General features: G+C 32.3%; 9 protein-coding genes across 14 annotated transcripts; 5 read left to right on the top strand and 4 right to left on the bottom strand.

The window, feature by feature from the left end:
• The first annotated feature begins 14,200 nt into the window (after positions 1 to 14,200).
• LOC114168503 (multiple C2 domain and transmembrane region protein 5-like) lies at positions 14,201 to 17,256 on the top strand. 2 transcript variants are annotated; one of them, XM_028053345.2, is made up of 2 exons: positions 14,201 to 14,347; positions 14,610 to 17,256. In XM_028053345.2, exon 2 carries the CDS (start codon positions 14,634 to 14,636, stop codon positions 16,950 to 16,952), a length of 2,319 nt encoding a protein of 772 aa, XP_027909146.2. In that variant the 5' UTR covers positions 14,201 to 14,347; positions 14,610 to 14,633; the 3' UTR covers positions 16,953 to 17,256. The 2 variants fall into 2 exon arrangements, with proteins under 2 accessions (XP_027909146.2, XP_085525548.1); XM_085669422.1 differs by having other exon boundaries at positions 14,292 to 14,434.
• A 5,518-nt stretch (positions 17,257 to 22,774) lies between these two features.
• Positions 22,775 to 24,340, top strand: LOC114170408 (uncharacterized). Its single transcript, XM_028055885.2, has 4 exons — positions 22,775 to 22,976; positions 23,057 to 23,259; positions 23,374 to 23,818; positions 23,906 to 24,340. The coding sequence occupies exons 1-4, from the start codon at positions 22,775 to 22,777 to the stop codon at positions 24,283 to 24,285; spliced, it is 1,230 nt and encodes a 409-aa protein (XP_027911686.2). The 3' UTR covers positions 24,286 to 24,340.
• Positions 24,341 to 24,603: 263 nt separating this feature from the next.
• Positions 24,604 to 29,544, top strand: LOC146881920 (uncharacterized). Its single transcript, XM_085668745.1, has 2 exons — positions 24,604 to 27,622; positions 27,808 to 29,544. The coding sequence occupies exons 1-2, from the start codon at positions 24,647 to 24,649 to the stop codon at positions 29,368 to 29,370; spliced, it is 4,539 nt and encodes a 1,512-aa protein (XP_085524871.1). The 5' UTR covers positions 24,604 to 24,646; the 3' UTR covers positions 29,371 to 29,544.
• Positions 29,545 to 30,701: 1,157 nt separating this feature from the next.
• Positions 30,702 to 31,411, top strand: LOC114170670 (uncharacterized). The gene is made up of 2 exons (XM_028056194.2): positions 30,702 to 31,046; positions 31,119 to 31,411. The coding sequence occupies exons 1-2, from the start codon at positions 30,852 to 30,854 to the stop codon at positions 31,233 to 31,235; spliced, it is 312 nt and encodes a 103-aa protein (XP_027911995.2). The 5' UTR covers positions 30,702 to 30,851; the 3' UTR covers positions 31,236 to 31,411.
• A 1,220-nt stretch (positions 31,412 to 32,631) lies between these two features.
• JMJD5 (2-oxoglutarate (2OG) and Fe(II)-dependent oxygenase superfamily protein) lies at positions 32,632 to 37,470 on the top strand. The gene is made up of 6 exons (XM_028054395.2): positions 32,632 to 33,238; positions 33,509 to 33,718; positions 35,577 to 35,711; positions 35,818 to 35,961; positions 36,395 to 36,487; positions 37,025 to 37,470. Exons 1-6 carry the CDS (start codon positions 32,768 to 32,770, stop codon positions 37,211 to 37,213), a joined length of 1,242 nt encoding a protein of 413 aa, XP_027910196.2. The 5' UTR covers positions 32,632 to 32,767; the 3' UTR covers positions 37,214 to 37,470.
• Positions 37,471 to 39,107: 1,637 nt separating this feature from the next.
• LOC114169602 (DNA double-strand break repair RAD50 ATPase) lies at positions 39,108 to 41,961 on the bottom strand. Of its 3 annotated transcripts, none has more exons than XM_028054839.2 (2): positions 41,450 to 41,961; positions 39,108 to 40,754 (listed from the first exon to the last, which is right to left on the bottom strand). In XM_028054839.2, exons 1-2 carry the CDS (start codon positions 41,531 to 41,533, stop codon positions 39,231 to 39,233), a joined length of 1,608 nt encoding a protein of 535 aa, XP_027910640.2. In that variant the 5' UTR covers positions 41,534 to 41,961; the 3' UTR covers positions 39,108 to 39,230. The 3 variants fall into 3 exon arrangements, with proteins under 3 accessions (XP_027910640.2, XP_027910639.2, XP_085525281.1); XM_028054838.2 differs by having other exon boundaries at positions 41,454 to 41,959; XM_085669155.1 differs by having other exon boundaries at positions 39,108 to 40,852; positions 41,454 to 41,594.
• Positions 41,962 to 46,990: 5,029 nt separating this feature from the next.
• On the bottom strand, positions 46,991 to 59,420 carry LOC114168879 (Transducin/WD40 repeat-like superfamily protein). 3 transcript variants are annotated; one of them, XM_028053847.2, is made up of 18 exons: positions 59,241 to 59,420; positions 59,067 to 59,163; positions 58,916 to 58,969; positions 58,779 to 58,831; positions 58,094 to 58,127; positions 57,502 to 57,589; positions 56,892 to 56,983; positions 54,226 to 54,300; positions 53,600 to 53,688; positions 52,139 to 52,268; positions 51,605 to 51,694; positions 50,606 to 50,671; positions 49,473 to 49,564; positions 49,044 to 49,109; positions 48,877 to 48,943; positions 48,433 to 48,521; positions 48,157 to 48,283; positions 46,991 to 47,202 (listed from the first exon to the last, which is right to left on the bottom strand). In XM_028053847.2, the coding sequence occupies exons 1-18, from the start codon at positions 59,297 to 59,299 to the stop codon at positions 47,146 to 47,148; spliced, it is 1,425 nt and encodes a 474-aa protein (XP_027909648.2). In that variant the 5' UTR covers positions 59,300 to 59,420; the 3' UTR covers positions 46,991 to 47,145. The 3 variants fall into 3 exon arrangements, with proteins under 3 accessions (XP_027909648.2, XP_027909647.2, XP_085525091.1); XM_028053846.2 differs by having other exon boundaries at positions 59,067 to 59,166; positions 59,241 to 59,416; XM_085668965.1 differs by lacking the exon at positions 54,226 to 54,300 and having other exon boundaries at positions 59,067 to 59,166; positions 59,241 to 59,419.
• A 220-nt stretch (positions 59,421 to 59,640) lies between these two features.
• LOC114170620 (histone H3.2) lies at positions 59,641 to 60,307 on the bottom strand. Its single transcript, XM_028056135.2, has one exon. It carries the CDS (start codon positions 60,228 to 60,230, stop codon positions 59,820 to 59,822), a length of 411 nt encoding a protein of 136 aa, XP_027911936.1. The 5' UTR covers positions 60,231 to 60,307; the 3' UTR covers positions 59,641 to 59,819.
• A 2,504-nt stretch (positions 60,308 to 62,811) lies between these two features.
• LOC114170450 (uncharacterized) lies at positions 62,812 to 65,740 on the bottom strand. Its single transcript, XM_028055923.2, has 4 exons — positions 65,038 to 65,740; positions 63,886 to 64,169; positions 63,582 to 63,809; positions 62,812 to 63,498 (listed from the first exon to the last, which is right to left on the bottom strand). The coding sequence occupies exons 1-4, from the start codon at positions 65,462 to 65,464 to the stop codon at positions 63,031 to 63,033; spliced, it is 1,407 nt and encodes a 468-aa protein (XP_027911724.2). The 5' UTR covers positions 65,465 to 65,740; the 3' UTR covers positions 62,812 to 63,030.
• Positions 65,741 to 70,987: the final 5,247 nt, after the last annotated feature.

Below are 70,987 nucleotides of genomic sequence, written 5' to 3'. Positions count from 1 at the left end.
GGATTATAAGAAACTTGAAAAGTATAAATTTATTTTATCTAATTGATGTAAAGTATCAAACACATATTCTTTCATGTTTAGACAATATCTTTAGTAAATATTTCTGAATGGTATTATAACAGATATATTAACAAAAAAATAGTTATTTATATCCCTAATTTATGTTTAATAGTGAAAAAATCCATGTTAAAAAATATGATAGTATTTTTGTAAGAAGTGAAAACAATTTATGTTAGATTTTTTATTGTCTAATGTAGAATAGATAATTTTCCTCAAACAATAAATATACATCATCCTCATTTCTAATTGCACAAAAACACGGAAAACATTTTTGAGAGTGAGGATTTATTCTCTCACGACAAAATGATGGTGGTTTGGGAATTCATTTCTTTGTTGTCATTAACTTTGTTTTGCATCGAGATTTGTTTGCTAATTTTTCATTTTTGTTTGTGAATGTTATTGTTTATTGGGAAACCCAGTTTTGATTTTGCATGAATATTCCTTTGTTTTGTTATTGTGTGTCATTGTAAAAATATGTTAGTGGTAAAAATATTGTGTTTTTCTTTTTTATTTTCATGACATTTAAAATAAAAATCGAACATCTTTTCTCATCTTAGTTCATTTCTACTACTAATAAAAAATGTTACAATGAAATGTATATTTTTGAACTTTTTTTTGTATCAAAGAAATAATTTTTGATAAAGTTGAAAACGAGTTAGTGAACAAAGAAGTCAAACTTAAGACAAAAGTCGAGTCACTCAGGAAGAAGATTAAGCTGAAGAGGTTCAACGATATCCCAATTCTAAGAATACTGAATATCATTAAAAATGTAATCATAATATTCTTCCTATGTGACTCAAACTTTATCCTAAATTTAACTTTTTGTTTATCAATTATTTTTCAACTTTACAAAAATCCTTCATTTAATACATAACACGATAAACTAAAATGAGCTAAGAAAATACAGATTTCATATATATATATATATATATATATATATATATATATATATATATATATATATATATATATATATATATATTTTATTTGTGATAGGCTTTTTTTACATCTCGTAGTGTCTAATATCAATTTATATCGAACATTACCTAATCTAAAGTAAATTTAAGTCGTGTGTTTTTTATGCTACATAAATTTGCATGTTTCATAGTAATGTCAAACCTAAAGTAACATAAAAAAAAATTAAAAAATAATTTATATAAAAAAGCTTTTGTTGGGTTAATAGTATACAGTAAACTCTAACACAAAAAACGTAAGAAATTTTATTACAAAAACACTGATACTATACTACTATATTAAAAAATCATTTAAATTTATTTTATTCTTATAAAACTCACTTAAAAGGTGATATCACCGGATTTAGATTTTCTACTAATTTTCTTTATATTGTTATTATGTTGTTCTTTCGTAATATACCGATTTACCATTAATTTTAATATTTTAAAATATATTAAAAAAATATTTAAATATTTAAAATATCAGTAAAATGTATTTTTAATATCCAACAAAATAAAGAAAAAAAAAACTAGTAGAATATGAACTCGATATCGCCTTCATTAATGGTATTTAATACATATGAAATATCCCATTCACTAAGTAATAATGTAATACTATAAAGCACTTTATTAATTATATCACTTAGGAATAAATATGGTATACATAAGTGTACAAATACAGAAAAAAGATCAAATAAAATAGTATTTCAGTGTTTTATAAAAGAAAGTTACATTAGTCAACCTAAAAAGGAAGTATTTTTAATAAATTTAATAAATTTTAGTTTGAAATTGTTGGTGGTTATTTTGGAATATACGTGATCCAAAATGACCATCTACCATTTTAGTAATGTTAAGAAATTATTATTCTGAATTACATGTTCCAGAAAGCAACTAAGAGACAAGTGTGTAATTTGAAAGTTTGTAATCCATAACAATGTAAAAACCTATTCTGAAGTGATGAAACATTTCTTATGCCTGTCCAATTATAACAAATAAAATTATAATTTAAAATGCGTTTTCCGATTTGTTTGTAATCCAAATTGCTCATTTCAAATGAATTCTGAAATTGTTTCTAACTACCCTTAGTTACCAAAGATATGCTTAATTAACAACTTTTTACAGTTTTCCTACATGAGACAAACTAATAAGATATCTTATTAATAATTTTCATGTTTTTACCCTAAAACCCTCAGCCATAGAAAAACAACGGAGTTTCTGAAACGGAAAAAATGAGAATAGATGCAGCTACTATGACGTAAAATAACAAAGGGTAAATCTGGTATTTTAAATTACTGCATCGAGAAATACGGGAACTGCAAAAAGTAAAACTGCCAATTTTTTTTTTGTCTGCACTTCTTTAATTTCGTAATCTTTCTAAATTAAGATTATTTATATCCGTAAAAGTGTCACATCAACTAAATTTATAATATATATTATAAATTGATATTATATTAATTTTGTGTATTAAATTTCAAATTTTTCTTTTAGTAATTATTGTAGACTAAATGTCCATATTCAAGGTTTACTTATTCAAAGTGTTGGTAAAACGAGGAACCTTTAATAAAAATTTTCATATTACATAAATTTTTTTTTGTAAATTTATTAAAAATTGTAAGGATTTTTTTTTCATTTTTTTAATAATTTTAATTGATAGGTAATTCTTTTGTGGTAATCATTTTTTATAAAATTATAAAATTTGTAAGTATTTTCTATAAAATTTGTTGTAAAAGATGTTTTATACAAAATATTTTACAAGAAAATTAGTAACAATTTCTTACAAATTTTTTTTACAACAAAATTTGTAAGTATTTTTTATAAAAAAAATTTAAAACAAAATTGACAAAAAATATAAGTTTTTTAAGTAATGAACATGTGTGCTATTGAAACTTGGTGGTGTATATAGGAATTTCAAAAAAAGTCATACATGCGGGTATTCACGGATAAAATTCGTAACAGATAGAAAATAGATACTTCCGAATAATAGGTATGAGTATTTTTATACTCACATATTAAAGAGACGGGTACATGTATCATAGTATTTGTAACTTATATCCGCTATACTTTAATTTAAATTTGAAAAATAAGAAACATAATTAAAATATTAATACATTAATTTTAAATGTGTTATTTTTTGTTGTCATCTAATTTAAAAAATAATCATTTCTTTATAAATTGTCATCAATCCTATTTTTAAATAAGATATTTGAACTTTTTTTTAAATTTATGAATATCATTATTGTATTTTATTTAAATTTTTAATAAAATATGGTATTATCGTATACATCCTTAAATGTATCCTTTTAAATATTACAAAGATGTTTAAACATAGAAAGAATTGAATGAGGTTGTGATATATTAATTATATTGTTTTAGTAGTCTAGTTTAAGTGACTGAAAGACAAAACTTTTTTTTTAATTATTATGGAAAACAAGGTTGTTTAAAATAGAAAATATCACTCAATTGTGATGATGATGATGATGGTAGCAGTGATATTTGATATGATGTTAATTGATGCACTTCTCAAGTTAGTTAATTGATTTTATTTTTATGTAGATAATTTATTTTTCCTTATTTTATGCTTACATTGACATCACATCAAGTCAACAAAACCAAAGAGATAAAGAGAATTAAGACCACTTCTTTTACACTTCTATTAAATTTAATTGAGTACTTATATATTGTATACATAATTAAGATGAAGAGAAATTTTAGTTATGAAAATACATGTATTAAAATTAATAAAATTCGAACCCCTAAATCCTAATATACAAAAACGGGCATTCATTACAAAAAAAAAATATTAATATGTATAAACTCCAGGTAAATATGAATGAAATATATTTCAGACTTTATAGAGATTAAAAATCGTGGGAAAAGTCCTATGGACTTACTTTGATTTACAAACTCCAATGATTTTGAAACTGCAGATAATCTTTTAACCATTGTAGTATTACCATAAAAAAAGTAAATCAACTGTGGATGATACTTTTAATGGATATTGAAACCATCAGAAAAGAAAAATAATCCAGTTAAAAATACAGTTTTTTAGTATGTAATAAAACAAATTTAAACTATCAATTAGTTTGCAAGATTACTCGTAGTTAATGTTTTAAATGACTTTGTCACTACTATTAAATAAAATAACTATTACAAATTTCGTAAATAATCTATTCTTATATATTTGAACTAGTTTTGAAACAAAAGTAACTCTGCATGTAATCATTTAACAAAATCATATGCCTTAAGCTTTTATTCGATTATGACATTCTCAAAACTTAGCAAATTTTATAGTTTTTTTATTAATCTTCCCGTGAAAAGTATTTTTTTAATATTATTATAAATGATCCTTACTTCTCTTGACCAACCAATACTAACTACGATGAAGTATTTATAGATCATCACTAAAATAACAATAGAATTATTTAAATTAATATATATCACTTTTAAGTCATAAATTTTAAATGTTTGTATTTTTTATTTTTATGAAAAATAAAATATTTTCAACATTAAATGAGGTCAAATAAAGAATATCAAAGGCAGGTTGAGATTGATAACCGAACAAATATGGATTCATCTATAATAATATATAAAAAAATATCATTTTTTAAATTTACATTTCATTATTTCAATTTTATTTTAATTATTTTAAAAATTAATTATTTTATAAATAATTTATTTTTAATCATTATTTAAAAAAATTGTCTTAAATTATTATTTTAAAAACTTTATATATATATATATATATTTTTTTTAAATTTTATATTTAACAATTATTTTAAAAATAATTATATATTTATTATTAATCTAAAAATTAAAAAATTCAATACAACACAGGTGTGTTTACTGGTTCAGAAATGACAAATTAACCTACTGCATGAATATTACCGAACCTGTATTGATTCTGACAAAAAAAAAAACTACATTACTATGATTAATACTTGACTTTTAAAATATTTTAAATTGGATACTAGAAGAAAAAGGACAAATTCATCACGTCTATGTCCTTGTTCCCATATATTTATCCTCATATACATCATATTTTAAAATATTAAAATATTTTTAATTTATTTTAGTTTCAAAAATTATATTGTTGTTCTTTCATATTTCTTTTCGTAAATTATTTATAGATACACGTGTTATATTTTTATTTTTTTCTATAATTATGTATCTTTTATCCAATACATATAATTATATTTTTGTTGTGGTTGATATTTAACATTGAAGATAATCAAACTGATATATTTTTCGACATTGATTACTTAATTATATCATTTTTTATTTGTTATATTTATATTTTTTTAAAGAATTATTCAATTAATTTTCGAAATAACAAAGAAGCGGTACAATATACTCGATTTTATCCTAATTAAATGAGAATGAAATAAAATTTTCATATTTTCTAAATATGAAAATGAGGATAAAAATAAATTTTTAACCTCATTCAATCCAAACTCATTCTTTTGCGTTTTGGATTGAGTTAAATTAATTATGTCAAAATTTAAAATTTTTATTAATAAATGTAATATTTGTGCATAAATATAATTAAAAAAATAACATAACTGTTACAAAAATTAATTCAACATTTGATTAAACTAATAAATCAACTGTAAAAGTCTAGTTAAAACTACTTCAAAATTTGATAAATTCATGAAACAAATATAAAAGTGATCTTATAGAATAGGTCACAATTCACTCATATTAAATTCATTACTCAATTTATATAAAACTGAGTCAATGTGAACTTAATAAAATCTGATCGTGTCTGATTGAATGTTTGAATAACTTAATCTAATCCACATCGCTATCTAGAATTAATTGATAAAATACGAAAGAATAATAATAACAAACTATAAATTTAATAATTATGCGATAAATATAAAATAGCGTCACATCATCATTTAATTATTTTAAATTGATAAATTTGTCGTACAATTTTTTTTAGTGAACTAGAAAAAACACTTTTATTCAATGTAATTATAAATGGTGCAGGAAATATTTGTTAATTACGTAGAAAAAAAGAAATTATTGAGATGTGCTGGATTATAAACATGAAACACAAGGGGAAACGAGTGACTCTCCTTCTCTTATCTCTATCAGTGTGGTTGTCAGCTTTATAAATAATTATGTCTTTATTCATCCTCATGTTTCTTCAAAATTCAATTAGTGCACTACAAATCTGAACAACTTGGTCCCATTAACGCTATCTTTTCTCCTCCCTCCACTCCTATCCTATCTATCTTCAATAATTGGGCAAATAATTCTCAAACAAAATACCCTAAGCAATGTTCTTTATTATGAAATATTCACTTGTGTTTCAATCTACATTGTGTTAAAAAAAATTAATTATTGCCTTTAAATTTTTTAAAAAAATTGCTTTAATTTTTACCTTTTAAACAAAATTTTAATTGCTAAAAATGTAATCTTATAAATATTATTATTATGAACGATGTCAAAAACAAAGAACTGAAGAAAAAACAAAAACTTATGGTTACACATTGCACGTTAAACACGCGCACTGTACTGTGCGGAGGTGACATGTAGACGCGACCCTCGTGAGGTACATACACGGCATCCAACCATACTCAAATAAATTTATTACACATGCACAAACCATCAAAATTGTTCAGACCAGACATCACACGTTAGAATGGAAAAATATCTTTCTACAGATCCGTGGATACAATCTACGAATACACCCTAAAGAGATACCTTATCATGTAATAGTGAAGATTAAACATTTATTTTTGTATTTGAAATATTTTAAAAAAAAAATCATAAATGTCTATTTAAATATAGAAAATTAGGATATTTTGAAGCAGGTAAGGAAGCAAGGACAAAGTGGATAAGATATGAGATTCTCTGAGAGAAAAAAAATAGGAGGAAATAATTATTACATGTATCCGTTTCCACCTTTGCATACCCACGTCGATCCATTCTCATCTCTTTCAAGTGTTTGTTTCTTTGTGAATGTGACCCCTAGGTGTGAATAGCCACTCGTACATGGTCCTGCACGCTCCGGCTATTATTGGCAAAGACAATATATGTTACAGTACTTTCAATTTTCTTGCATCATTGTTTTTACTTGAGAAGAACAGATCCTCTTTTTTCTACAAGCATTTAGATTTTTAGATGAGAAAAAAATTATGATTTTTTATTTTAAATAATTTTATGGTAAAATACTTTCGATCCTTACCTCTGTCCGTTTGGTGTGATGATAATGTTCAAGAAGTCAAAGAAGCTAAGAACGATGGATTATGAAAACCAATCATATTCCTCTCAAGCGATTTGTGATAAAATGAGAGGACGTATATACTTAGGATTGATCAATTCTCTCATTATTCAAAAATTAAAAAGATTTGTAGAAATTGTTTGCTATTTTACAACTATAATTCTGTCTTGCGTTGTTGTTTTTTGAACACCGACTTTGTAGGTACAAAGTCCGTGTGTGTGTGAGTACCGAAGCCCTCTTGATAGGTTGAGTGTGTGTTTTAGAGGCATCATCAGCTACATAACCGATGCAGAGTTTTGTTAGGGTAGCAACCAATTATGTGTGAGTGGATGTGTTGTGTGGAGTCTAATAAATAATAATTTATATATATATATATATATATATAACAATTATTAATAATATATATTATAATAATTATTAGTAGTACATGTATATAATAATTAATAATAATAATAATAAAATATTATAATAATTAAAATATTATTAAAATTTAATATTTTTAACTCATTTAAGAATCATTTGATTTTATATTTTTACCGTTAATGATATTTTAGTAATTTTAAAATTTTACTTATTATAATTATTTTAATCTATTATATCATTCAAATCACTTATTAATTTTCACAAAATTTATTTTAAAATTGACGTACTTTACTCTCTAAATCTACTTAAAAAAATACATATATCTATCCACCCAAATTTATTCTAACACTCTTCCTTAAATCTATCTTTTCTTAAGAATGCATCCTTAAATTTGTTAGCTTTTTAAATTTAAATTTTTTAACTCCTAAATTTTAAAGTTCTTTTTAACCCTTTCCTGTAAATATTAATATTATATGGAAACGAGGAACATTAAAAAGAAATCAACTTATAAAATAAAATAAAAAAAGTTAACAGTTTTTGCAAGTAAAAAAAAAGTAAACTTTTTAGATAAAAAAAGGTGCATCTATCTTTTTCTTCGTCATGTCCATTGCCTTTTATTCCGCCGGCGTCCTCCTCTGCAACTTTCCACATCCATGCTACTTCCACTTCCGTCGACTCTGTTTTCTTACATATACTATAAATAATGCTACATATATTATTAAACACATATATATATATATATATATATATATATATATATATATATATATATATATATTTTGTAACATCACATTCAAATAGAATAATTCTACTAAATTAAACATCACATAAATATTATATAAATAGAGCACGCGAAAAAAGTATATTAGTATCAACCATAATAGACAGAAAGGAAAAGCTAAGGTTTAAACAAATGTCAGAAAAAGGTGAGTCAAAATGGAACAGTTGTCTAAAAGATTGCTCATAGAGTAAAGAGTTGACAAAATAACATGAACTGTATTCCCAACACAAGGAAAAATAACAGGACCAAGTCTAGATAGCTACATCTCCATCACCTGAACGATCGTCAGGAGATTCCACATTTGCTCACACCAAATTAATTATTTGGTGATAATTGTAAAGAGGAAAAACTACACAATAAGATAGACACAAACCAAAAGGTAAGTTAGAGTAAAATATTTTTCATCATGTTATAATGCAAGTAAATGTTAAATCAGGATGTAAACAAACAAGGCAGTAGGCACCCTAACCAAGTGATAACAAACAAATGCAAGACCTTCTGATTCGATTATTCAGATTATACTCTTGATATATAATTCTAAAGGAAGTATGCACCTATGCTGGTTTCTAAACTCTACAGAGTCTAGACACAATGGGTTATCACCCAACCACACCCAAGGTTAATCATTTAATGTCTTAGGCCCAATACGTCTGAAGACTAGGACTTCTCACTCTCACCACATAACTCATTCTACTTTATGTGAGTGTGAACGATTATTAGAGTTTATTAGAGTTTAGGATACCTGTCTTTATCTAGACATCTTCTATATCAAGGTATATACTAACCACACCATCACCAAGAGTTTTCCATGAAACTCTTTTTGTTAGAAATATTTTAATATAATTTAAAAAATAAATAATTAAAATAAAAATTCTTCTATTACTCATGTTTTTATAAACCTTTAATTTATGGTTAATGTTTTGTATGGTTAACGGCTATATTCTTGTTAGAATTTACTCATTTGCCTCTCATTTCTACCTATAAATATCACCTATGTGCATGAGGAAAAATACAACAAAGACACAACAAACACTAAAGTTTTCTTAAAAGTGTTATTCTTTTCTTTTATATAATATCTCTTTAAACATTTAAACAGTGGTGTTCATAAGGTTCGGAGATCCTTCGCTGCACTCGATCGATCTGACGGATTGTTGTATCTTAGGAGAGAAACGCATACGATTTGAAACACATATGATTGTGTATTTGTTTAACCCTGTATAGTAAGGGTGTTTTTTCTCTAAGGATAACAATATGCGTGCCTCAACCCAAGCTATTTCTACTCCTTACCTTTTATCTTTTATCTATTATTTAATTTTTATTTATTATTGTTATTATAATCGTTGATCTTTGATTAATATTCATTGATTTACATATATGTCTTAGTATTATTATTGCTCTAATAATTATTATTTATGTTATTTCATATTTTTATTATTATTAGTATTATTTGAGTAATTATTTTTCTAACACTTTTGTTAACAACATTCCACATGCCATCTCAAGCATTATCATCTCATGCCAAAGCACCACCAACCAACCAATTCATGTTTCATTTCACACTCAATATAGCAAAATCCCATTCTCATTTAATCTCATACAACATACATGGCATCATACTTCATGCTTTTACGGTAAAACACTCTATCATACAAGCAAACAACCACATCAGAGAAGAAAACATAACTAGAGCGCTACCCTACACCAGTCTCACTCAGGTTGGAAGTTCTCGCTCAAGCGAGCCCTTTTTGCCTAGGCGAGAGCTCGAGCAGTGGAACAGTGAGGTTTCTAGGACTTCTTTATGTGAGACCTCCTCGTCTGAGTGAGATTACCTCTCGCTCAAAATTGGAGCTCTCGTCGCTTAAGCGACAACTCGAGCATAAACCTGAGAGAGTTTCTTATACTCTCGCTTAGACGAGACTCGCTCGCTTGGACGAAAACAACAAAGTTCTTCCTTGTTCATGCATGCAAACCAGAAAAGCAGTACCAAACAACATTTCAACCATTTCCAGGTAACCACAACAACGAGCAAACATCATAAACATGATTTAAAACCAGAAAAACTTACGATAATCATAAAAAGCTTTAAACCCTAACTTCCCTTATATAGATAGACGCTAGCAAACAAAAACAGACACCCAACATATGAGCACCACAGCTCCATGAACATATTTGAGAGTTGAAAATACTGACACCAAAACAAAAACATGGCTACGAAGATGAACCCTAGACAAAACATCAATAGTAGAGCTGGAAAGGAGAAAGTATAAGTTGAGGATCAACTTACGTGGAAGAAATGGAGGTCAGCTAGCTCGAAGATGGAAAGAGATTATCCCCTATCAGAGTTCTTTGTTTCAATAGTGTGAGGGAAAAAGGGAAACAATTCCTGAAAAGAGAAACATAATGAAAATGAATGGGGCTGAGTGGGGGTTTCTAGAAATCCCTAGTGATCTGGCTTTGGACCCTAAAAAAGACTGGACCAAAACTTTTTTAGAATAGAAAAAATAACTTTTATATATATATATATATATATATATATATATATATATATATATATATATTATCTTAAGTCGTAAGAAGTGTATATGAAATATCCACTATCAAAATGTCCGACAACCCTGATCTACATTACCTAATAATTTAGTGTAATGATAAGAAGCTGGATAAATCAATAGGAATTTTTTCGGTAGATTTTCACCTTGAAAACATGTAGAACCATAAAGAGTGCATTTAAGATAACAAACAAAGAAATAATTGAAAAATTAGAGAAATTTTTGTTATTTTAAAATAATTTTAACGTTCATTTATTTTAAGTCATTTCACTGAACTAGAAAAAACAAAATGAACTAGAAAAATACATACATAACATATATCTCAATATGATTCAAATAGTATTCATTCATATTAGTAGCTAAATATATTCTTCAAATATTTCAAAGAATAAATTGTCAGTAAATAAATAATAAGTTTTTAGTTCTTGTGTAAGTTATTGAACATGCTTGTGTATTAATTAAGAGTTGTGAATAATTTCGAATCTTGAATTTCATCAATTATTGTATTCCGATGTAATAGTAGAGTGGGGTTCTTAAAGAATTTGAGTTTGTCCATGATTGTTTAAAAACTTTCCTGACATTCTGATATGTAATGGATAAGATATTTTAAAATATATAAAAATAAGAGTAAATGGGAAAAATGATAATTTATTTGTATTTAATGGATCGATAGGACACACAACAAAAGTCATAAGATAAGATTTTGCAATTATTAATTTTATTTATTCCATTTTCTTAAATAAGTATGTCTATTTGACTCATAACGTGAATTTTTCTCGGTTATCGCTATTTAGACTCTTTACATGATTCAATTTTAATCATTTATACAAATATGTGACACATCGAGTTGAGTGGTGCTAGTGCACTCTGAACTCCTCCTAGTTAATATTAATTGGATTGTCCACAAAATTTTTTCTTGGCTATTTATACACATTTTATGTTACGTCGAACGATTAGTCGAACAATAAATCTGAGAATGAGTTAGTGACTTAATTAATATAAATACGTCAATAATCAAAATCTTCGACAACCTTAATCTACATTACCTGATAATTTAGTGTAAGGATAAGAAACTTGATAAATCAATAGGAATTTTTTCGGCAGATTTCCACCTTAAAACATGTAGAACAATAAAGAGTGTATTTAAGAAAAAAAAAATAATTGAAAAATTAGAGAAATTTTTGTTATTTTAAAATAATTTTAACGTTTATGTTTTTTAAGTCATCTCACTGAACTAGGAAAAAAATGAGTTTTACTCAATCTATTAGATTAATTATTTCAGTCCTTGGCTTGTCAACTAAAAATTTTTCGAAAAGAAAAAATGAAAATATATTAAAAATTTCAATTTAAAAGTTTACTATGTATTTTTTAAAAATAATTGTAATCTTAAAATTAAAATAGATGCTTATTAATTTTACCTTTTGCTATATTTAAATAAAATGCCAACATATTCTATCTTCAATACTTAATCTTATTTGTTTAAATTAATTTATAAATTGAATATTTAAACTTTTTTAAAAGCCCACCTGTGAAGGCTGCTCGCAGCCCGTGTTAAACGGGCCGGCTAGCCCATTTTACTACCATTTTGAGCATCAAAACTAGGTTTTGTTATTTATATATCATTATCTATTTTCTACTTTCATAGTAATGGTGGGTAAAATACAGTGCATTCACCGGCAGGATTTAGTTGACTTTTCATATTTTAAAAGATCTACTTGAAATATAGAAGACCATATATAATATATATCTCAACATGATTCAAATAGTATTCATTCATATTATTAGCTAAATATATTATTTAAATATTTAAAAGAATAAATTCTCAGCAAATAATTAATAAATTTTAAGTTCTTGTTTAAGTTACTGAACATGTTTATATATATATATATTACCATTATTTTGTCATAGGATACAAAAATTGATTCAAACAAACCTGACGACAGATATTGTAACAATCTTTAGGTGGGCCTATTCTTAGTGGGCCGAAGTCATTTGTTGTAAGCAGCCCATATGCAGTATTAGGTTAGAGCTTCAACCTTTTTGTGGAACAGAAAAAGAGAGTAACGCACACAGAGATGAGACCAACATCACCAATGTTGCTGTGCATCGTTGACATTTCGAAGAATCTCATTTGCTGAAGAAAATGTGCAAACCAAACCAAATACAGCACCGACCTCACTTTACTGTTCTGCAAAATTGCGTTTGTTGTTTCTGTTTTGTTCTCTTACCAACGAAACATAGAAAACAGAAACCAAGGTTTATAGCTGGACCACATTCTCAACAAAGTTGCATCGCAACATTAACATAATAAAGCAGCCACATGCAATACACAAAAAACGCTCAACCATCATGTACTACCTTCTTTCTGAAATTATGTTATCTTTTTCAATGAACAATTCAGTCCTAATTAACGACGTCATTGAAAATATTATTAAATCTCTTAAATAAATTTGACTTAAGTATTATTATTATTATTATTAACGTCGCGTATGTGTACATATTTTGTAAATATGTATAATATTATATTAGTAAGTGATGATAATATAATATTATTAAATTAATATATAAATAAAATTATATTTATTAAAAATAAAGTAAAATATATCAGAAAAGATAAAAATTAGTTATTAATAAATAGATAAAAAAGATAAGAACATAAATAAACAATTTTATAAAAAATTTTATAAAAATAACGATCAATTTTTAAATATTTAATAAATAATTATATTTTAAAGATAAAATTAATATTTTAAAATATTAATGCAAAAGAGAGAATACTCTTTATATATTATTATTATATTTTTCTCGAAATAATACTGAAATCGGATATGAATTTAAATTCTACATTCCTGAATATAAATCTAAATAAACTTAAAAAGAAAAAGTTAAATATTATATAAAAAAAAAACTAACGTACACATTACCTAAATATTATATATAACGGATTCAAAAAGTTCAAAATCTAATCATGTTTATAATTTTGTCCCTCTCTCAAAAGAAAAACATTCTTCAGAGTGCCATGACCGACCAGAATCTTCGCATGTGCTGCCTTTTGTGGTTCCTGTTTTAAAGTTGGTCAAATTAAAAATTTAGTCTCATTATTTTTCATTTTAGTTTCCACAGTAAAATCTATAAACAGGTCACCACTCATTATTATTTATCATACAAATAAACTTTACAATTTATATAAAATCAAATTACTTCCTAAACAAATAACATTTTATTAAAATTATCCGAAGTATCCACGTGAGTCTGGTTAGACATGTTCGATGTGTCATACGTGGGTGTCTACGTGTGTTAGATATACGTAAGATTTTGGTGTATTTTTCTATGTATAGGTGCAGACTTCAATGGTACTGATCAGTGCTTGCACCTCGAGGAAGGAAGCTACCCAAATCCAGAGCCATTTTAGGTATGCGAGAACTTCAAACAACGCATGCAGCACTTGTTCATTTTCATTTTCAATTTGTGTTTTGGTTTGAGTAATTAATTGAAGCAGGTGAATGATTGTAGTTTCTTCTTTGGCTTTGCTTTATGCTTTAATTTAAGTCATTATCTTGCTGTTTATCTGTGTTTCTGCATGTTCCATATCGTGTGATTTCCACCTCAGGCAAAATCTGCTCATCGAAAAACAATGTGTTCATAATTTCCATGTTTGTTTCAAATCGATGCAGTTAACTGTTAACCTAGAGAAGAAAATGCAGAGGGCGCCACTTGCACATTCCCACGAATTCGCCTTGAAGGAGACCTCTCCCAACATTGGGGCAGGGGCAGTGACAAGGGACAAGCTATCATCCACCTATGACCTTGTTGAACAGATGCAGTATCTGTACGTTCGCGTGGTGAAAGCCACGGACTTACCTGCAAAAGATGTGACCGGAAGTCTCGATCCCTATGTTGAAGTGAAGCTTGGAAACTTCAAGGGAGTCACCAAGCATTTTGAGAAGAAGTCGAACCCTGAGTGGAATCAGGTCTTTGCCTTCTCAAAAGACCGGATTCAAGCCTCGGTGTTGGAGGTAATTGTGAAAGATAAGGATGTTATTTCAGATGACTTTGTCGGGAGGGTGTGGTTTGATCTGAATGAGATCCCAAGACGTGTTCCTCCAGACAGTCCTTTGGCTCCACAGTGGTACAGACTGGAAGATCGCAAGGGTGTAAAAACAAAAGGAGAGTTAATGCTCGCAGTTTGGATGGGGACTCAAGCAGATGAGGCATTTCCTGATTCTTGGCACTCTGATGCAGCAATGGTTGGCTCCGAAGCAGTTACCAACATAAGGTCAAAAGTTTACCTCTCTCCCAAGCTCTGGTATGTCAGGGTCAATGTGATTGAAGCGCAGGACTTGATTCCCAGTGACAAGAGCCGGTATCCTGAGGTTTTTGTGAAGGTTAATCTAGGAGGCAAGTTTGTTAGAACTAGATTGTCTCAAAGTAAAAACATAAATCCTATGTGGAACGAGGATTTGATGCTGGTTGCTGCGGAGCCGTTTGAGGATCCCTTGATTCTGAGCGTGGAAGACAGGGTTGGACCAAACAAAGATGAGATTCTGGGAAGGTGTGTGATCCCTTTGCAGGTTGTGCAGCGGAGGCTGGATCATAAGCCTGTGAACAGCAGGTGGTTTAATCTTGAGAAGCATGTTGAAGGGGAGAAGGAGAGCAAATTCGCAAGCAAGATACATTTGAGGTTGTGTTTGGATGGTGGGTTCCATGTGTTGGATGAGTCAACTCATTACAGCAGTGATCTTAGACCAACTGCTAAGCAGCTATGGAAGCCTAGCATTGGAATTCTTGAAGTGGGGATTATAAGTGCAGTAGGGCTTATGCCGATGAAGACAAGAGATGGCAGAGGAACCACAGATGCTTATTGTGTGGCAAAATATGGGCAGAAGTGGATCCGAACTAGGACTATTGTAGATAGCTTCACTCCAAAGTGGAATGAGCAATACACTTGGGAAGTGTTTGATCCATGCACTGTTATTACCATAGGAGTCTTCGACAATGGTCGTGTAGGAGGAGGAGATAAAGGTAGTGAAACAAAGGATTCTAGGATAGGGAAGGTGAGAATCAGGTTATCCACACTTGAAGCTGATAGAGTTTACACACATTCATATCCTCTTTTAGTACTTCACACTTCAGGTTTGAAGAAAACAGGAGAAGTGCAATTGGCTGTGAGGTTCACAAGCTCATCTTTCATCAATATGTTGTACATGTATTCCCAGCCTCTGTTGCCAAAGATGCACTACATCCATCCTTTATCTGTGATTCAGCTGGACAGTCTGAGGCATCAGGCCATACAGATTGTGTCAATGAGGTTGAGCAGAGCTGAGCCACCATTGAGGAAAGAGGTTGTAGAATACATGCTTGATGTGGATTCTCATATGTGGAGTATGAGAAGGAGCAAAGCCAATTTCTTCAGGATAATGAAAGTTCTTGGAGGTTTGATAGCCTTTGGGAGGTGGTTTGATCAGATATGCAACTGGAAAAACCCCATCACCACCATTCTAATTCATGTCCTTTTCATAATATTGGCTCTTTACCCTGAGCTAATACTCCCCACAATCTTCTTGTACCTGTTCTTGATTGGAATCTGGAACTTCAGATGGAGGCCTAGACACCCTCCACACATGGACACTAGACTCTCTCATGCTGATGCTGCTCATCCTGATGAATTAGATGAAGAGTTTGATTCATTCCCAACTTCACGGTCACCAGATATTGTTAGGATGAGATATGACCGGTTAAGAAGCATTGCAGGGAGAGTCCAAAGTGTTGTAGGAGACTTAGGAACACAAGGAGAAAGGTTCCAAAGTCTGCTGAGTTGGAGAGATCCAAGGGCTACTACACTCTTTGTCACATTCTGTTTCATTGCTGCTATTGTTCTCTATGTTACTCCCTTTCAAGTTGTGTCACTTCTCAGTGGCTTCTACATGCTTAGGCACCCCAGATTCCGCAGGAGACTTCCATCAGTTCCACTCAACTTCTTCAGAAGAATGCCTGCTAGATCAGACAGCATGTTGTGAGCACAGATGATTCAACTCTCTTCATTTTCATGCACTACTTGGTTAAAATGAATCTTCATAAAGTGAGAGTATTCATGATGTTGCAGTAATGTTCATTTGCATTCAGTAATTAACTTCGTAAGTGCCAACTTTTACCTGCCAGTAGAGTAAGATAGTCCTGGTAGCTAGATTTTCCTCTGCAAAATTTTTCAGGATTAGCTTTATTTCCTTCCCTTTCTGTTATTCTCTTAACGATTTCTGCTACCAGTTAATGTTACTACTATTCATGAAAAAAAATACTTGCTCGAAGAGATTCTCAAATAAACTTCAAATATCTCAAAATATTAGTTCTTAGTTGAGTGAGGAATATAAAAACCAGAACACTGATGAACCATAAAGCAAGAGAATAATAGAGGGCCTACTTGTGTAAAGTGACATGACATCTCTGTTGTTTTGTTGCGAGTAAACTAACGTGAAATTGTACGTTTATAGCAGAAATGCCGTTATCATAAGAAAGGTAGCAATAATGTGGATCTAATATTTCATTACGCCAAACTTTTGAAGACCCTACCACGCCAATCATCATATATTTGACCTGCTTACAAGTTTTCAACAGTCATTTTCATCATGAGAATGAATCAAAACAAAAAAAGAAAAATCAGATCACTTTTGTAGATCTAGAATAGCGTTGCAATAAATAACAATGCTGTGTTCGTCGAGGTCTACCTATGCAATAAAATTCGTAGCGTCAATTTGATATACAAACATGCGAGTACATAATTTCAAGTTCGTTCAATTTAAACAATCTTGGAATAGGGTTAAATTTTGGACATTTTGATTACAAGAACCCTTAGAAGATTCGATTAGGTACATATTTGATTCACTTGTGTCGGTAAGTTACTATTTATTTGCATATTTAATTTAAATTTAGGTACAATAGATTAACTGGAGATGCTATGTTAGTTTTTTTTTTTTTTATTGACCAAAAAAATATATTTAATATAACATTTAGTGTGCTCACCTCATATAATCACACACACACACACATATATATATATATATATATATATATATATATATATATATATATACACGATGCACAAATACAATACATATATTAGATACATCGATATATTAATTTTGAAAATAATAGAATACATTACGTGATATATGTATATTAAACAATATATAATTTTTTAAAAAACATGAAAAATATATGATTATTTTTGTACAAATTCAAATTAAAATCAAATGTTTAAATATTTTTAACATAAAAATTTATACATTATTATCATTATAAAAACATTATTGGTTTATATATTAGATTCTTCATTGATAAGTATCGTTAACGTATCCTAAATAAGATATCGGATATGTGTCGGACATGGATACGTGATACAAATTAAAATATCGGTGTATCATAGATCGCTAGCTATGTTAGTTCCTTAAGTCTAAAAGGTTGGCTTGTGAACTTTGAACAAATATCAAAATGAATATTGATATATTTTAATAAAATTTTGGCATAATAAAGTCATTGTTGACAATAACAAGAAAAATAAAATACAGTTTAAGAAAGTTAAAAATATTTTTAAAATTTTTTACTCCTCGATTCAATTTAAACTAATATATTATTATTAGTTTGATAGAAAAATCCATATTATTGTAAATTTGATAGAAACATTATAAATATCAATCATATTGTTTAGATCATTATATTAATAAAATTGGCTTAAATACCTTTTTGGTCCTCATTTTCGTAGTGTTTGTTGCGGATGATCCTCATTTTAACAACAGAATGTTTAAAATGGTCCTCATTTTCGCAATTCGTGTTTTATTTGGTCCTTTTCTGTAACGCCGTTTAAATCATTAACGAACATTGTACAGATGGCACGATTTGTATTAGGGTGTGCTACGTGTACTGTACAGGTGGCTAATTAACGTTAATTTTTTCAATTTAGGAGAAATTTTGCAATTAGGAAAATTTCTTCATCTTCGTCTTTCTTGAGCTTGGAATGAAGTGGAAAGTCAAACATTGTACTGCATTTTGACTTTCCTTAAACTTCGTTCAATTTCACTTTTGCCAAACATTGATGTAGTGCATTTTGATAAGGATGAATTAATGTTATGAATTTAACTTCTTTCAGACTTGGGTCAATATCACTTACTTCAATGCTCAGATTAAGATGTCATTTCGAACATGTTGGAACTAATATCAACATAATCAAACTAATTCATTTATTCATTTAACAATAGTACAAAACAGATTGGACTTTAAAATCATTAATTTGTCTTATTTGTGTCATGGTGATGACATCTTTTCATCAACACCACCATTTGAAAGAGTTGCAGCCCACATTATTGGAACCACCACTCTGTAAATCAATAAACCAAAAATTAAAACCAATTTATTATTAACACAAAAATAAAAACAGATTGTACCCAAAATTTTCTACCAATATTCTTTGGAGTTTTTGCCATCCTCAAAGCTGTCATCTCTCCGCAGCTACAAATCGGGCCATTTCTCGTTGAACCACCAACAGTGCACGAAGTGAAACAACACGGTTGCCTCCAACGATTACAACCTGAGGTAAAGGAAGAAGATTGAGACCGTAACATACCTATATAATGGGATTGCAGGAAGAAGAAGATTGCAGCAACACCAATTGGGAATGGAGGAACAAGATTGCCAAAACTCACCAACTGCCCAAACATTCCTTACCAAAACCCTAGCTCACTTATTTAACCCCAAATATCTAATTACCACACACACACCTGTACAGTACACGTAACACACCTTAATACAAACTGTGTCACTTGTACAATGCTCTGTTAATGATTTAAACGACGTTACAGAAAAGGACCAAATAAAACACGAATTGCGAAAATGAGGAACATTTTAAACATTCGTTCAAAATGATGATCATTTTAAATATTCTGTCAAAATGAGGACCATTCGCAACAAACATTACGAAAATGAGGACCAAAAAGGTATTTAAGCCAATAAAATTCAATGAAACATTATTTGGGACCGCCTCTACCTTTCTCATAATCCACACATTTCTAATTTAAGTAACGAACTAAATGAACTAAATGATTTTTTTTTTCAAAATAATTAATTACGGAGAGATTACGTAAATGTGACTTGGAGTTTAAAACTAAAATTTTTAAGACAATATTGAATATTGATACCTTTCCTCTCGGATAAAATCTGATACTATAAATTTTTTTATGAGATTTGAGTTGAATTCATGTAAAGAATTCAACTTTTTACATTATAATAATATAAGACAATTAATTTACAAGTCTCTTTTTACATTATATTCAACTTTTTTTTTTTATCACTATGAGACTTTTGGATTCCTAACATTCGCATAGGTTAATTTCAAAATTGAAGGATTGAATTCATGAAATTTAAAAAAAATAAAAATTGTAATGTACAAATTAAAGATTATAAAAGATCAAAATACATTTACACTTGATTGTATTTGAAGATGGAAACGGAGCAAGCTAAGAAAAGAAGAAAAAATTAGAAAATTGATTGTCATAAATATTGATAAAATAATTAGCAATGGATTATATTTTCAACATAATTAATAATATGTTTATTTTTATTAATATTTATTTATTATAATAAAATAAATAATAAAATTAAAAAAATGAATAATAAATAAACATATTTTACTTTTATTTATTTCTACTCTCTTTCTTTTAATTCAAATAACCTCAATTTTCACATTTTTTTCTTTTTTTTTTCACTCACCATAGTCTATACAAACTAAGATTTTATAAATCATTATTGCTCTTTTTATTTATTCCATTTTCCCACTTTATCTCTTCCGGTTCTACCCAAAAAAATGTAAGAAACATGTGTAGGTGTATAATTTATCCCTTTCTTGATGTTAATCATATCAGGAAATAAGTCATAAATAATTTTCGTTACTAATTTCAGATTAAGGAGAAAGATGTGAAGAGAAGAGAGAAAAGTAAGTGACAAAATAAATGACATGGTTTCTGGAAAAAAAAAATCAAGAAAATGTAAATCACAACTATAACATAACTAAATAAACATTCCCTATTACGCTGTATAAACATATATCATTACGCTAACCTTAAAGAAACATCATTAACTAACATCATGGATAACGATCCATTTTTTATTTATTAATAACAATAACGATCCATTTTTTTTACTACAAACGTGGTATATAAAATTGCAAAAAAAAAAAAAAGTCCACTCCAATCCAACGACAATCATCGGAAGTTCCACCGTTATCCGATGGTGCTCCTTAGTCAACTAACAATCTGCAGAAATTCGTATCTTGTAAGGCATAATTCCACATCACCAACTCATATATATATATAAAATTATGAACACTACTCAATGTAATTTTTCGTCTGTCTCTTTCTCAACCCATCATATATCTCTCTGATGTTCATTATAATTGGTAAATAATAAGATACAAGACTATAAAATTTTGTTATTGCTAACATAAAAAACTGATATTTGTGGAGCATGGACGAGTAAGATCATATTGTAATTTGTAATTGTTGGCATGCATATGGATTCTCCTAAGTGTTGCTGTAATTAACATGCATGATACTGAAGAATCAAATTGGAATATCTCCTGATCCTCTGTTGAATTATCCTTCACAGACGGTGATGGCATTCTGGGACTTATCGAAGCCGCATAATAAACATCATTATCATCATAATCTACTTGTCTCTATTTTTTGAGCCCTTATACGCTAACACTTCTATATATAACAACGAGTTCGGCATCTTCCACTTCAGTTCAGTGTGTGAAACTGAAGCTACGTACCCTTCTTTCACAAACACTCTTAAACTTCTTTTGCTTGCCATTTTGCATCCACTTGGTACAGTTAACGGCCAAACGTGTTGCATGGTCACTTAAGGTACGTGATAGTTTCTTTTGTTACCCTTTCTGCTTCCATAATCGCCATGTCTGATTCTGTCAGCACATTGCTCAAAAGTTTGCAGTGGACAAGATTGGTTCTGCACGGGTTAATGTGTTTGATTCATGCACGTGTTGTCTTTGTGTTTTTGTTCTCACAATGAGTGTAATTACATCAAGTCCTTTAGAAGATTGACGTTAAACTGCATACTTCTCACCTCTGAGTTAAAGTTAGTGATGAAATGTTTCCATATTTTCTGTTGCCGAATGATCAATGAAAAAGACTGCCATCAGTTTGTCTTTTCTGAATTTATTTTGGGTGTGGACTATTTCTCGAGTTCCTTGTGAAAACTTCTCCTCATTTCGTGTTTCTTCGTCATTCAGTTTAATTTTCTACCAGACTATTCTAAATTCTGAAAGAGTATGTTGAGTATTCATTTTCAATTTTAAATCTTTCACTAAAAAAATATTATCTACAGCATTCGAAAGATTTGACTTCTAGAAATTTGAATTGTTCTCCAACAGACTATTTAGAGTTCTTCCACGCTATAGTAGACCCAATGCTGAGGCTATTTCTGAATCTAGGACTTATATAGCATGCATTATAGGGAGGGTGCATCTGGACCCATTTATGTGTTACTTGTGACATCACAGCAACGAACTTCTTGTTAAATCAGTATATTTGTCTGTGTGCTAAGTCATAACTACTAACTACTAACTACTATTTATTTATTCTGTGTTTCGTGCGAGAAATCCTCCAAGCGTTGGCTTATGAAATTTATCTTTCTGTATCAGTTGGGTTAGACCTTGCTCCCAAAGGTTGGGAGTTGGATGATGCATGTATAATACTACTGAAGTTTATAGTGTTGACTGAGTTTGTCACTTGATCTTAACAGGTTTTACATATTTCTGGTTTCAAAATCATACTAGATGGATCTAGAGATACCAATAGAGGACCAGTTCTCCAAATTGCACCCTTCCTTGGCAGAAAACACCAGAATTGGAATAGTTGGTGCTGGTCCAAGTGGCTTATCAGCAGCTTATGCACTAGCCAGGCTTGGTTATAAGAACATCACAGTCTTGGAGAAACATCATACGGTTGGTGGCATGTGTGAATCAGTAGAAATTGAAGGTATATCTTGATTACACTCTCTTAAGTCTTGGCTGATTAAAGTGACAATAGGTTTTGACCACTAGTAAATGTCTATGCAGGAAAAGTTTATGATCTGGGTGGGCAAGTTCTTGCAGCAAACAGTGCTCCAGTCATTTTTCACTTGGCAAGAGAGACAGCCTCTGAACTAGAAGAATTGGATTCCCACAAGCTTGCTGTCATTGATCATTCCACTGGAAAATATCAAGATATTGAAGTTGCTGATGATTATGTATCAGTTATGTCACTTACATTGGAAATCCAAGTTAGTTTTTTCTCTCTACTTTCAGTCTTTTATAGACACCTAATGCTTGTTTTTCTAAGTTCTACGACTTGAAATTTGTATGAGGTCAATCAATTGTCCTTGTGCTATTGTCAGGAAAAGGTGAAGAATTGTAATCGTATTGGGGTCCATGCTGTTAGTGACATTGCTTCAGACTTAACTCCAGAATATCTTAAGCATCATGGACTCAAATCTGTTCCCAAATCTGTAGCTTATGGTTACACTGCTTCAGGATATGGATTTACTCAAGACATGCCTTATGCCTACCTGCATGAATTTACTAGAACGTCCATGGCTGGAAAAATTCGACGATTCAAAAATGGATATACTAGTCTGTGGCAGAAGATTGCTGAATCGCTTCCCTTAAAACTTTGCTGTAACACTGAAGTATTGGCAATCAGGAGGAACTCTGACGGTGTCACTGTTAAGACCAAGAGCTTAAATAAAGTTGAAACTCTGGAATTTGATAAGATAATAATCTCGGGCTCATTTCCATTAAAATATGGAAGGACTTACAGATCATTTCCTTCAACTTGCATAGGTAGGTAAAATTCTTACTGCTCCATATTTATGTAAGGTAGTGCTATTTTCTCCAGCTTCAAACCTGATTAAACAAGTCTTATGGCAGAGCGTGAAACAGAAGTAATGGATGCAAGTGACCTTGAAAAGGAATTGTTCAGCAAAGTAGAGACAAATGACTACTACACCACTGTTATAAAGATTAACGGGCTAGAACATTTACCTGTTGGATTTTACTATTTTGGTGAATATATGGAAGATCCCAGCACAATAGGACATCCAGTTGCAATGCAAAAATTTTATGCTGGCTCTAACATATTCTTATTCTGGTCCTATGGCAACTCTGTTGATATTAAGGGACAAGCAGTCACGGAGCTTGCGATCAAGACAATAGAAGCCATGGGAGGAGAAGTTGAGAATGTCATTCTTCAACGCCGCTTTATGTACTTTCCTCATGTTGATAGCAAAGGTATTTGCTTGTCTATTTGATTTGTTTTTTTGAGAGTTCAATACTTTTTGCCACAAAGGAACTCTAAATTCTGGAGCTTCAATACAGATATGAAAGATGGGTTTTATGAAAAGTTGGAATCAAAGCTTCAAGGTTCAAGAAATACTTACTATGTAGGTGGACTCATGGCGTTCGAGCTAACAGAGAGAAATTCATCTTATGCCATGGCTCTGATCTGCAAGAACTTTGCACATAGCAATGATTTGCCAATATTTCCTTACACTAAGGTAATTTGTCATTTATATGTATTTTTACAAATCAATGATTTGAAAAGTCTAGATTTTATTGAATTTGGATGATCATGTTTTCCAAATAGACCTACACTTCATACAAGTATGTTTTATGCAGAATCTGTTTCCCTTGCAAACTGAGTGCCAGAAAAAGAATCCTAAAGAATTAGGTGAATTGGAAGAAGTGCAATTTCCTAATTTGCCTACTTTGAATAGCTACTTAAAGCACTGGGGAACTCATCCAATCACTCAAAACAGGATTCTGTATTCTTGGATTAATGAAGAAGGGGCTCCAGTAAGCCAAAGGACCTACAGAGAACTGTGTTTTAATTCTTCTTGCATTGCTCATAAGCTTGTAACAAGCCAAAAGCCGGTTATAAAGCCAGGTGACAAGGTTCTTCTGGTTTATGTCCCTGGTTTGGATTTTATTGATGCATTCTTTGGATGCCTAAGAGCTAAAGTCATACCAGTCCCAATTCTTCCTCCAGATCCCATGCAAAGAAATGGACAAGCACTAAAGCAAATTGAAAATATTGCCAAGTCATGTAGCATTGTGGCAATTTTATCAACAGTTGCTTATCACTCAGCAGTTCGTGCAGGTTCCTTGAAAAATTTAATCTCATTCATTGGAAAAAATGAGAAATCTTTGGCTCGGTGGCCCAATCTTCCATGGTTGCACACTGATACATGGGTCAAGAAGTCCAAAAGTATGGTTTTGGAACATCTTGATGAACAAGGTGAACCTGAGCCAGGTGATATATGTTTCTTGCAATTTACCTCTGGTTCAACTAGTGATGCTAAAGGAGTCATGATCACTCATGGTGGGCTAATTCACAATGTAAAGCTGATGCGAAGGAGATACAAGAGCACCTCAAGGACAATGCTAGTAAGCTGGCTTCCTCAGTATCATGACATGGGACTGATTGGGGGACTTTTTACATCTCTTGTTAGTGGTGGTTCTGCAGTATTGTTTTCGCCAATGACATTTATCAAGAAACCACTCTTATGGCTTGAAGTTATGAGCAAGTACCGAGCAACTCATAGTGCTGGCCCCAACTTTGCCTTTGAGTTAATGATTCGAAGATTGGAGTCTGACAAGGATAAGCTTCATAATTTAGACCTCTCATCCTTGACTTTTCTTATGGTTGCTGCTGAACCAGTGAGACAGAAGACCCTGAAAAGATTTGTTGAGCTAACCAGTCCGTTTGGCTTATCTGAAAAGGTGATGGCGCCTGGATATGGTTTAGCAGAAAATTGTGTGTTTGTCTGTTGTGCATATGGAGAAGGTAAGCCGATCATTTTGGATTGGCAGGGAAGAGTTTGTTGTGGTTATGTTAATCATGAGGATGCAGATATTGACATTAGAATAGTTGATCCAGAAACTCTTGAAGAGCTTCAGGAAGATGGAAAGGAGGGAGAAATCTGGATTAGTAGTCCAAGTGCAGGAATAGGATACTGGGGAAGGGAAGAGTTGAGTCGAAAAACTTTCAGGAATGAACTTCAGAACCTTCCTGGTCGTAGCTACACAAGAACTGGAGACTTGGGACGAATAATTGATCAGAAATTATTCATCACTGGAAGAATCAAAGATCTTATCATTGTTGCTGGAAGAAATATTTACTCAGCGGATGTTGAGAAGACAGTTGAGACTTCGTCTGACATTCTTCGTCCTGGTTGCTGTGCTGTCGTTGGAGTTCCTGAGGAAATTTTATCAGCAAAGGGGATTTCCACCCCAGATGGCTCTGATCAGGTAGGCTTAGTCGTGATTGCAGAAGTAAGGGATGGTAAGCCAGTCACCAAAGATGTGATTGAGAAAATTAAGACTCGTGTGGTGGAAGAACATGGAGTTAATGTTGCTTCCGTCAAGTTGATCAAGCCCAGAACCATCAGCAAAACAACTTCAGGAAAAATCAAGAGGTTTGAATGTGTCAAACAGTTCAGTGATGAAACACTGAACTTGATACCAATAGGTCCAACACCTGTTTTGAGAAAGAAGTCGTTGTTAAGTTCGTTTACTACAGGAATGTTGAGAGAAGGAAAAACACCGGGGCCACTTGCACCAAGGAAAAGGATCAGTAAGAATGAAATTGTAGAGTTCTTGAAAGGGCTAATATCTGAGCAGACTGGAATCTCAGTCAACAACATCTCAATCACAGACAACTTGACCTCATATGGAATTGACTCAATTGGAGTGGTTAAAGCAACTCAAAAACTCTCAGATTTCTTAGCAACTCCGATTTCAGCCATAGATGTTTTCACTGCATCCTGCATTCTAGAATTGGCTAACTTCTGTGAAGATCTTCTATCAAAGTCTCAGCCTCAACTTACTAGCAATTCATCCAATGTTCCAGAAGCTCAGAATGGTTCCACTGAATTTATTGTGGAGGTATCCAAGTCTTGGCGGTTTGGTATCCGTGTACTTCAATTCCTATCTCTTATTTATATTTCTATCATTCTGGTTTCTCCTGCATATCTATCCGTCACTACTTATCTCAATTTCACCTTAAGTGCCAGTAAATGGATAAATGGATTTCCATGGCTACATTACTTAATTTCCCTGACTTTTGCACCTGTTGCTTGGATTCTTTGCATGGCTTCTACTTGCATTTGCATATCATTATTTGGAAGCTCTTTCTTGGGGCCAAACTATGACCCTACCTCTGAAATTTCCATATATTCAATGGATTTTGTCAAGTGGTGGACACTGTATAAGGCCCAAGAAATTTCTTCTAGAGTTCTGGCGGTACACCTCAGAGGAACAGTGTTTCTGAAATGCTGGTTTGAGATGCTGGGCGCAAGGATCGGATCATCAGTTTTACTTGACACGGTTGACATCACTGACCCATCTTTGGTGTCAATTGGAGATGAAGTTACCATCGCTGAAGGTGTTTTGGTTCAAAGCCACGAGGTAAAGAATGGAATTTTACGTTTCCATCCTATTAGGATTGGCAAATGTTCTTCTATTGGACCTTATGCTGTTATCCAAAAGGGAAGTGTCATTGAAGAAGGTGCTGAGATACAGGCCTTGCAAAAGGTTGGACCAGACCAACATGTGTTCAAACCTGCAAAGCTTGATAATGGTATTAAGGTATGTTATGTCCAAGTAAGAAACGCTTATAAAATTATTTTATATATTTAGAACATGTACTCTTAGCACAGAGAAAAGTGATATTTGACAAAGTTTTGCTTGACAAACTTTTACGAACAATGAAGTGATCTCAAAGTCAATTGAAGCTAGAACTATTAACTAATACCTTTTCTATTTTATTTCAGAAAACAGAGCTCTCTGTTAATATCAGAAAAACTCAATATGCTATTATCTACCACTTCATGGGAATCTATCTTGTTGGCTTTCTCAGCTCCCTTGCTGCGATCATTTCCTACTTCTTATATACCAGGTTCTCCAAGCAACCTCTATCACCCCAACACTTTACCTTTGTTTGCATTGGTGGGGCCTTCCATTGGATCCCGTTTACAATCGTTGCATATGCTACCATGTTTTCTGAAGTCTCATCAAACCCAATCACCTTTGCCATTTCATTTACCAGCGCCTATTTGCTTCATGGTTTCATACTCATCATTCTCACCACTGCTTTTACTCGTCTCCTCAAAACTAGTCAAAACCAAACACAATTTAAAACCTGGCTTCGATGTCAAGTCACAACTTCCTGCCACCTTAGATGTGCAAAGCTTCTCTCAGGAACAGAAGCCTTCTGCATATATCTACGCCTTTTGGGTGCCAAAATCGGTAAGCATTGTTCCATCAGAGCCATCAACTCAGTTTCATGTCCAGAGTTAATGTCAATTGGTTCAGGTGTACATCTTGGAGATTTTAGCCGGATAATTACAGGGTTTCATTCTTCAAGCGGATTTGTCAGTGGAAAAATTGAGATTCAGGACAATTCGGTTATTGGGAGTCAAAGTGTAGTCCTACCCGGTTCTCTAGTCCAAAAGAATGTCATTCTTGGTGCACTTTCAGTTGCTCAAATGAATTCTACCCTCCAAGAGGGTGGTGTCTACATTGGATCAAAGTCCCAAGCCGTCATAAGGAACTCGGTGAAGAATGCTTGTGATGAATGGATAAAAGATATAGACAACAACATAAGCAAAAAAAAGGTTGTTGATTTGGCTGCAGGTCTCTACAAAAATGACTCACAGAAATTGACCCTGACCAGAACATGGTTTCAGACATTCTCAGCACTCTTCACTCAGCCACTGCTACAAACAGTGTTACCTCATATGGTGTTGGGTTTATCAGTCTTTGCTCCCTTGAACTGTGTTGTTTACCTAAAGAGTGCCAAGAAACTTCAAATATATTGGTTGCTTCCCTTGTTTTGGGTTCAGTCAGGGGCCTTAGCATCATTGGCATGTGTGATAGCCAAATGGGTTCTTGTGGGAAGGAAGAAAGCAGGTGAAAGAGTGGGTATATGGAGTGAAAGGATCACATTGGACAGCACATGGCAGGCCATTAGAACCTTAGTTGGAGAGTATTTTATGGACATGACAAGTGGTTCATTTTGGTTTGTGGTGTGGATGAAGATGATGGGTGCAGATGTGGATATGGAAGATGCAGTTTATGTAGATAGCATGGGAGCCTTATTGAACCCAGAAATGGTGAAGATTGAAAGAAGGGGTTGTGTAGGAAGAGAAGCCTTGTTGTTTGGGCATGTGTATGAAGGTGAAGGAGGAATGGTGAAATTTGGAGAGATCAAAATTGGAGAAGATGGGTTTGTAGGGAGTAGAGCTGTGGCCATGCCTGGTGTGCAGTTAGAGAATGGGAGCAATCTTTGTTCTTTGTCACTTGCCATGAAAGAAGAAATCATTAGATCATGCTGAGAAATATTTGTACTCATATATGCTGGCTTCTCTTTTCTGCACTCTTTCAATAAACAACTAGCTAGCATTTTAGAAGAAACTTAACCATTTTACGCTTAGGATCTTGTATCATTAAATAATATATGCATCGATCATACCGTGAAATTCTACTTGAATTTCACCTCTATTTGTCTATCATGTCTCGTGTTTTTTTTCTCCTTTACATTCATTGGTACGTCTTAACTGAATCCACAACTTTTCTCATCTTATCTTTTTAACCTATCAAAATAACTTTATATCTCTGAAGTTTTGATGACAACTTTCTCCAAATCTCCCAAATTGTGTTTTAATTTTTTATGTGTTAAAAAGTTCACCTTAACCGATAATAAATGAATGATTATTTTCTTAAAAGATTAAATAAAAACAAAAAGGTTTAAAAGAAAAGATCACATTAAGTTATTTAATGATTGGATTAAATCACTTAATAACTTAATCAAACATAATTACTTAATCTTGATTTCTAACAAAGAAATTTAGACTTGTTTATTTGCATTGATCTATTATGCAAAGAGAATAACGAGACATGATTTGAGATTCAAACACCAGTTCAATTCTTCATAGTTTGAAAAAAATGTGTCCCGTTGAATAAAAAAAATTAATATATAAGTAAAAAATCATAAATATATTATCTTAAAATTTTAAATTAAAAATTTATCATGATATTTTATATAAAATTGTTTACAACTCATTAATATTATATCTTTCTTGTGTTTTTTTCTTATAATCTCATAAAAAAAAAGAAAACCTTAACTTCCTACTCACTTTATGAGGCGACCAAGTTAGCGATAGCTTCATCAATCAAACCTAAATTAAAAAGGAAACATTTTTATTTACATCTTTCGATGTTAAATAAATAGAAATATATAAATATCGAACAAAATAGGGTGTTTGTATCGTCACACAATTAAAAATCAGCCTTTGAAAAGAAAAGACGTGGACATGAAACGGCCAATCCAATCTTGGCGGTTGCATGACAAGCATGGCATGACAGCAGGGTCACGCAGTGGCCCCACCCAAAATGATTGGAGGGCCCAGCTCGCCATCTTTTCTTTACGCGATTTTTCTTGCTTCCCACCAATTATTAAGAGCCACGTGTCCCGACAATGACGCCGCCAACATACCTACGACGATGTCCACCATGACACGTGCCCTTCCCTCAAACGTCTTGTTACCTCGGAATAGTGTGCGCGTCACACTGTCACTGTCTCTCCATCCCCATTTTACCCCTCTCCTTGTCTTTTTCCCTTTCCCTTTCTCTGTTCATTACTATTCATTCACTGTTCTTCGTTCTCACACACCCCACCACCCAAGAGGTTCATTTTGTCAAATTCATTTCAAATCACTCAAACACACACTATTACCCATCAATTTCCTTGGACGGGTTTTCGAAAAGCTTCCTCATTTCTTCTGCCCAGAAACCAACACAAAAAGGGTTCTTTATTATGCCATTCCTCTCTTCTTTCGCCTTCCATCTCTGTCTCTACTCCTCCAACACAATGGCCATCAAGAAACCCCTCAACCTTGTTTTCTTCATTTTTCTTGTTTCACTCCCATTTGTTCAATCCGAGTTCAAGAAAACCACTCTTCATTTCCTTAAGGTTGTTTTTCGCTCTGTTAAGTCTCAAACAAACACACAGGTATATGACATAATGCAAAAACAAAATCTTTGCAAGTTATTTTATGTTGGTAAGATGGGATTTTTCTTTCAGGTTGCAAGATTTGGGAAGGAAGCTGCTTCTTCTACTGGCACGGTTGAAGACTCAGCAAGAGAAGTTCCAACGGGACCTGACCCTCTTCATCACAATAATCACCCTATAGGCCATTGAGTTCCCTTCCTTCAATATATGCTTATTCCACTTTTTGTTTTTATCTTATATTTCCATTAATGGTTCAATGTCATATCATCATTTAAGTGCTATACGACCTTTATCTTCTGCAATGTGCTTACTTTTGTATATAATCAGAAAAGGTTATACTTAATTGGGATCGATATATTTGTTAATCTTTTTTTGCAAGCCTTTTTTGTTTTCCATTCTGTTCATCATTTATAATCTGGTGAAAAGAAACACCATTCCAAGAAGACAAAACAATTGGACTAGAAAATGGAACCATTTGTTGCCTTTTACAGGAAAAAACAATGCAAAGAGCCCCTCCAATCTGCATTACAAATTGGTGTACAATTTTCAGAGTGGTGGAACCATTTTTTTTCTTTTTTTGCTTACTATATTTCAATTTCTGCTATCAGTGCAACAAATTGGTATAATTTTAATATTAGTGGGAAATCAAGAATGTTGAACTTTTAATTCTAGCCAACATCTCTCGTCACCTATAAATGCCAAGACTTTTGGACAACCTTAGATAAATAACTTTTTTTGATTAATATTAATCAAAATTAAAGTCTAAAGCTTTCCCAAAAAAAAAATTAAACTCTACCACATTGTTCTCACAAAATGAAATATCTATCAATAATATGAAAGTGGATATAATTAAATTAAAGTTCAACACATAGAGAGAAGAGAGCAAAATGTTGGAGAAATTTTAGAGTTGGATTTTTTGGATATATGATTTCATGAACATGGGATACCCAGTTTGCATAATATCAATGGGTTATATTATAATGACTAATCAACAAAAATGATTTATTTGCAAATAATTATGGCACCTAAGAAAATGAAAGGAGACATAATGTATTCTCTTTTGGGATATTTGATCAATTCAATGCACAGTGCAAGATTCAAATATCAAATATCCGTAGTTTCTAGATTCAAAATATCTCTCACTATTCAATTTAACACTTATAGAATAAAATGAATGAATATGACCTAACATTTTTTAAGTTATACCATGGAAAAGTGTTAACAAGTGTGATTGGACCTTCTTTCTTTTTCGCGGTTGTAGTTCTCTTTATTGAAATGCATAATTTCAAAATTTCTGTGACGTTTAGGTCATAAACGTGGCTTCATTTAATTTGAAAGCTTAATTTCTAATCTTTTGCTAGAAAACGTGGCATCATAGGAGGCTATAGTGGAATAAAATCAAAAGCTAAGCTACTTGAAGAAAATAAAAATAAAAATAAAAAAGCAAAAACTAAAAAAAAGTACGTAATAAAGTGGACAAAAAATATCATAAGAGAAAGACAAAAATATCTGAATATACCGTGAGGAAAGGAAAGAGAAAAATATCTTTCTGTATAATATATAATGGTTGATTAGCAATGATTATTTACCTTTGGGTCCTAAGCTAAGATACTTAGAAATATCTATCTCTTCGAGAGTGTCTCAAATATCAAACACTTTTATTACATACTTTCACTTTTTCAGTTCTCTCGCCGGAGTTCTCTCCCTGCGCCGCCGCAGCAATGTCCACCACCACCGCATCCGGCGACCGCGCTCCATCTTTCCACTTTGATACGCCGACGCTGGACCGGGAGTCAGCGGCGCTTCTCCACTCGATTTCCGAGCACGGTGGGTACGCGTACGTGAGCATGGCAGCGCTGGCGGCCGGGGGCGACATTCGCGCGGCGGAGGCGGCGTGTGAGATGGCGTGGGAGCAGCTGCACTCCGGGCCTTGGCACTCGGTGCTGCCGGTGTGGCGCGACGCGTACTCCATGGCTTGCCTCTACGTGGCTCGACACCACTCTGGCAACGGCGAGTTTAGGGAGGCGCTTAGGGTTTTAGATTTGGGAATCATCATGGGAGGGGCGCTCCTCCGCAAGGATTTGGACTCCGCCGTCGCGAAAGTGTCGGAACAATCTCGAAGGAGCGTTAGGGTTTCTGAATTGGGGGACTCGGGACGCCGGTTGGTCGATCGGGACTTTAATGTGACAGAGGTGAGGTCCGTTCCTCTTTGTTTACTTTTATCATCGGTTTTTAATCTGCATTTGGGAAATCTCATTCGTGAAGCTTCAGTTAATTGCTGAAATACTCAGGTTAAATCAAACATGTAGTGTGCTAGTGTAATTCTCAGGGATGATGTGATACTAATTGTTTATTAATGTTGGAATTGGAAGGTTTTTTTCTTTTTTTTTGGTTGCATTTGATTTTGTTTTATTCAAGGCTGTTCTGCTCTAACGTTTATGTTATAGCTTTTTACACTGTAGGTGCTCCAACTTTTACCAATGAAGTCTCTTTCTTCTACGCTTGTGGTCAAGAAATCAGCGTTGTCGTTGGATAAATTCCTAAAGGATCATTACCTGTCTCGCTCTCCGGTTATTATCAGCGATTGTATGGCTCACTGGCCAGCCAGCGCGAAATGGAATGATGAAGATTACTTGTTGACAGTTGCCGGTGACCGCACAGTTCCGGTTGAGGTAATTACTCCTCTGATGGTCTTTTTGTGATTGTAAGGGAAGACACCTGCACTTCCCTGAGGAGCAAAGGTAGAGGGATGAAGGTTTGATTTTCTGAGATTAAATGTGTTTGTTTGATTTTCTGAGATTAAATGTGTTTGTTTGATTTTCTGAGATTAAATGTGTTTGTTTGATTTTCTGAGATTAAATATATTTGTTTGATTGTCTTAGACCGAATGTGTTTGTTTGATTTTCATCTTTTCTGAAGAGAAAAGGTTATTGGATGGCTGACAATTGTTTTCAGTATGTGAGTTAAATTTTAACTCTACTAATTGACGAGTACCCAACTGTAACTTAACTCACTGGGGAATATGTGTGAAAAATGTTCAAGCCTACTGATGTTGAAAATATAATATTGAGAGTTTGAGACCAAAATTTAAGAAAAAATGGAACATTGTCCAACATGGAAAGTTATTGACAAAACACAAACATCGTCCTCTCTTATGTTTCCTCAATTTATGCCTACAGGCAATAAAAATTGGCCATCTACTCATCAGTTAGAGTGGAACATGCTATGATGTAGTTAATCTATTTGCATTGCATACTATTCCCTTCAAATATTTTGGGTTTATAGGCCTAAAAGTGTTGTGTAAACAATCCCAGAGCTTTTCATGTGTCATGCATCTAACAAGTGAATAAATTTTGTTCTGGTTGCAACACTTTGTGAATGAAGACTTCCCCCTCCATTCCTCCTTTTAATCTGATGTTCCAAGATAGATTCTTTTCTCCCATTAAGTTCTTAAAACTGAAATTAAAAAAATAGGTGACGTAGACAAAAGTTGATGAAATTTATGATGCACGTAAGTTTTTCTGTCAATTCTTAACATTGTAACATATATGTTACATCTAAGGATGGCAAAACAATTCATTTATCCATCATCCATTTGGTCCATCCACCAGTCAATACATCTATTACCAAGATATAAAAGAAATGAGTTAGATCAAGTCCATCCATTTAATTTCACAGATCAGTAATGACCTACTCATTATTTTGGTCCTCCTATCAATATTTAACGGATCATAGTTAATCCAATTAGTGTTTCTGTTAGGTTCATTAAGATAACAAAGAAAAAACACAAACCAAAAAGACGTAGACTTACAACAACTTTTGCATACAAAGGAAGGTACTTTCTTTCACACAGGGTATTCCCTGTTTACACAGCCAAAGGCTCTCCGTTTCAAAAAGCTCCCCCAACACCTCCCTAAAGGCAACTATATATAGACTTCCTGAGAAAGAGTCCCTTCCCTTCCACCAAAACAACTAACTGCATAACTAGTATTTTAAAATTTCATTCTATAATACACATTTCACTTTCTCTCATTATTTCCTAGCCTAACAGTTTCAAAATTAAATCTTCTTAAATGTAAGTTTCCAAAACATTTAGAAACACACATTTTAAAATTTAATTTACAGAATTTGTTTTTGAAAGTTAAGCAAAATATATTTTGAAAAAAATTAAAAATATTATCTATATCCAGATTGGATATCCATCTACCAAAAAAAATGTTAGTGGTTGGATCAGATTTTTAATGAATCAATATGGATTTTTTTCATCCGATTCATTTTAATCTGAATTAATTTATCCAATCTATTGTCACCTCTAGTTACATCTAGTACCATTTGAATGTATGTTGCATTTACCTCATGTAGATTTTTTCTGTCATGGCAAGGCTGTTGGAAGTTGTTTAGCAGTATACATGAAATTCCTTCAAACACACACAAGGTGAACAGGGTGGAGTGGTTTTGTAGGTATTATATATTATTTTTACTTTTAGATAAATTTTTGCAAAAAAGGGTAACTTGCAGCGTTTTTTCCAGGTTGGAAAAAACTATTTATGTGCTGAGTGGAAGCAAGAACTGATTACTTTTTCAGAATTTATTCAACGGATAAAGTCTGGTGCTTGTTCTCCTGGTGGTCCTACTTATCTTGCTCAGCATCCATTATTTGATCAGGTATTTACAATTTAGATTTATGTTGTCTCCAAATCAACTTTTTCATTTTAGCCTGCAAGTGCAGGACTTGTACTGCTTTCAGTAACTGATATCATTGAAATCACAGATAAATGAGCTGCGGAAAGATATTTTTATTCCTGACTATTGTTTTGCTGGTGGAGGGGAGCTACGATCGCTCAATGCTTGGTTTGGTCCAGCAGGAACAGTAACACCATTACACCATGATCCGCATCATAACATACTAGCTCAGGTAACTCAGCTGTACAGAACTGAGCTGTCTATTACAAATCAGCTTCTCTACACCCACCCCACCACACACAGAATTCATTTATGTACCTCGCCTTTTGAGCATACGTAAACCAAGTAATTATTACTGAAATAATGGAGGTACCGTGACTCCTACTTTTTGCAGCACTATTACCAAGCCAATAGCTGGCATAGCATAGTTGATGTTATTCAAGCTGTAGACAAAATATGAAGTTTGGATTTACTGTGGCTTATTTCAACAGACCTTTAATGCTTGAAGATGACATTGTAGTTAACATTATGTCCTTGTTATTTTTAATTGTCCAGAAGATGCTGCCTACACTATTTTTTGTAGAACATTGCCTATACTAATAGTCATAGCCGTATTATGCACCATGGAATAATCTATTTGACTGAAATCATTTTCTCACTGACAGGTTGTTGGAAAAAAATACATTAGGCTTTACTCGTCATCTTTGTCTGAGGAACTTTCTCCCCACTCTGGTACCATGCTCAGCAATTCCAGCCAGGTAATTAGTTTCCTGAACTATATGACTGGACAACTTGTGCTGTCTACTTGTGTCCTCTTTGCTTAAAAGCGTAATACTATCTTACATCCGTCTAAGTGGCCAAAGAGCTCTAGTAGCATTTATTCGATGTAAGTCTAGGCTTTTTTATCCTTTCACTTGCTACAGATTTTCCAGGCAGCTAAGTGATCAAGTATTTTAAACTTATAACTAACCTAAAATGATTCGTCGGCAAATGCAATGCTTATTATTGTCTATACAAGCTGCCAACATAAAGTAGAATTCAGAAGAATATGATTGTGTTTTTGCAGTTTACATATACAATATGATCCAGGTTTATGCACTTAGTGGGTAGCAAAGTGGAAACTTTATAGGAGGTGTTGGTTCTCGCTTAGCTTTACTGCAATTTTATTGATACGGCAAAAACTGTGCCATCCATTCTCGTGTTTTCATTTAAGTTGTGCTTATTTGTTGATTAATATTTATTTTTGCTTTTGATATTTTGAAATCTGTGCTGATTAGAGTTGTTTTTGTCTGAAGGTTGATTTAGATGACCTGGATGAAAGGAAGTTCCCCAAGGTGCAAGAGTTGGAATTTGTAGACTGTATTTTGGAGGAAGGCGAAATGTTATATATCCCGCCAAAATGGTGGCACTATGTTCGGTCTTTGACTACAAGTTTTTCAGTTAGCTTTTGGTGGAGTGAGGGTGACACTTCGGATGCATCCTAATCTTAAGCCATCATCTTCATCTCTACTTTTCATTCTTTCTTAATTGAGAACTCAGCGTGTTCTAAGTAACGTTCCTAATATCTATGTGACAACTCGTTTTACCCAGTGATAGTATAATTCTCGTGCATAAACATCATTTTTGCCCACTAGTTATCGTGATTCGTGACGTACACACGTCCTATAATTACTCATCATAAAGCTTTGTGAATTTGATTCTGAAACTCTTGTTTAATTATTGATCATATGGTTTTGTCAAACGCATTCCCCAACAGTTAAGTAATGTTATTCGTACTTTATTTTTGAAATTTACCACTCCATTTGTTTTGAAATCAGTAAATCATAATAAGGTATTCTTGCTTCCGCATGAGTAGCAACGATTTATCTGACGACATTGTTTCTACAGAGTGAGTGTAGCTATGAAGTTCAGATACGATACGGAGATATAACTAAATTAAAAAAACATAGGATATGAGACACGGTATATATATATATATATATATATATATATATATATATATATATATATATATATATATATATATATATATATATATATATATATATATATATATATATATATATATATATATATATATATATATATATATATATATATATTAGTTTTAAATTTTTAATTAATATATTGTCAATTAATACAACAATAAATTTAATATATCTTATATTCAAAAAAGTGAAAAATAGTTTATATTTAAAAAAGTGAAAAATAGTGATTCTATAATTTATTTTTTTAATTTTTATAATCATAATATAAATATATATCTAATAAATTTATAAATTTATGGGTTATTTAGAAAATTATTGAATATGTGGTTATTAATATTATGTTAAAGTTATGTCAAAATTATGTCAAAGATAAAAAAATATTCTTTAAATTGGATACTTTACTAACACATGTATTGTAGAAATATGTACCAATGTCGGTATCTCTTACGTGTCGGATACGGAACACGCCATCGATATAAATATGTCCGGGCTTCATTCAATTTCTTTCTACCTCAATAGTTCTCCCTACTACTCAATTTCTTTCTACCTCAACAGTTCTCCCTACTACTCCCTCGTTTTGTTCTAAAAAATCTGATAAACATCACTCTGCAAGTTTAGAAAGAAAACGGCTTACTAAATCAACTGGTTTCTTTTCCTAGTACCTGTCTCTGGCAATGAGGAAAATTTTCCCCACTTTTAGACCTGGTCTTAATTTCTTGTGTCTTAACCATGGCAGTTGTTAAAAATTAGTTTGTATTTGTATTGTAAGTAAATAAATCAAGAGGGTGGAATTCATGTAGTTACTATACACCAATAATATATATATATATATATATATATATATATATATATATATATATATATATATAATCTAACTCTACCTCTACAGTTCTCTGTAGTACTCCCCCGTTTTCATCTCAAAAATCTCAAACGTTACGATGCAAATATAGAAAGAAAGTAGGTGGTGCGTTCCCTTCAACATCAATAATTGCTACTTCATCAACGAGTTTATTTTCCCAGTTATAGTAATTTTAATTAAGAAAAATATTTCCTCTTTTTGTCTTAATCTTCATAAAGACCATCTGAATCTATATTAGTTTGTAAATCAAGCAACAGTACAATCATGCAGTGATCAGTAAATTAAGCAAAACAGGTACTATCCGTATAGGTTTCTGGGTCCTACCAGAAATGTAATTTTTGGCCACCGGTTAACCAATAGCTGAAAATATGCGCTTTTTTAATGCATCTTCTGTGTTCTGAACTACATCAAATTGGGAGTATTCGCAATTATGACAGAACGAGTGACAAACATAATTTCATTTAACGACAATTCTCTGCACGTTTGAATCTTTATCTATTCAATGACAAGCACCCATAGTTGAACATGCAATAAATTAAATCACTTACAACTATTATTAATCATCACATACGTTTGCTAGTTACAGACTTTCAGGAGGAAAAGTCTAAAGTAAAAAAAAAATAAATGTACATATAAAACTTATTACTAGTTTATTTATGCTGCAGACTTGTACCTGCAAAGAACTTTACACCTCAAGACCCTATCCTGCACATAAAATCCCGGCATCACCATGATCTTAACTCTGCTTGGCCCTTGTGACCTTGGACACATATCTTCCATGTAGTGAGGATCAAAGATTTTATTCTCTTCAACCCTTAAAATTCCCAACGGAGGGTTGAAAGAAAAAGCAAGCAAATGTAACAGCCACATGCACTTTGCCGCCACAAAGAAAGCTTGAAGAAGCTGTTCAGGCCATGGCCTTGTCCATTTTAGAGTAGTGTTGATACAACTCATTTTCTGGTCACAGAACTTGCTAAACTCTTCACTGTAATATTTTGTTCCCTTTCTCAGTACCTCATTCCAGCTCAAGTTTCTAAGGGCAACAAACGAAGAGAATTGTGAGTGACGATCCTGCTGCGGGTCTAGGAATTTTGAGCAACCGTTCTTTTGGAAAACACAATTCTCAAAGTCTTGGTAGAGAGACTGATTTATAAAAGCTTCAAAATGGTATAGAACTGCCTTTGAGAACTTGGAACTCAGAGATAACTTGTATGGTTGCAGAAGCAAGTTCAAATTTTCTGTCAAAGAATGATCAGTCTCTTCAATGTGGGTTATAAGGGTTTTACAGAACTGCTTCACTGATAATCTGGACTCTGAAACTATCTGCAAGAATCCCTCTACCATTACTTCTTCACTCACAGGCATCACATTTTCCCCATTTCCTTCAAATAGTTTCCCCCTCTGAGGAAGATTACTAAGTTGGTCACAAAGTTCAGAATCCCTTGTCTTCACGGCTTGCTTTAGAGCTTTCTTCAGCTCTTCACAGTAACTCTCCAAATACTCAAGCTTCTGTTTCAGCTCTCCCAATGAACCTCTCATCTCAGAAACTTCCATTAAGGCCACATCTCGGTTTTCATTTGCTTCCACCAGCTCTTTCTTCAATGTCTCAATTGACATTATTCCCAAGTCCTTGAGAACCTGAGAAACATCCTCGGATTCTGCTCTATTAGGGGAACTCCCATTCTTATGTTTCTTCTTTAACCTAGGAAACAACCAAGAAATCACCCCCTTGCTCTTGGGTTGGGATTGAAGAGATGAGTGTGAATCCGTGACTGGGACAATAATGTTGGAGCTCTTGCTGCTCCTTGCATTCTCAAAATCGTTAGTTATGGTGGCAGGGTTGCATTTGTTGCAGGAAGATATGGACTTGAAATCCTCCATGCTGTTTCTCCTTCTACCTTTGAAGTGATCATTTGCAGGTGATGTTTGAAGAACAGTAATTTGATTTGCACAAGAGCCAATCACAGATTTGGCATCATCAGTAGGGCATGTGTGAGAATCATGGTTGGCAAAACCTGAATATAGTCCTTTTCTTGAACTTGATTTCTCCTTGTAATCTGCTACAATGGTTTCTATGCTGTTTCCTCCTTCTAGAAGACTCCCATCCCAACTTTCTGATACTGTTAGGCTTTTCATAGAGTTTTGGTTGAACCCCACCACTGGATCATCTTCATAGCTCTGTCAATATTTCTCAACTTCAGAAACTTATCATCAATCAAAATTCAAAAGGGAAAAATATATTAAAGAGCAGTTGCAGCCGCAAATACCGGTAGAATCTGAAAGTAATGAAAAAATGATAAAAACGTTAAATTATTCTTCTGATTAAAGAGTGATTAAGACAATAAATTAAAAAGTTTCACACTTTGCCTCAGACTCAGCTCAGCTGACTTAATGAACATTAAAGAGTTCCATGACACAGAATTTAAAGCGAAATTCCAAAAATGCTCAAATAGTCAAAACTTTCATTCATGGTCGGTGTTTTCTCAAGATTAAATAAGAAAAAAAGAGGAGAACCGAGTAAGGATGTAACCGCACTAATAATGACATCTACCTAACCAGCCATAAAGAAAGCAGCAGTTTCATAATCCTTTCAATTGTAATAAATAGCAGCGTTCAAGGGAAAGGGGAGCACCACAAACACTTGCATATTCCACAAATTCAAGTATCTTAAATATGGTCCTTATCATGATTAACAGCAACGGTCAATTCAAACATAAGCTAGCAACAGATAATCCAATCCAACAAAAGGACTCTGTTTCTTTGAGAAAAAATCGCTGCTTTGCAATGAATTGCGAAGATTCTAGGATACCCAGTTCATCAAAATAAGTAAGAAACAATTTTTCAAGCCAAAATTCAAGAAAAAATTACAATACCCACTGGAGTGAAAACAGGGTAATCTTGGGCAGAGAAGTGAGAAACAGGGCGCGAAGCAGGGGAAGGGGAAGGGAATCTAGCATTGGCTGGGCTATTTCCTCGCATCAGAGCCGCATGAAGAGCTCTCAGCTCCACTGCTTTGGCTATGGCGGCCTGAATTTCTTGCCTTGTAATCTCAGGGTTGCCATTGCTGGTGTCCTTGAAGTCTTTGAAAACCTGTGCTGATGTTGCTGCAGTAGCCATGAAGCAGAACAGAGAAAGAAACAGAGTGGAACATGCAAGTTTCCAGAGGATAATATGGGCACCAGATGAAATTAGAAATTTTAATTTATAAGGGTCAGAAGAAAAAAGGGATGACCAAGTGGTATTTAATGGTTGGACTTGATTTTAAGCCTATATCTAAAGCAGAACCTTGGAGAACCAGAAAATAGGAAGAGAGATAGATAGAGAGGGTCACCCTAAGACCAAAGAGTTTTGTTTTTATTCTCATAGGAAAAACTAATGGAGTAAGTCTATGTGATGATGATGTGAAAAAAAAAAAAAAAAAGAGTAAGAGAGAAGGAATTTAAGTCTTACATGTTTTTGTAATGTTGCAAGTTTACGAATTTACCCACAGATTCCAAAAATTACCAGAATTCAGCATTTGGTGGTGGTACCACTGTTTCACATGATTGCTTTAGTACGAACATGAGAAGTTCCATGCCACTATCTTCCACTTTCACATCTGTGGTCAACCATTTCTGCTTTCAACTTAGGAATACTTTGGACTGGATGTTGCTTTAATTCTAATTCATACTTCGTGTGTAATCATCACAGTTAATAATAACACGGTTATGTTATGTTCCTTTGTAGAGCTTCTTTCACAAAGGCATCAATTCACCTTGGCGGCTTTTACTTTTCATGATTAGAACATGTTCTTATGTGATAAGGTAATATTTTAGATCCCACTGTGTTCACTTTCGTATACTCATTTCATTACTTCTGTGTTTTTCTTTTTATCGGGTATATGTTAGTCTGTTAGTTTTGTTAGTAGAAGAGTTGAATCTACAACATCTTCCATATTGTTAAAAATTTAAGTGTGAGTCTAAGTTTTACATCGGCTAAAAATAAGAAATTAGAGCACTATATAAGAATAAAGACCCATAAATCCATTGTCTAAGATTTTGGGTTGAGAGTAGTGTCAATTTCTTATATGATTGGACTTAGGTCTCATTGGTGTTGTATCTCCCAAATGAAACCTCCTCCTCAAACCTAATACTTTTTCTAAACTCTTCAAATCAATTTTATATTTATCAAATATTAGTGAAAGAGTTAAATCCATAACCTCTGATATTTTTCTTTCCGACTTTTATTACTAAGCCAACCTTATAACTTCTCATTACATGTGTGTATGGTCTTATTTACCATTTTCTTCCTTACTTGGCTTTGAGCCAAAGACCTAACAGAGAAGGTTCCTTCTGTTGAATCAAATGGGAGTTTAAGTGCTAAACAGGTCCTGACAAGTAAGGTCACTGGGAAAATTCTTAAGAAGAAACCCACTTTTAAAATTCATTGATTTAAGCTCGTTTTGGACAATTTAGAAGCTTTTAACTTACTCCAACTGCTAAAGTAACTTTTTTTTTTCTTTTTCAAATCCCTAACGTGCAATTATGTTGGTTGAGGTCCATACTCTGCAAATTAAAAAACTGAAGACGAATGATACTGAGGCGTGAAAGGTGCAGTTTCTTTTGGCCAAAAGGGAAAAGAAAAATAACCAAAACGTTCCAAAAGCTTGACACTCAACAGACATTGAATCATATATTGGAGACAGAGTGTCACAGTGGGGATCAAGTGATCAAGTGGCCATTGGGAAGCTCTGTAAATTACCAAAAAAACCCTGTCCAATGGCATATATGAACATTTCTACCAAAGGGTACTTTTGAAAACTTAGAATCTTTATCATCCAATCTGGTATCTTTTTCATAACTGCAACTATAATTTCCTATAGGACAGTGGAATCTTTGAGGGATATTGACCCTAATATTAAATGTTTTAGACTGTTATTTAAACCTAGTGGAGGTAAAGTTGTTGACATAGTTATTTTCACAAGGTGGTGTAAACATAGTTGGTTATGATCTGTTCATCATTTTTTTTTATTATTATTATTATATGCTATTTTTATATTTATGTAAGATACTTTTAGGAATAATTAAGTGTAAATCTATATCCTCTATAAGGTAGTTAAACACTATATAAGATGAAATACTGATAGACTTAATATTTTGAGGTAATGGGTAAAAACAACAACACAATAATAAACTCAATGTTTTCAAATTTTTGGTTAAAAATTGTGTAATATTATTTTTGTTAGAAGTGTATTTTAAATCTAACTTAACCTCACAAAATTGATTTGTAAAGTGAGATTTACACCCCACTCATATATGTCGACGTGAAACTTCTAACAATTTTATTAAAAACCAGTTAAATGTTTTCATGGGAGTTCTTTATTAATGTTACCACTCTTACGTAGAAACGACTCACCTACAAAATTTATTAAGATTAGATAAAGTACTATACGGAAAAAGGTACTTTTTCTTACTTAACTGACTGCATCAGAACTCAATACTTGAATTAAATTATGATATTACATTTATATTGTGAGCAAAAGAGTTAAACATGTCAAAAAAATGTAACAAAACCATGTTGTACAGTTTAACTTATTCATTTTAACGGTTTTGACAGCTGAAGAAAACTTTACAAGATGCTGAGAGAAAATTACAAAAGTGAAAAGAAGATAAGAAACAATCATTTTAAACAAAACAACAAAACAATAAATCAGAAAAACCACCCCAAGAAAAGAGAAAGAGATTCATTTAAACAAGGCTATCTAATCTTCTAACTTGTCTTAGTACTTTACACCATATAAACACCAAAATGTCATAGTTTTTCTTTCTTTATATATTCAGCGTGCATGTCTATTTTTTTTGTCTAATTATATCTCTGAACCATTCCTTCAATTTTTTTAAACACTACTTAAACCTACACTGGTATGAAGTCTCCCTCATCAATATTAAGAAATTGCATTGCTAATACAGACATAGCATAACAGCAAAGTAGCATAGATAGCACATATATGAAGAAATTGTAGATTTCTTTCTCCATCAAATGGGACCCCCTAACGATATATCAGAGTAAACAGGGACTAATTATGGTGCAAGATTTTGCTTAGGAAAGGTATCTTTCTGTCTCTTGTGTCAATAATTGACTTCATTGGCAAGGAGGTAGGGGACACCAAAGTCTCCAAAAATGACTTAAGATAAGGGAAGCCCTAGGAACCACTGCTCATCAATTTAAGCATCTTTTAACTTCTCTTCATAATTTAAATCATGCACACAACTTTACCATCACACCATACCCCTTACATGCTTTGCTTCTAAGACCAAACCTAACCATCATGTAATCAATTGAGGTAAATTTTTCTATTTTAATAACAATCTTGACTTCAACACACAACTACCCTAAATATTAACCAATGAACCGTTATCTTTAATAATACTTTTATTTATTTAGTTTTATTTTCTTCAAATTAAATTTTAGTAATTGTTGTTGGAATACCTACATCAACCAGAGATAAGACCAACCTACAATATGTGAATGGGTACAAACTTTACCTTACAAATCAGTATTGTAAGATTGATTTAGACTTCTCCACTTTTTACCATGGTATAAGAGTAATGAATTAGAGCCTATCTTAGCAAAGTTTGTTATTTGTTAGGTTTATTGTTTCACCCGCTATCAGACCATTATTGGACTACCCATTAATATCTACTTCCACGCCTCAAGATGTATATGTTTAAACGTGAGTAAGTGTGTTAGAAGTTTCACATCCACCAAAAATAAGGTCAATTTATAATATATAAACAACATATAAGTGTTACTTGTATATTGTAACACTTCTTAACAGTAAATGTTACTTGTATGTGACTGATTTTTACATACTGTTATATAAATTGCTGTCACATGTGAAACCATTTAAGTTTATACCGATTCCATGCAAGATTATTTCTTACGAAAGAAAGGAAATGTGGGACCACAAAACCATTAGAAAAATGTGGCATTGCAGTAATGGCCATTTAGCATTATTGCAGAAGAACTCTGAAAACTTAGTTGCAAAACTCTTTTGTTTCTTTGCAGAGAGAAGATGAGCATGAGCCTGGTTTGTAGATTTGTGTGCATGAGGATTGCTTCTCTTTCATTATCACTGATGGTCACACAGTCTTGGGTGAAAGATACAAGTGATATGAATTCCGCGTCTCTTGCGGGGAACAAAAGAGGAAGTTGTAAAGAAAGGAACCAAACCAAGTGTGGTCCTCTTTGTTCAGTATATAAAATGACAACACCACCTCAACTCACCTTTTTCTATGTGTCTTCTCTCTTTCTTCTTCTTATTTTTATACTTTATTTCTGGTGCCTTCAATGTGGAGAATCTATGACTGTGTATGTAACATAATATAATGCACCAATAACAAAACCTACACAACAAGAATTAACTATTTATAATACCAAGGGTGACTATTAGAGGCATGTGATATGATGATATAATGTTATAAAGAAACCCTCTGACAAATTTCGACTAAATTTGAAACTATTTTTCAAAACATAAAGAAAGTTTGGAGTAAAAAGAAAATATTATTATTATTTATTACATGCATTTCACTCGGTTAAAAAGAGTACAAATTTAAAGAAAAAATATATATTATTGTCTATTACCATGCATGCATGGCACCTCACATGTGTGGAGTAGTGTTTTACCTCGATTTCTTTATGACTATGACTCAAATATTTAAGATACGATTTCAGAATCAATCGAAAAATAAAAAAAGTTTAACAAATTATTTGTGCCAAAATTGAAGTAGAGTAATGATATCCAAAAGTTGACTTAGTTGCTTCTAAATTTGGGGGGAGTTAATATGAAGTGGTGACAGGAGATTGGACATGAGAAGCACAAGGATGGGTCAGCCCATTTATTTAGTCGAAGCTTTCTGTGAGTCCTTTTATTCTATAGATTAAGTAATAATGTAGCAACACTATAATTATGGAAATTATATGGAGGATACATGGTATTTTATATGCATACGTGGTATTCTATTCTTATCCTATACCTACCTCACATTTGATTGATTGAAAAGGACTTGTGACATTTTTCTGGTCTCCAATGATTAAGCTATGCTCAAAATTAAAATATACAAAAGAAAAAGATTAATATTTCAGATGTCTGTCATGACAAGAGTTGTGACATGAAATTAAGGCCCCAAATAATGTCATGTATCAGTCGACACTCTTCTCTGTTAAAATATAGTATTTGGTTCCAATTTTCGAATTCACAATACAAAAAGGGCAAAATGTAAACTTGAAAAGGTGTAAAATCAGATAATGTAATTCAAATTTCTCATACATACACAGGCATAAACATCTACAGTTTTGATAACAGGCAACTAAAATTTGTGAAAATTTTATAACAAAATTATTCGCAGTCAATAATCCAATTCAACTGAAAAAAATTACATAAAATAATTTTTCTTTCCCATTTTGAACAGGAGATTCAAGACGAGGTAAAGTATACGAAAACATTATTAACAAGGAATTATACATTAACTCATCTATAAATTCAGACTAGGGGAATACAGTAAATAGAAAATCCTGTCAAAGCTTGGGACTAATCTTCACTTCTGAATGACTCTTGCCTTTGAGAAATCACGAGCAAAGAAGTTTTCTGAAACCAATAATCAATCCACCTCAGTACCAATAATGTTTACCTTCATTACTCCCAAACATGCTCAATTAAAAACAAGGGTAGTATGGTTCGTTGAATTGAGGAAAAGAAAAGAAAGATGGGGAGAGGGTAATCTGACAAATGGTGAGAAAAAAGTTTCATGAACCCCAAAAATAAAAAATTTCTTTGGAAATGAACGTTAAAAAGTTGTTATGAAATGATCGTTTAAGAAAAATAATCATGTTATGGGCAAAAACTCATGTTGATAATTATTTGAATTTCTATAATTAATAACTGCTTGATTGTTTTCTATCGTTTTAATAGAAACACAAGCTTCGGATGTCAAGTTACACATGGATTGAAATTGAATAGTTATTAACACAATGGAGTTTGGAGAAAACTCACCATTAAAGATAAATTATAAATAAAATAAAGCTGTGGTTAATTAGTAGAAAAATGAAATAATGAAAACTGAATGTATAATAACTTTTGTGAATGCAAACGTTTAACTTAGTAATTGAAAAATAATATTTATGATATTAATATTTATTGAAAGGTAACAAACACAACCTCTATTTCTTTACTCTCTACCAAAGGAAAGATTAGTATAGGGAACTACTATGTAAATATTTCTATGATAAAAATTAATAAAAGTAAAATAAAATATTTCATAAACTAAAATTGACTTATATAAATAAGATTATAAAAAATTAATAAGAACTAAATGAGTATTTTTTTCTGTTTTAAAAATTAGTTATTTGAGAAATTCTATCTAACTAATAAATGTACTTCGACCATGTTATAGAAGAAGGAAAATAAGTTTATTTAGGAGGCACTAATAAAAAACCGGTTCGAGATGTTGTCAGACAGGGAATTCATAAAGCTAGCTTCTTTAATTTTAAAACACAAGTTCAAACAGAAAACGAAAATAACAGAATTTTCTAATTCACAAACCTTGGTTCCTGCCACGATAGCATTATACAAAGGGTGAGCAACACATGAGATAACTCCTTCAGATAAAGAAATAAATCTGTTCTGATTACTTCGGTTTTTCCGCCTTGAAAGTTCTTGCATATCCTCCCTGTAAAAATATGCAAATTAAAACTGCTTAGAAAAAAACATTGCGAAATGCAGTTTCATAGGTAAACTTAATTTGATTTGAGTACAGCAGATTTTAGGGTACATGTGCTTTCTCAATAGAGTGTTTCAATTAGCAAATGAGGACCTTACTTGTAATCCACATGGCTTGGTGAGTTGGTGCTGGGATAAAAATCCAGGAGATGGATACCACAATCAGATGATGACCCGGCCAAATAGATCTGTGATAAATTACATTTATTATTTCGTGTACAAATAAAATAAATGGTTATCCACAAAAAAATATATATAATGATTAATATAAGCATCAAGAGCCACCTGATTGGAAAGTCCGAAAGATCAATATTTCATTTAAACCAAACAATAAACGGGGGTTTAAATTAGATTATTTTTAAAGATTATTTCAATAATTGATCAATTATCAATATATGATTGTTATATTTAGATATATATAAAATAAAGCTTATGTTCAGATATGTTAGATAAAAAAGATATTTATTGAGAAACTTGTCCAAATTTTGGTAGGAAACCGTGTGTAAAAATATAAAGGTGCATTATATTCAATAAACTTCTCACCGAACAAGTTGATAACCATGAAGGTTTTCTTAAGTATGATAGATCAGCGGGAACGTAGGAATCGTTTCTAACAAAAGAAAATAAAAAGTAAACAAGTAAGTAGACATTTCAAGAAGCCATTTCACAAATATGAAAAGGCGATTCTAGATGAAAACGGGCAAACTTACAACCAAGCAGGAGGTGGGCAATGAATATGGGTAACTTCAAAAGTATTAATATCCAAAACGCCTGACCTGCGTGAAAACATTGAGAAAAAATAACCAGAATGGAGTATTAGGGAAGCATTTTTCTTGATAAGTAAGATTCAGTAAACAGCACACACCAATATTTTATGTACATACTAACCCCACCGATATCAAACGGCACTGTTTGAAGGTAGATAATGAGTACAAACTATAAAATTCCAGATCCAACAATGAAGTAAATTCAAGAAAATGAGACCATTTAGAAACAATATTTACCGAACATGTGACAGGCAATTAAGTCGTAATTTCAGTTTATAGTTTAATGATAGAAACTTATAGAGGACATGATTATGCAAATACATGGAAATTTTCCTTATTAACAGTCTCTGAAGAAACATTTTGGCAACTTACCAGCCATCGACAAGATGGAATGCTAACTGATATGGGCATGATGGATTAATATTAATAGAGTGAATCTCCTTGGGAACAATATTTGCCTGTGCCTGAATACATCGAATGGGTAACCATATCAATTGCTTGTCAGCTAGTATGCAAAAGACAATACCACATGGTGAAATACAGATATCTAAGGTAGGGGATTAGGTCACAAGTATGACACCAAACTTAGCACATACTGACATGCAGTGATATTAAATACAGATTAGTGAGCAGACTTTTATTTGGAAGAGTTTCTAAAAGAGAAAAATATGAATAAAAAAATGAAATTGACTTTTTTGTATGTTAAAATTCTCTTTGGAGTGAACTAATTTGTAAGTTTTCTGATACAATTTCTTCAAAATTTTATTTTAAAATGTATATAAGTTAATTTTAAATTTGTATTCATATATTTCTTTCCTAAAAGCTTTTATGGAGAAACTCATTCAAACATACTCCTCGATGAAAAGGGTAGGAAATCTAAAGAAACAACCCAAGATGATAGAGCCAGCTAACAACTTCAAAATTATGGTAGAGTATATTTATGAACAACATTGTCTGAGAAAAAGTATAGGGAAATCATCTGTAAATACTGTCAATTTTTGTCTTAATTTGTATAGTTAAGTGATATACATAAAGAACAACATCACAACATAATAAATTTATATCACGGGAAAAAGGTTCCAAGAGAGAAACAGTATTGATGGGGAGAAAAAAAATAATAGGACTCCTCTGCAGCAACTAACACAAAGCATGCATGTGAAGCGAAAGTCAGGGAAGGACATGAACTTTGCAACGAAGTTTAGAAACCAAACCATACCTAAAAATAGATTAATGTAAAACTAAAAGTTGAAAAAAAAATCACCAAAATACTTAAATGTCTTGAGAGAAGCCTTAAGTGAAAACTAGTCTTACTGGAACATCAAACTTCAAATAAAGATATGACAAAGTTATGATGTTGAAGTTACTGGGGCTACATTTTTATAACTAAAAATAATCATTCATATGTAGTTCAACTTACAAACCTGTAAAGCCATCACACAAAAGGTAAGTAGTTTTCCTTGTTAATTTGTATAAGTAATAGATAGGTGCAGGAAGGATAACCGCACCTTCAAAGATCCAATCTTCTCAAGCAATGTTGCCAACTTCACTGATTTTATTGGTGGATGGCATATCTACAATACCAAACAAAGAAGAATAACATCACTAAAAGCATTTTTAATATATTTTACAACATTTACCAATTAGTCATGCTTCATTTAAAAATATGTCGCAAGTAGATACATTTTCTTCAGCAAAAGGAAGTTGGAGACGAAGTTCGCATGACCTAAAATTCAAGCTGTAGAAAGGCATGCATCAAGAAGTCACAAGCTTCCGCATCAATGTTTATTTACGAAAATTTTTATCCAAGGTATTTAGGTAGAATATATAAATATATCAGTATGTAGACATTATTTAACATCATACTTGCAATATTGGTCAAAAAAATTAACTTCATCGGGACTGCTGGACCATGTTAATGTGTCTACCACGTAATTTATCCCCCTCCTTACCAAGATTCTCACACTTCAATATTACCAAACACAAATTTTAATATCCAAATTCAAAGTAAAACTATTTTTTATCTTCCCCGGTAATCTTTAGCCCAATACTGTTCGTACGGTTTAAAAACTCAATGCTTAAACACTGTTACTAAAATTTCATTAACATTTTTTGTTACAAATACCATAAAAAATTAATGTGCGTTCACCTAACAGCATAATTAGCTCAACATTAAATCAAGGGGTCTGGAGTGAAAAGTAATGTTAAAGACATAAGATCCATTTATGACTTCAACTAGCAACTTAGACTTTTGAGATAGCTAATTCATGAAAATGAACTAAAGACTAAAGCTTCAATTAGTAAATAAGCAAAGAATAAGACATTAACTAGGATTCAGGTTCAATGAAATTGCCCTCAGCCTAAGCAAGCTTGGTCTTAATTAGCCACCAACGTAGAAGTGAATGCATTGCAGAGATAGTGTCCAAGCAGTAGTTGACTTCTAGCACAATTTTATGTGTGCTTTTCATAACATAATAGAACAAAAAAGCACCATGTATAAATATAACCTCTTTGAGACTTTGAAAAGTGGCAGATGCTCTTCCACCACGAATATCCCATACATGCACGAGCCCATGTTTTCCAGCACCATAAATAATCTGGAAAGGATAGAATAATCACAGTTTGCAAATTCTCATGTACTGACTGAACAAAGTAAAGGTGTATTCTAAAATTCGATCAAACCAAAACCCAATTCAACTGCACGTGAACTATGTTAGTGACAACAATTTTAAGTGGACCAGGAGATTTGGACCACTGCATTAAAAATTAAACACTTGTGTTGGGACAAAAGTGTCAATATTGAGGATATTTCAGTATCAATCATTAATTTACTAGAAGTCTATATCAGGAACTTAAATTCTTAAAATGTTCAATATTTTATTCAATTGATTTTTATTTTATATTTTAGAATCCTTAACATGTGTTTAAGGACACATTTGGGCATTTGTCTAAAAAAGGGAAGGCAGTAACTGAGCTTTAAAAATGCATCACTCCTAAAGAATTACAAAATTACTCTATAGACTAGATACACAATTCCTAACCTGATTATCTGCATTTAATTGGATGCTGTTAAGCGTACCACATGAAGCAGACGCAAGCTCAAGGCAAGGTAGAGAGTTCACTCTTCTATCCCAGACATTAATCGCACCATGTGTATCAGAAGCAAGTATCCTGTTGAAATTTGCCAGCAAATTGAGAAATGCACAATGATGCAAAGAATTAAAAGATTGGTAAATATGTGTTGATTGTTAATCAAACTAATGTATCTGAAGAAATCAGTATTTAATAACTCATTGAATCCCTATAGTTGTACATATTTTACCTTTAGTCCTCATACTTAAAAAATCGTTCTTTTTAATGCTACACATAATACCTTCTAGTCCCTACACTAGAGAGATAAAAAAATAATATGTTAAAAGACCTGAGTAATTAAACCTGAAATCAATATGTACTACCAAAGAGTAACCAAACACTAGTGCCGTTGCCATTTTTGTCAAACAGATCGGCCAATGGGAAATAATAATAGTAACTTCAAAGAACATGAGTCTCTTGGACAATCTTTGAGGAGATCCTCTTGGTGAGTTGGTAAATAACTTTCGTGTGGAAAAACATGAAGAAACTTGTAAGCTCCTGGAGATAAAAGCCTTACAGTAGACCTTTGCCTAGCCTTCAGGATCTAGGCATATCCCAGTCGATATCTGATATTCTGGGACTAATCTTTACTTCCATTTTTATTTAAAAAAGCAACCACCCACAAGTCCAGGAGTTTGGTCAAGTTTGAGCCTTAAATCAAATATTAGCTCATTGCATGTTCCCATGGTGAAGCTTCTGATAATAGATACAGATTTTAACTAGTAAAACGATTACAAATATCCTATTTCTTGGGCCGAATGCATTTTCCAGATATTTATGTTTAATTACAATTTTATTCGGCACTAACACGCCAGACCCTGTGATGAATAAAGGGCAGAAGAGACATTTTGGCCGTAAGAACCTTGCTTACATGGCAAGAAAGGAGGGAAAGAAGGGGAAACACTTACAGCGAAGGATAAAACAGAGAGAAGGCACGTAATCATTTAGGAAGTCGAGGGTGGCTGTTGTGGTAGGGCAGAGAAACCACACTTCTCTGATACTTTCAGTTATATTTCTGTACTTTCTTGCAATTTTCCTACTATAACTAGAGTTCTATTCTCTGAATTATGCTTTAATCCCTGTAGCGAATTCCAGTTCCTATCAAATTCATAGTAAGGAAAAATCTGGTATATAAACTAAAATTTTAGAACCTATCCACCTGTATAAATTTTAGAACATTTTAGGAATTGTTAAATAATCACACATTTTGTCCAACGCATTAGCTTAGTGTTTATGCTTTTCTCTTTTTTTCTGTTTACATATATTTCTTTTACATATTTAGGCGTCATAAATATAATAATGGATAACAGTATTAGGAATTTCATTATTCCAGACAAACAATTCTTTTAAATTGGGTCTAGGTTACCAACCTTGTGTCATTTGACGTAAAAGTGACATCAGAGAGACCTTTGTGCAAGGTGGATCCATTAACTGTGGTTGTACGTCTTGTTCTTAATACCTGTATTAAGTAATTCAAGAGCCAAAAATTAGTTAGCCAAGCATTAAAAATGTAAAACGAAGTAAAAAAAAATATGATGAAATTTGCAGTTTCCTGGCATATCCCTTAAAAAAAGTAAAAGAACAACTTGTGATTTGATAAAGTAAACAGATGATCTCATGCAATATGCATTCGCTTCCAAAAGGCACTAGTATCTACCGTGTGCTTCCTGGTTCGTTTGTATAATGCATCCAAAAGAAATCGGTAGCAATATACTAAACCGGCTTATTTGGGGTAATAATTTGATGAAGGTTGGTAAAGGTACTATATGTTTTCATTAACAACAAATAATTTGACAAAAATTTCAGAACAATGGACAAGGCTTAACAATAAAGGAATGATGGAAAAAGAAATTCATATCAACTGAATTTGGAGTTGTGCCAAATATCAACAGTAGATAGTAGAAACATTGAGATTTTGGGAAGAAAAGAGCTGGTCCCATAAAGTTAATGTAAACAGCATTTAACAAGTACGATAACAGATAAGAACGGAAATTACTTCAACTGGATCGGATGAGACATATCCAATATCGAATATTAGTACTTCATTACTTTTGACAGATGCACAAACAACCTGAAACGAAATAGTAAGACAGAAGTGCAAATAGAATATTGAGTAGTCTATAAAAATAAAGCTATTACTAATGAATTCGACAAACCATCAGTCCTAGAAAACACGTGATAAGCTTGATAAATACTTGGTATTTAAGCTTATTAACCTCTCTTATTTGTTTTTATTTCATGTGTTTGGTGTTTATTTCTTAGGTAGTTTATTAGTATTTTGTGTTTTGTTTAGTTAGAAGTATTTTTCTTTTCTTAGGTCATTGTATAGGTAATTGTATAGGAAAATGGAAGACTACTAAGCTGTCTGTCAGGACCATCTCGCCCAGCCAGAGCCCCCCACTCGCCCAGCGAGTCGTCTGTCTCGCCCAGCGAGACATAGCAGTTGTGTGACAGTTAAGTGATCTCTCGCCCAGCGAGAGATAAGACTCGCCCAACGAGCAGACAGTTCTGGTTGGATAAGTTTCGAGAATCAAAGGAAAGGAGTTAGTTCTTTTTGTTGTAAAAACGCAGGAAAACTCGAAAGCTTTTCGGTCAAGGGGCACCTTGTGGACGAAATTACAACGAATTCTTCCATCTATTCAGCGAATTCTTCCATCTATTCGTGCGAATTCATCTAATCTCTATTTTCATTAGGATTGGATGTAATGAATTCATACACTATGTAACTTTTCCTATGCAATATAATCTCCTTCATATTCAATTGTTCTATCTTGATTATTAATGTGTATGATAGGAATATCATGTTATTTGTTGTTACTAAATCATTGGAAATTGAATTTGTAACTAGACATGGATAGAACATCCCAAGAGTTATGATCTAGGAATAGACATTATCTTTTGGTCATTCTAAAAATGTGATCTTAATGCAAATTGTATGCTAAAATGGCTAAGGAATTAGAGTTTTAACATATGATTTAGAACTTGCTTTTAAGGGATTAGAGTAAGTATGCTTTTAACATGAATGAATGAGAGGACGGAGAGATGTATATATTGTGTAGCGTTACATTAAGTTGATTCATGAAATCCAATCCTAATGATGCCTTTTACCGAATCACATCTTTGTTTTTGTAATTTTGCATACTTTATTGTACTTTGAATTAAAAATATTTTTCACAATTGCTAAAATCAGTAAATAATCACAAGTAGATTAACAAACACAAATCTCTTGGGAAATCAACACTTGGACTACCATTTTACTACTTGAAAACGAATTGGTATCCTCGGCAACGGCGCCAAAAACTTGTTAACTTATTGATAAGTGTACCAATTCGTTTTCAAGTAGTAAAATGGTAGTCCAAGTGTCGATTTCCCAAGGGATTTGTGTTTGTTAATCTACTTGTGATTATTTACTGATTTTAGCAATTGTGAAAAACATTTTTAATTCAAAGTACAATAAAGTATGCAAAATTATAAAAATAAAGATGTGATTCGGTAAAAGGCATCATTAGGATTGAATTTCATGAATCAACTTAATGTAACGCTACACAATATATACATCTCTCCGTACTCACATTCATGTTAAAAGCATACTTACTCTAATCCCTTAGAAGCAAGTTCTAAATCATATATTAAAACTCTAATTCCTTAGCCATTTTAGCATACAATTTGCATTAAGATCACATTTCTAGAATGACCAAGAGATAATGTCTATTTCTAGATCATAACTCTTGGGATGTTCTATCCATGTCTAGTTACAAATTCATTTTCCAATGATTTAGTAACAACAAATGACATGATATTCTTATCATACACATTAATAATCAAGATAGAACAATTGAATACGAAGGAGATTATATTGCATAGTAAAAGTTACATAGTATATGAATTCATTACATCCAATCCTAATGAGATTAGCTACTCCTAATCATCTAGAACATACGGATTTGATGAATTCGCACAAATAGATGGAAGAATTCGTTGTAATTTCGTCCACAAGGTGCCCCTTGACCGAAACTTTCGAGTTTTTCTGCGTTTTTACAACAAAAAGAACTAACTCCTTTCCTTTGATTCTTGAAACTTATCCAACCAGAATTGTTTGCTCGTTGGGTGAGCCTTATCTCTAGCTGGACGAGCCTTATCTCCCGCTGGGCGAGAGATCACTTAATTGCCACACAACTGCTATGTCTCGCTGGGCGAGACAGACGGCTCGCTGGGCGAGTGGGGGCTCTGGATGGGCGAGATGGTCCTAACAGACAGCTTAGTAGTCTTCCATTTTCTTATACAATTACCTATACAATGACCTAAGAAAAGAAAAATACTTTTAACTAAACAAAACACAAAATACTAATAAACTACCTAAGAAATAAACACCAAACACATGAAATAAAGACAAATAAGAAAGGTTAATAAGCTTAAATACCAAATATTTATCAAGCTTATCAACATGCACAAGGACTTACGAATCTGATAACTTCATTTAAAATAGTCAAATCATCACAAGATTATCCTTGACTTACAACAGACAAGCTACGTGATACAGAACTTCAAAAGATAAAACCAAAACATTTTACATGGAACATGTGATGGACATCATTTAGAAACAATCAAAGATTAATAAAAATCCATGGTAAAATGCGGAGTGATAAGGCAATTTAATTAAACCTCATCCTGATTAAGAGGATTCCATCTGACAGCATCAAGTTGTCGATTTAGTGATAGGTGCATTAAATGTTTGCTTTCATCTTCTCGCAAGCCTATCATCAAATTAATACAAAATTAGGTATAAATGATAATCAACACTTCATATGAAGTTCCACCCTCTCCTATGACTAAAATAAATATAAGGCTACTTCAATATGAAGCACGCAGCATCGAAGATTGTTAAGCACTTTTTCTTACCATTCCAAAGACATAAGGCAGTAAAAACAAGTAATATCAAACCCAGAGTAGTTATTTATGTTAAAGAATATATAATCATTGCAAGGTAAAAATAAATTGGACAAATTTGGAAGAAAATAAATTAACAGTTGGAAGGCTATAACAAAGATAATGCCATATTATTAGATTGTCAAAACAAAACATATGCGAGGAAAATTTCATACATCTAGCCAGACATAAAAGCAGGTCTGGTAAGAAAGTTTATAGGACTTTTCCTAATAATTCTTATCATTCTTTAATTAAATATTGACTATGAAACATTATCCATCTAGTCTCCCAAATTTGATCAGTATTTTCAAAATAAGCAAAACATAACCACCAAAACAGAACTTACAAGTTAACTCAGGTGTCTGGCAATAAAGAGTTTCAAAGTCGTGAACTGTTAAGCAACCCGATTTGGTCACAGACACCAAGTATATTCCCTGAGTACAATTCAAAACATGGATGGAATATTTGAAACACCAAAGCAATGGGAAAAAAAATAAGACGAAGGGGTTATAAAAACAATACGTTAATCAAATTTGTGTACTTCTCACAGTAAACAAGAACATACTTATAAAATCACTGGTGTGGAGAATTCACGTGGAGAGTGGTCAACAAGAAATAGATACATTATTCAAAAAATTATGCATATATATCATCAAGCTCGGGATAGATTATTTATTTTTCGGAGGCCTTCAATCAAAGCTTTTTCGCAAAAATATTGGTCTGTATCAATTTTTTTAGCATAAGCATAACATAGAAACTATGACATTAATTCCAATGGTAGGTCGGTTTAAATTTATGTATATCTCCGGATGAAATGCTTTTTGTTATTTTAGTATAATACATGAATTGTTTACTTGTGAAGTATCACAACGACATTTACTTAAAGCACACTCACATAACATTTCAACTAAAACATTTCGATATTAATTTGTATTTACCTTGTTGTCAAAATCTACTGCAGAGATGCCTTGCCTGTTAACAAACATATGTAAGCTATTTGTTGAGAGAAATCATTAATGCCACGAAAAGTAACACACTGGAACATTTCATGTCTACAAGCGCACGCCATTGCTAACTACCAATTCAATACTTTTCCATGAAAAACATGAACAAGTTTCAAATACACTGACCATAACAAGAATTGCCAGTAAATAAAAATAAGCATAGAAAAAACCCAAAGCGTTTTATGCTCATAAAATAAAACATCTTACAATAGAGATCAACCTAAGATAAAACGATCAAGTCAAGTTTTCCAAACTGAAATTTCATAACAAACAAATATGAACATGTTTTGCATTTACCATTCTAACCATTCAAGATTTCCAACCATGATGAGCATGCCTTAAACTAATTGAGATGTAGAAAGAATTAGTAGAGCTTCATGATCAGAGTCCAACAACTACCAACTTGAAAAGTATATTTCAGAAAAAAAAAGAATATGAATTTTAATTAAGTCATTGTAAATCAGTACAGGAGGGAATACATGCATATAGATAGAGAACTCTGACACCTTAATGATTATAATAATTTTTTAAATTCATATATTCTCCCAACTGTAATAATTACAATAATTGTTAACATCTTCATTCGTGTCATAAAAATCAAAGAAGCCAGAATACTAACTTTCTAAATGGGAGATGGCCATCACCATTTGCCTCACCAACCAATCGATTTGTCTGTACATGCCCAAAAACTTTTGCATTGAATTAAATCACCCAAGTGGAGTCATATGACCAATAAGCAAAGTTATCAGTGCATACATGAGACTGGCATGGCAAACCGTCCACTTGATACAGATGCGGAAACACTCCAACCTTTACAAAAATTAAACAGAGCTTAAAAAACACAGTGCACACCAAAAAAAAAAAGTACACAGCCAAAAACTTAATGACCGAGAAAAGCCAGACAAACCTCAGAATACGATCGAATTAGCAGATCCAACATCTCATGACGGTAGTTACGCTCAAATCTCCCATTTAGTTCAACCGAACTCCTCTTCCATTGCCTCCTCCTTTTGAAATTTTTAATCACTAAGAACTCTCAAATACCTACTGAACAAAAAGGATAAACAGACGACAAAATTACCTTGGAAGTGGCCGAACACTTTCAATCGAGGGTTTACGCGAAACCAAGTACTTCTCCATTTTCCCGGACTTCTTTCCCAACGAAGAAGCATTTTGTATCAATATAAAATATCAACAGCGAAATGAAATTTTTCCGCCACTCTTTCCCGCCAAAAATAATTGGGCTCAAAAATAAATGAAACAAATCAGGCCCAATAAACTAGCCCAGTCCAGTGATGAAAAAATCTTGTTCTTCTAAATACAATGATAACAAATTATTAGACAGCATTTCATTTCATTTATCCATACTATGCAATTAAAAAGATAACCACAGAAAATTTAGAATAAAACAATATTAAAACAATTCACGCCGTAATTTCAATATAAAATCCAACAAAACGGAAAAGATTATTAAACAAATATGAAGAAGTAAAATATTGTCATAGAAAGATTCAACATAATTCGTTGGCCACAACATAATGATTTATCGAATCAAATCACAACGAAACAAGGTGTTTCTCACTACAGAAAAAGAGCCATCTGATTAAAACCAACACTACTAGAAAGCAAAAAGCCTTTTTATACATTATCTTAATAAACCCTAAGCCCTTTCTCCCCTAATTCTGCGTGCAAGCTGAATGTCTTTAGGCATAATGGTAACTCTCTTGGCATGAATGGCACAGAGATTGGTATCCTCAAACAGTCCAACAAGATAAGCCTCAGCAGCTTCCTGGAGAGCGGACACAGCACTGCTCTGGAAACGAAGATCGGTCTTGAAATCCTGAGCAATTTCCCTAACCAGCCTCTGGAATGGAAGCTTCCTAATCAGAAGCTCAGTGCTCTTCTGATACTTACGGATCTCTCTCAGAGCCACCGTGCCAGGCCTGAAACGGTGAGGTTTCTTCACACCACCAGTGGCCGGAGCAGACTTACGAGCAGCCTTGGTGGCAAGCTGCTTCCTAGGAGCCTTTCCTCCGGTGGACTTCCTTGCAGTTTGCTTAGTACGAGCCATTTCAAGAACTGATAGAAAAGGAAAAGAGATGCTAGTAGCTAGAATGAAGGAAGAAGAGAAGTGGTGAATTTGTTTGAGTGAGGGGAGAGTATTTATAGGGCATTGTGAAAAAGGTTGAGCGGGAATCTTTGTGATGTTATTTTAAGTTTGCGAAATTTTGAAATGAACGCCAAAGAGCGAAATTCATGAGATGGAAATCGACGGATGTTGTACTCCTCAATCAATGGCACAGATAGCGATCCGTGACACTCCTTAACAACCAATGGCTACATGCCACGTCTTTCTTTTTTATTATTATTGAATTCAATTCATGTATTTTCTCTCTTATGAGCAGAAATACAATTTATATCTTTGGGTGTGAATTGTAATTAAACAAATATATATGAAGCAGTTAAAGTTATAATATCTACCGATCTATTTATATATTCTTTCTACGGATATTTAATCTTAAAAAAAAAATTAAGATAAAAATAAATAAATAAGTTAATTCTTGGCCTGCCGGATTTAGAATATGTGATGCTTTTTTAAGACCGTGTATTTAAACACTACTTTAAACATAATATTAATTTAAATCAAATTAGTTGTAGGATGAAAATGTGGGATAAAATATCAGTCTAGAGTCAGGAGCATAATTTTTTCAAGTTGTTGATAAGTGCATATCAGTTCTAAAAGTTCATATATTGCTTATTTTTTGACAGATTATTTGTTAGCTTACTCAAATGTTTCATTTATATATAATAATATAATAATATATGTCTTTGTTTCTCTAAAATATATAATATATTTTTATTATTATAGTAAAAAAATTATTGTTAGTATTCAAAAATTTATTTTTCTTAAAGATAAAACTCAAATAACTGATAAATTTATAAATATAGTTTCTAATAATTTTTTTACCTACTTACTCACTTGTTATCATTTAACAATTTTGTTATTAAGTTACTGATACTCAAAAAAAAATCAATTTAAAATTTTAACTCCAGTATTTTATTGTCCATGTTTTCAATTATTTAAATTTGAAAAATTCATCAATCACATTTGAATTATGTTAATCTTTGACAAAAATAAGGAATACATCCTACTTAAGCTTACATTTTTTTAAAAGAAATGAGAAATAATTTAATGGGTATAGTGTGATTATTTACATCATAAATTAATTAAGTAACTGAAAATTTTAATTTTGATTTAATTATTAATAAATCTAAATAATTTGAAAAAGTAAAAATAATTTATCTACTAAATATTTGTAACTTTTTTTATACTTATAATTAGATTAAAATATATATTCATTCTTGTTGTATCGGTATCTAAATGAAATATATTTTTTTAATATATTATTTTGGTTTCCAAAATTTTGTAATTAAGATCACACCGGTTTATGTTTTCACTAAAATATCTATTCAACTTGAATCTAAGACATTATTCACGCTTCATATTAAATTAATTACATTGCGTTGGGTTCAAATTTTGTGATAATATTATAAAATGTTGAGCATGCAATTACTGATTTTAAAATTTGGTATATATTTTTTTGTTGATTTTTAAGAAATTTAAGTGCAAGTAGATTTCTTTTTCAATAATTTAGTTGGGAAAGTAATGTTTGTTTAATATATTTCAGATTATCCTTTTTGATAAATAGATTGTAAAAGGATCTACCTTATCGTGTTACTTACTAATATTCACTGGCTTAGGTTGTTTACTGATTTAATTTGAATTAATATAATATAGTTGTATTCAATTAGATTTTACTTACAATTAGACTTAATATAAACTAATTCACTTATATATATATATATATATATATATATATATATATATATATATATATATATATATATATATTTTGGGAGATGAGTAGTGTAAATTATTTAAGATTATTTTTCATATATGAGTTATTAACAAATTATGTTATGATTCTTTTTTCAAAGTATTCGTTTAATAATAACTAGTGTAAACACAGATGTGATTTATTAACTGTCGTGTTTGTGTGTACACATTTTTTAACTATGCATAATATTATATTAGTATGTAATTATATTGTAATGTTATTAAATTAATATATAAAATAAAATTATATTTATTTAAAATAAAATAAAATATATAAAAAAAGTGGAAGAATAACCGTTGATAAATAAATTAAAAAAAAGCAGAGATAGAACGTTTTATAAAAAACTTATAAAATAACGGTTAATTTTTATAAATTTAATAAATAATTATATTTTAAAAAGAAACTCAAATTTTGAAATAACATTCTCTTTCTTTATATGTTGTACATAAAAACAATAAGAAGAATAATAAACCTCCAAAGAAAGTATTGATAGGGTAAGACGATAACAATTGACAACCATAAACTCACAATCAGATATTGCCACACTATATCATTAATCTCAATGAGTACACATTTTGTAGGTAGGCGCCGTCAGACCAATCCTCTCTTTTCTTTCTTAATTGCTTGTTTGTTTCGGAAATCCCACGTATTTATGTGCTACTCTCTACGAGCGTAATTACCAGCTAGAGTGCAGAAATTCCTTCGTATTTATGTGTTAGTAGAAACCAGTCACATTCATATGAAAGACAAAAAAAAAAAAAGTCCGTGATTTCAACTACCAATTCTAGAATCTTTAACCGTTTCTGTGAACAAACTAATGAAGCAAAAACAAGCTCTCAACTCTACAGAAGGCCCGAATATAGAAGCAACAATGTGCATAATTCTTTATGTACAAAAGGTAAAAAAAGGCTCATAATAGAAACAACATGGAAAAAGTTCCTATGATGTATATACTGCTATAATGCGTTAATTTCATACCAAGTTGTTGAATCTAAACGAGAGATCCCCAACTGTGTCTCTCTCAAGCTGCACTGAGAGGGATTCATCACCACCGACACCGCCACCTGCATCTGAAATTTGGTTTTCATTTGGACGGCGTAACAGTGGCAATGGCAACACTGAGGTAGACATGTTACTGAATCTTGTACTTGCTACACTTGATGAGGCCAATGCTCCGTCCCAAAGGAAGACATGAAGGAGAATAGGAACTTTGGTGTGTCTATGCAAGGAGAGTTTCTGGCTCAATGAAACAGTGTCATAACACTTAATGGCTCCTGTTGAAGATACCATCCATGGGAGCACTCTCTGATTTGAAATCCTAGACACCACCAGCAACCTCGATGTATCTGTTGCTGCTTTATACAGATTGCTCAGTCCTGAACGTGTGGCAGGTACATTTTCTTGGCTCTCATCACTAACTGTTGAGATGAAAATAAAACCCTGTTCACCAAATACAAAACTATTATCATCAATCTGTTTAAGTGTATCACCTTTTGCTAGATTTATCAAGATTTATCAAATACCTCTTCTGTTCGACTAATGCCAAAGCCAAGCTTCGTGTCATCCTCTTTTAGTTTTATCTCAATTGTGAACTCTCCTCCAATTGGAGCATACCAGAGCCGAACTGCTCTAACAACACCAATGTCTACTCCGTGATAGTCCTCAAAGCCATAAAGGCTTACATTTGCAAGGTTAGATAAGTCAGATAATGACCCTGCATTTACAGTGGAAGAAGCTGTCTCCCCAGATATCTGTCACACAAATCAGAGAAACTCTAGTTACCACAACAGAATATACCTTGTTGCAACGAGGGAATTGATCGTTTACCTTAGTAAGTAGGGACTCGGTTTGGACGTTCATAAAGACAATAGGAACCCCTGAAGCTTGAGCTGCATTCAGCCATGTATTTGCCCTGGCTAGCGTGTCTTCTACATCATTGTAGCGAAAAGCTATTCGATCTGAAACTTTGGGAAGAAGTAATATGGAAAGAAAATTGCTAGAAGTTGGAACTGGCAGCATCTCCTGCATCTTCCTCTCCCATGGATACGAAACATATCCATCCTGTAACCGAGTCCTAGTTAGTGCATTTACCATTCTGGTGTTCCTCGAAGCTGCAAAGTGCAATTATTTACTGCCAACAGATTAGATGAAGACATATATCTGAATAAAATCTGCATTTTCTACTATTCCGTACAATAACCACAACTTCTAGATGTGAAAAACCCGGGTTTTAAAATGATCTACGACGAAAATGATAATGTCGATATCATTGACAGAAGGACGTGATGTCTGTCACGCAACTTGGTGCCTAAGTCTAGCAAAAGTTGAAGCTTTCACATTAGAAGTTAATGTCTCAAATATCTTAAATCGATATTCACTCCACCGAACATGTCATTCCAAAACGCAGTTAATACCAAAGCCAAAAGGCATAGATCTGTGTGATCAAAGTGGCAAGAGTTGCCACTTACGTTGGTGTCAAATTGTAAATAGCAGTAAAGATTTCAGTTTTCGTTTCTCTGAGTAAAAATATCAAACAGTTTAGAAGTAAATTTTTCAACACCAGATCAATTTTTTTACCATCAGTCGCTGCCGGCATTACCAGAATATGACAATAACACCGTACACCCTCTCTCTCTCCTATCATTTTTTTTTTTGTCCTTAATATATTAAATCATAAATATCCATCACTACCAGAACACAGTACATGAATAAATGAACCCATCTACCTATCGTTCATCATCCATTCAATTGAACCTGGGAACAAGCACCTCACTTAATTTCCCATTCATTCCATTTTTTTAAAAATTGCAGTTTTAGTCAGTGAAAATTCTCAACTTGTGGGAATTTTCAGCATTAACCGAAAAACAACTTAGGATTAACCGAACTCAACCTCGGGGCATGTCGTGAGTAACAAAGAAGGAGAAACAAACCAAAAAACAAAAAAAAAAGCATGATAAAAAAGGTGAACGAAAAGGGTACCTTGGAGTTGGAAACACTCGGTTTCGGTTCGATCAAGGAAGCCAACGACGTAGTTAGGGTCGGTGATGGAACGGAGAACGTAGAGCTTCTTCCCGGAGGAATCATTGGGAACGATACAGGCCTGCAACTCGGCGAAGTCGTGGGGTCCACGTCGAACTCGAACGAGGATGGAGGTTTCTTTCTTCTTGTAAGAGTCTTGGAGGATTTTGTTGACGGCGGTTTTGCCGTTTTTGAAGGGCGATTTGAAGCGGATAAGGGCGTTGGGGGAGTCTCCGATACGAAGCTCTTCGACGATGTCACCGGTTTGAAGCATGTCGCCGGTCCACTCGTCGGCTTTGGAACTTCCCCTCAAACACTCTATGGATAACACTTTGGTGGCTCTGTTGGGTGAGTCTGAACTGCTCTGAGATAACCGATCCATGGTCATGTTGTGTCTTCTTCTTTATGATGTTCACTGCATCTGTGTATGTTTGTTTGTGTGTTCGTATGATCACACACAACAACCCACTTTGTGAGGGAAGAAGAAAGAAGCTCGTGTTTTTGACAGAAACAACCTTTATATTGCAGAAAGGGTTTCAGATTCTTGTGCTGTTGTGGTCGTGTATGTGTGCTGCGTCAATTAATAATCATGGCACTTCATTCTGTAGAAGCCAAATGTTGAAAAACTAGGAGACGTGGAATAGTACTCCATCCTTCTCAAACAATGCCTTCTTTTAAGTAATTTTTTTATAAATACTATAAGAATAATTAATATACTATAATTTACTAGCAGATTTTGAAAAAAATTAAGACACTTTATTTATTTTGTATTAATTGGATATTTTTAACTCATATATATACAGAGAAAGTGATTTTTTTTTTCTTTTTTGGTGACGGAAAGTTGAATGAAAGAAAGACCGTAAAGATGGCAGTGCTTGATATTCATTCAGGAAATGAAAAGTCAAACGAAGTTCTGGTTGGTTAGTAAATGTGAACGCGTGTTTTCAGATTCTTTTTATTTGGGCTTTAATATTTTTAATTTTGCAACTATTTTTTAACGTGTACAGTCTCACGAAAGTTAAGTCTCCTATAAGATATATTTTTGTTATTTTTATTTAATGTGATCTTTATTTTTGTTTTGTGTTTTATTTTTGTCAAAATTTTATTAATTTAATTATTTTTATCAATGATACGTAAATAGTTAACGTTTTTGAACAGTATATATTATATATATATATTATATGTCAATTACTTATTATTTTTTTTCTTTAACTTTTTTTAATTTTCTTTAATTTTATTATTTTTATTTTATTTAAAAAAAAATTGTCCATGTGTCAGTTCACAATTATGACATGTGTCTGTTTGTGGTTGTATTATTTATTTTTTGTTTAATTTAATCTCAATATTCATTATTTTTGTTCAATTCAATCTCTATATTCTTAAATTTTGTTTAATTTAGTCTCAATTTTTGTTAAAATGAAAAAAAAAATTAAAAGATTAAAAACAATGACACATGAGGATGCTAATTTTATTTTTTATATAAAAAATTAAATTACATGTGGCACGTCGTTTGTTATTTTTAACACCGTTCAAAAATAGGATTAAAAACAATGATTTTGAAAGTACATGACCAAACAGTGATCAAGTCTCGACCAGAAACCATTTCCAAATTTGGATCAAACTTGAGGAACCAAAAACATATTTTTTCCATAAATAAATGAAGTTCTTTAAATTAAAAGAAAAATAAATTAATTAATAAGTAAGAAAAAAATATATTTAATCAAAGTGTTATTTCATTTAATTTTTTGTTGTTTATATTATTATTATTATTATATATAAGAAAACGATTTTAAAAAGTTTACTACAGATGCATAATCGATTATAAAATGATTTTAAATGTGAAAAGAAAAAAGAAAAAATATATTATAAAGTGAATACGGTTATAAAATAAAGTTAATAATAAAAAGAAAAATAAAGAGAAAAAATAAAGTATTTTTCTATGTTTCATTATTAAAGAAGGAAAAGTCTTTATTTATAAATATAAAAGATGACTCATAGGTACAACTTAAGGGTTATATCATCAACAATAATTAAGCTAGTTGAGTAATTATTAGCAACTAAATGGACCTTCCATAACAAATACAATCTATTATTTATCTACTTTATTTATTTTTCCCTTTTTTTGTTTTTTTTTCTCGGACCTCCTTTTGCGTTTTTTCATGATAGCTGGGGACATTTTATTCCTTTGCGCATCTTTCCTTATTCGTTAATTTTCAATTCTAAAAACAAACAAAACATATGCACAGATATCATCTAAATAGGATAAAATATTTGTTCAATATAAACCTATTAAGAATTTTAAAGGAAACCATACGGGACAAAAATTCAATTTCTTAATTTGATATACTTCTCCTTCCATCCGATCCATTTAAAATATATTTTATTAAAAATTTAATTCATTTTCGAATACAAATTTTCAAATATGAAAAATTCAAAATATTCAATCCAAATTTTTAATATAAAATTTTAGATTGGTTGGGCCAAACTAAAAATCAACACGGATTGACACATGTCGAATATCAAGACGGATCATCTAAACACAAGGTGGAACTAGGTCGATCAGGAATAGACATGTCAATATGAGCCCAAACCCGTGAGCTGACCCGACTCACCACGGGTTCGAGCCGGATCGGGTTGGAAATTTAAAAAAAATTATGATTATAGGCTAAAACGGGTTCAGCTCACTTAACCCACGGGTCAAACGGGTTCGAGCCGGGTTATAGTGAGCTGACCCACAACCCACCAAATTAAGAAAATAATAAAAAATTTTAATTAGATGACGCACATTCCACTACCTGAAATGAATTAGAAACCCTAAATTTTTTATTTTTCCCTTTCCTTCTTCGCGACAATAGAGATTCTCTCGTCTTCTTTGCCCACACCATACGCACACAGCTTTTTCTTCACGCAGACCACACACATAGACCTTCGTCGTTGGTGCTCTGGTGGTTACTGTTCACTGGTGCTCCTTCATTTTGTTTTCCCGGTGCCGTTCTGCGTCTGTGTTGGTGGTTCTCCGTGTCTGCGTCAGTGGTTCTTCGTGTCTGTGTCGGTGGTGCTTCGGTTCTGCGTTGGTGGTGCTCCGATTCTGGGTCATGGTGCTCCGATTCTGCATCGACGGTGCTCTGGCTCTGCGTCGACGGTGCTCCGGTTCTGCTTCGATGGTGTTCCGGTTCTGATTGTTTGATCGTTTTTTTACCCCGGCTTCATGCTCAAGTTTAGATTCCATTGAATTGCTAACTGAGGTGTTATAATATGTTTCTGGATGAACAAAATATTGATGTATACTGTATTTATTTTATGAAAATCAAGCTTGAGCTTTTACTGGATTTATATGTACATTAGGAATAAGTCCAAACAGCAAATAATCATAAAATTTTCTTTAAAAATGAAAAAAAATGCCAAAAAATATTATTTTTTAAATTTTAGACTGAGCCAACCCACTTAATCCACCAACTCGTGGTGGGTTGAGCCGGGTTGGAAAATTTTCAGCTCACCAGAAAGTGAGCCGGGTTGGGTTACCTAATTTTCAACCTAACCCGTGGTGAACCAACCCGGGTAAGCCGGGTTGGCTCACTTTGACATCCCTAATTAGGAGCGAAGATCGAGTCAAGTCAGCTCAAGCTCAAGGTTGAGACATGTCGACCCTGTTTCAAGGTCAACTAAATTCGGCCCATCTGAACTTTGGCTCAATCGGCCCAAATCAAAATTCGGCTTATTCAGCCCCAATCGAATTTGGTCAAGTCGACACTGACCGAAATTCGATTGACCTCAGTCGAATTGCCTCTGGCTGAAATTTGGCCAAATTCAGCCAAATTTTCCACAAACGAAATACGATCGTATTTGGCAAGGTTGGCCCCAATCGAAATTCGACCAAGTCTATCTTAACCAAAATAGGCCGAATTCGACCAAGTTAGTCGAACCGAAATTTAATTGTACTCAGTCGAATCTGTCCCGACCGAAATTTGACCGAATTTGGTCAAGTTTGACAGGTTATGCTCAAATGAAATACTGTCGTATTCGGTCAAGTCGGTTCCAACCGAAATTCAGCCAAATTAGACTAAGTCAATCGAGCCAAATTACATTTTTTCACTTATAATTTTTTCCCTTGAAATTTGTTACACTTGTAAAAAATATAATAATTTGAATATTTAGGTGTGGTGATTTAGTATGTAAATTTTTAAATATCATTTTAACATGTATGTATAAGTTGAAATTAAACTTAATTACTAATTTTTTTCTCTAATTGAAAAGGATAAAATTTGTTCATTTTAAAAAATATGGAGACTAAATTAAATGAAAATTTTTAAATAGATAAACTAAATTGAAAATAACTACAATTATATTGACACATGACAAGACATAACCTGACACGTAACAGTTTATTGTAATATGTATAAACATGACGTTAATGTCAATTTAACAAAAAGATCAAATTAAAAAAAATAATAAGATAATCAAAATAAATTAAACGAAAGGTTAAATTAAAATGCAATCAGTTCCTCAAATTAGTAAGCATCGTTATACATCAATATATCTTACCTAAATGTTCTAGTTCACTACACAAATCTTTTAGGTTATTATGAAAAAATTGTGTAATTTGTACAAGAAATTAATTATAGTTTGGAAGCATTATGTTGTGAAAACTAGTATCGTCCTTGACCTGGTTAAAACAACATGTCAATAATAAATTATTAGACTTTTGGGTCAGTAATTGAATTTGCTTTTTAACTTTATGTAATGTACAACTAGAATAATATAACTAATCATGTCTTCTCCACCAGTAATTTATAATATGTCAAGTATACATAAAAATAAATAAAAAATAACGAGGATCAAACAAAACTATGTTAATAAATAAGTCAGAATTTGAAAGTCAATGAAAACCAAATCTATTTACTGCATCTCATTATACAATCATTTCACTTTCTATGTACTTCATGCAATCAGAGACACCTTATTAAGCATTAGTTACCAACTAGAATTTTTATTTAGTTTCCTCCACAACTAAAATCCCAGCTATAATTTCTTCACATTAACTCAATAAAAACATAAATCAATCTCATAGTTCAAAGAAAACAATTTTACAGTTGGAGTCATGGATATCTTTTGCACGCATAATCATGTTTAGACGATTTAATATATATTTGCATACACACATGCGCAACTGCTGTCACGTATGTCTGTATGCATGTTTTAAATATACATAATATTATATTAGTAGGTGATGATAATGTAATGTTATTAAGTTAATAAATGAAATAAAATTATATTTATTACAAATAAAATGAAATATATAAAAAAATTAGAGAATAACTGTTAATAAATAAAAATAAATAAAATAATAGAGATAGACAATTATATAAAAAAATTTATAAAAATAACGATCAATTTTAAAAATTTAATAAATAATTATATTTTAAAAGGTAAAATTATTATTTTAAAAAGTGAACAAAAAGAAAAAATCTTCTTAGTTATTGGTTATAGATCGTCTCCCATAGTGAAACCAACAAATAATTATTGAAAAGATACTCCATCTACATTATCATCTCTAAACGCAAATATGAGATTTCAAAACTTTTTTTTTTCTGATTTACTAAATTAAAATATCAATCGACCCAACAAACTGATCCGTTCTAGCCCATTATCCTCCTTTTTTTTGTTTTTGTTTTCATTTAAAATGAATTAGTAGATCGAGCTGTTTCTTCTTTTCTTTTCGAATCTCTGTTATTACTAACTACACTCCATACTAACAGAAAAAGTTCAAAGTTTTTTTTCTTACTGCACCACACCATTGTTGTTGTTGTTATAGCAGCTGATAAGCCATTGTTGCTACACCTTCACTTTTCATATTAAAAATTATGAGGGTGTACTTAGAAATTACGGGATTGCAAGAGGAAAATCTTGACCG

Source organism: Vigna unguiculata, chromosome 11 (assembly GCF_037176805.1).
Source record: "Vigna unguiculata cultivar grain cowpea cultivar isolate G323 ecotype 2 chromosome 11, ASM3717680v1, whole genome shotgun sequence".
Taxonomy (NCBI): domain Eukaryota; kingdom Viridiplantae; phylum Streptophyta; class Magnoliopsida; order Fabales; family Fabaceae; genus Vigna; species Vigna unguiculata.
Note: the sequence above shows the minus strand (reverse complement) of the source record. Positions and strands in the feature narration are given on the sequence as shown.

Coding starts and splice junctions, on each gene's coding strand:
- LOC114168503 (XM_028053345.2), top strand. CDS start 14,634: ATGCAGAGGGCGCCACTTGCACATTCCCACGAATTCGCCTTGAAGGAG.
- LOC114170408 (XM_028055885.2), top strand. CDS start 22,775: ATGGATCTAGAGATACCAATAGAGGACCAGTTCTCCAAATTGCACCCT. Junction 22,977..23,056: donor TGAATCAGTAGAAATTGAAG/GTATATCTTGAT, acceptor ATGTCTATGCAG/GAAAAGTTTATGATCTGGGT. Junction 23,260..23,373: donor CACTTACATTGGAAATCCAA/GTTAGTTTTTTC, acceptor TGCTATTGTCAG/GAAAAGGTGAAGAATTGTAA.
- LOC146881920 (XM_085668745.1), top strand. CDS start 24,647: ATGCAGAATCTGTTTCCCTTGCAAACTGAGTGCCAGAAAAAGAATCCT. Junction 27,623..27,807: donor AGCTTGATAATGGTATTAAG/GTATGTTATGTC, acceptor ATTTTATTTCAG/AAAACAGAGCTCTCTGTTAA.
- LOC114170670 (XM_028056194.2), top strand. CDS start 30,852: ATGCCATTCCTCTCTTCTTTCGCCTTCCATCTCTGTCTCTACTCCTCC. Junction 31,047..31,118: donor AGTCTCAAACAAACACACAG/GTATATGACATA, acceptor TTTTTCTTTCAG/GTTGCAAGATTTGGGAAGGA.
- JMJD5 (XM_028054395.2), top strand. CDS start 32,768: ATGTCCACCACCACCGCATCCGGCGACCGCGCTCCATCTTTCCACTTT. Junction 33,239..33,508: donor GGGACTTTAATGTGACAGAG/GTGAGGTCCGTT, acceptor TTTACACTGTAG/GTGCTCCAACTTTTACCAAT. Junction 35,712..35,817: donor AGCATCCATTATTTGATCAG/GTATTTACAATT, acceptor TTGAAATCACAG/ATAAATGAGCTGCGGAAAGA.
- LOC114169602 (XM_028054838.2), bottom strand. CDS start 41,693: ATGGCTACTGCAGCAACATCAGCACAGGTTTTCAAAGACTTCAAGGAC. Junction 40,755..41,453: donor ATTACCCTGTTTTCACTCCA/GTGGGTATTGTA, acceptor AAATATTGACAG/AGCTATGAAGATGATCCAGT.
- LOC114168879 (XM_028053846.2), bottom strand. CDS start 59,299: ATGGAGAAGTACTTGGTTTCGCGTAAACCCTCGATTGAAAGTGTTCGG. Junction 58,128..58,778: donor GGCCATCTCCCATTTAGAAA/GTTAGTATTCTG, acceptor GTTTGTTAACAG/GCAAGGCATCTCTGCAGTAG. Junction 51,695..52,138: donor AATTAAATGCAGATAATCAG/GTTAGGAATTGT, acceptor TATCCTTTCCAG/ATTATTTATGGTGCTGGAAA.
- LOC114170620 (XM_028056135.2), bottom strand. CDS start 60,230: ATGGCTCGTACTAAGCAAACTGCAAGGAAGTCCACCGGAGGAAAGGCT.
- LOC114170450 (XM_028055923.2), bottom strand. CDS start 65,464: ATGACCATGGATCGGTTATCTCAGAGCAGTTCAGACTCACCCAACAGA. Junction 64,170..65,037: donor CGAGTGTTTCCAACTCCAAG/GTACCCTTTTCG, acceptor TGCACTTTGCAG/CTTCGAGGAACACCAGAATG. Junction 63,810..63,885: donor CCGAGTCCCTACTTACTAAG/GTAAACGATCAA, acceptor TTTGTGTGACAG/ATATCTGGGGAGACAGCTTC.